At 33.3% G+C, this 60780-nt stretch overlaps 3 protein-coding genes, 1 long non-coding RNA gene and 2 pseudogenes across 4 annotated transcripts; 4 read left to right on the top strand and 2 right to left on the bottom strand.

The window, feature by feature from the left end:
• Positions 1 to 10103: 10103 nt before the first annotated feature.
• LOC124834289 (uncharacterized) lies at positions 10104 to 13208 on the top strand. The gene is made up of 3 exons (XR_007028473.2): positions 10104 to 10410; positions 11581 to 11731; positions 12181 to 13208. It is a non-coding gene; the product is annotated as an uncharacterized LOC124834289 (long non-coding RNA).
• Positions 13209 to 19603: 6395 nt separating this feature from the next.
• On the top strand, positions 19604 to 21705 carry NIP7;1 (NOD26-like intrinsic protein 7;1). The gene is made up of 6 exons (XM_047308956.2): positions 19604 to 19928; positions 20060 to 20284; positions 20398 to 20592; positions 20665 to 20726; positions 21118 to 21335; positions 21456 to 21705. Exons 1-6 carry the CDS (start codon positions 19743 to 19745, stop codon positions 21560 to 21562), a joined length of 993 nt encoding a protein of 330 aa, XP_047164912.1. The 5' UTR covers positions 19604 to 19742; the 3' UTR covers positions 21563 to 21705.
• An 8157-nt stretch (positions 21706 to 29862) lies between these two features.
• Positions 29863 to 33338, top strand: LOC124834281 (calmodulin calcium-dependent NAD kinase). The gene is made up of 6 exons (XM_088096948.1): positions 29863 to 30343; positions 30471 to 30694; positions 30991 to 31052; positions 31382 to 31600; positions 31744 to 31870; positions 32774 to 33338. The coding sequence occupies exons 1-6, from the start codon at positions 30127 to 30129 to the stop codon at positions 33095 to 33097; spliced, it is 1173 nt and encodes a 390-aa protein (XP_087953074.1). The 5' UTR covers positions 29863 to 30126; the 3' UTR covers positions 33098 to 33338.
• LOC148194382 (calmodulin calcium-dependent NAD kinase pseudogene) lies at positions 33210 to 34230 on the top strand (annotated as a pseudogene).
• A 12196-nt stretch (positions 34231 to 46426) lies between these two features.
• LOC148194381 (uncharacterized) lies at positions 46427 to 51276 on the bottom strand (annotated as a pseudogene).
• Positions 51277 to 52758: 1482 nt separating this feature from the next.
• LOC124834293 (uncharacterized) lies at positions 52759 to 54163 on the bottom strand. Its single transcript, XM_047308959.2, has 2 exons — positions 53871 to 54163; positions 52759 to 53779 (listed from the first exon to the last, which is right to left on the bottom strand). The coding sequence occupies exons 1-2, from the start codon at positions 54048 to 54050 to the stop codon at positions 53096 to 53098; spliced, it is 864 nt and encodes a 287-aa protein (XP_047164915.2). The 5' UTR covers positions 54051 to 54163; the 3' UTR covers positions 52759 to 53095.
• Between the last annotated feature and the right edge of the window lie 6617 nt (positions 54164 to 60780).

Raw genomic sequence — 60780 nt, 5'->3', positions numbered from 1 at the left:
ATACTTCACTTAAAAGAAAGACTTTACTAAAACAATCATAAATTATAGTGTAGAGAATGGTAGAAAATTGAATGTTTTTAGAAATGACAAACGAAGAGTTTGTGTGAAATATTGTGGGACAAAAGGAAAATGTCTATGGTACACTTATTATGCATACAAGGTTGCCCAAAGTACATGACAATTAAGAAATATTATAAACAAGCATACTTGTAGTAAATAATTTTTGTTTAGTGACTTCAAAATGGTTAAGTGACAAGTTAGAGAAGACCATAAAGAAAATCCAAATATAAATCACACTGACCTCTAAATCAAAGTTTGTAAGAAATGGAACATTGGTGTGTCTAGGTCTACAACGTTTAGGGATAAAACAATGACATACAAGAACATTGATGGTTGTTTCAAAGAACAATTTAAAAGAGTATATGACTATGCAAATGAGCTATTGAGGTCAAATCATGGATCAACTATCAAAGTCAATGTAGAACCTAATGAGGAGAACCCAATATTCAAGAGATTGTATGTGTGTTTGAAGGCATGTAAGGACAACTTTGTATCATGTAGGCTTATTATTGGTTTGGATGGTTGTTTTTTGAAAGGGAAATATGGAAGTGAGTTGTTAACTTTGTGAGAAGAGATAATAATGACCAAATGTTACCTTTGGCATACGTTGTTGTTGAAGTGGAGAATATGAAAACATGAACTTGGTTTCTGGAATGGTTGATTGATGACCTTAGTGGTGTTGAAATTTGTTCAAGATGTACATTTGTTTTACATCAATAAAAAGTAAGTAGTATCACACCTTACCTTTGCATCTTCATGTGTTTTAAATTAATTGTCATAATTTGAATGATTAATTTGGTAGGGACTTTTGCCAATTACAACAACTTTTACCTGGTGTGGACCGAAGGTTTTGTGTGCGCCACATATATGCAAATTTTAGGAAGAAATTTTCTAGGAAAAATCTGAAACGTTTGTTATAGAAGGCAACACCATCCACACACCCTCGAGCATGGGAGACAGTGATGAGAGAAATAAAAGACTTGAATGAAGACGTGTTTAAACACTTTATAGTTATTCCCCCAAGACATGTATTCAAAACATAAAACATAGCATCTATATTAACAACTTCTCCCATTTATGAAAAACCAAACTGATTTTTTCAGGCTATTAATCTTTCTTCTTTGCCTAGCAATAGTAGTATCCTTTTCATCCACATTATATTCATTGCGCCATTTAAAAAAATTTCATACTTAAAATTCTTCATCAATCACCAAATAAAATTATCACAAATGAAAAAGTAAAACCACTCAACAAACCTTATAATTAGGGCAATCCCAAAATTGTTTCCCCTCGTTCTTAACAGTTTTTGTCACTCTTAAGATAACAACCTCCCCACAATGGCATATTTGTCTTCCAGCCAATCCTTTAGATGACCTACCACGAGAGGTCCTCCATGAGCAAGACAAACGACATTGATTCAATGACATTGCCACTTCTTGAGCTAACGCGCAAGGACAAAACTAGACATCGTGAAGCAACCTCAAACTAAAGAAATGGGAAATCTTCTTCAATGAACTCCCAACAAAAGAAGAAGACTTTGTCAACAAACTCACAAGGAGGGAAGAAGTCTTCATCAACTAAGACACACCATGCTACTGGTAACACAAAATAGTAACATTTAAACCCTAAATCTCCTAACTTCACTTTGGTATAGACTTCACTAAGAGCAACTACCTATAAGCTCCTTGGGGTACACACTACACTTAGGGTAACCACCTATAAGCTCCTTGGGGTACACACTACACTTAGGGCAACCACCTATAAGCTCCTCCTTTGTAAGCATATGTCAACAACATTGTTGCATAATAGATTTAAACATTTGTACTCTTTCCAAATGTCTTTTGTCACTTACCATACTCTTTTGCCATATCACCACACAATTAACTCCGTTTATGCAAAATTAACAAAATTGACTTTTATTGATGCACATTAAATAAAGTGTGGACGAATTTGACATTTTTTTAAAAAATGGAGACCAAGCTAACACACTAAAATAAAAATAGGGACTAACAAAACAATTAAACTAACAATAAATGCAATTATAATCGTCGTTACTTGGTTAATACCTTGTGTTGTTCCTAAAGTCCAATAGTTAAAATATGTTGATTAAAAGATCTATAACAATCTAATTTCAAAATTATTACAAATCAACTAATAAAAAAGATGTCTAGAAAATGATGAACATCTTGAACTCAAAAGTTCCTATTACAACACAAAAAATAACATATATAACAAAGACAATAACAACGATGACTTACTTACCTGTGATATGAGATGCCTTATAGAATGTAATAAGTTAAAACGGTATGCAAAGGGAAAATGGTATATTAAAATTTATATATCTAAGCTAAAGGTACTTTTATCTTTTAACACACTTACAAAAGTGAAAAAGAAATCACGAGGGTACACGGAGTAATTTCTTTCAAATTTGTATATTGTCGGGCTTTTAGTTATTAAATTTTAAGTGTTTAGGCATTTACTATTTGCACCTAATTTATTAAATACACCCTTTTTCATTTAATGTACAAATTGTAATTGATGATATTTTTCAGGTCTATATTCTATGTTGAGATTTTGAAGTTGTCCCGTCTTCAATATACGTTGATACATTAAAAAAAGTTTTTAATATGTTTTAAAATATCAAAATCAATGTAAATAATTGTATTTTAAAGGCATAATAAAATAACAACAATAAAAGTTCAAAAAAAAAAATCAAATTCAATATTTTTCTCTTGTTTACAAATTTTAAAAATTAAGACAAATTTTAAAATTAATATATATATATATATATATATGGAGTTTGCTAACGCGCGTACGAAAAAGAAACCTCTAAACCCTTACTCACATCTCTCATTCCTCTCAACCCTTTCTCTTTCATCTCTCTCACTCCAGTGTAAAACAATTTGAAAATTTTAACTCGTCACGTCAATTAGCATATTAATTTGTTAATTTTTTTATTTTATTTTATAATATATATATATATATATAATTATCTAACTATTTTCTATGTTTTTAATTTGATAAATTAAATAAGTATTACCCTTCCATGTTAAGTTACTTAATTATAATTAATAATTAAAATTTTTATTTTTATTTTTGAATGTTAAAAATTTAAAAATATAATATTATTGTATATTTACATTATTTAATTAATATTTTAAACAAATTTATATTTCAATTTTTAATATACAAAAAATGTGGGTTAGCGTGTCAGTCTATCTATTTGTCTTTTAATCCATTGATTTGGCAGGGTAGACAAGATCAATTCTTTAAGTTAAAAACATCAACACAACCTAGAAGTCTAGGTCCACATTGTTAGTTATCTAAGTATTGATAAGAGATTCACGTACAGATCATTCTTTGCTTAAAAAAAGAAAAAAATCGTATAGACTGTAGGGATATTGTGATGCAAACTATGCTGGTGACAAAGTTGAAAGAAAAAGTACAAATATAGGATGTCACTTCATATGAGAAAACCTTGTCTCAGTGCATCTAGTGCTCACACATTGCATCGAGTGAAAAACATCAAAAGACACATCGTCTAGAGATATTATAATCAATTGTATGGTCTAAGACACACATTGTATGGTCTCTCAGAAACAATAAATTCCCAAACACTCTGAAAAACCTTGTAACTATCTTTTTCCATGTCTGCCAAACCAATCAACATCTTTATAGATGATGTTTTTATCGCAAGAAAGGCCACCTGTACTAACCTTATCAAACACAAGCCAATAGAACTCTCTCTTGACCACTTGATCCGCCTTAAAGTTTCTTTTGCCTAATGGAACTTGATGATCAAGAAAATGGTGTTTGAAGGAACTATTGAACGCTGGTCTTGCTCAACCTCATATGGAAAATTATATAAAGGGAGCAAGGGATTATGGTTCAAAGAAATTCCTTTAGTGCAAATAACATCACCTCTAGATGACACATTTCCCCACTTAACCAAACCCAACCCAAACCCCACCACCACCACAACCACATCAAACTTTTTCCACCACCTTTCTTTCTAAGCCTTCTCTTTCCCCAACGTACCCTTAACCCTTTCTTTCTCGGCCTTTCCTTTCCCCCACCCAACACTTTCAACCAACCTTTTTCTTCGGAGCCTTCCCTTTCTCTAATCTCTCTTTCCCTTAGTCATTGCCTCCACCATCTTATCTTTCTTCATTCGTGTCATGATGCCTTCTCTCCCCTCCCTTTTCGATGTTTATAAATCAGGGAGAGAAAATGCTAAACTACATAAATATTACATTCATGGGGGAGAAATGCAATAATATGTTACTACATTAAAAATATTGTAAAATGCTTATTTGTTAATACAAAAATATCCATGTTTAGTGTCAATCATCTATTCTGATATATGACTAAGATATGATATTTGTGCTCTGAATGAATATTTTTTTCTAATATTTAAGTATGAACATTTATGGTTATTTATGCTTTGATACATATAAGTGTTTATCTACGCTTTGATAAACATAAGTTAGTTTTTGTTCATAATCTGATACACATGTTTTGCATAAAAGAGTTACGTTTTTCTCTGATACATATGTTGTGCACAAATTATTTATGACTTATGGAAGTCATGTATGATTGTTCTTGGATAATATGATATTTTTCTAATGCTCGAACACTATAAATAACATTTGCTCTGATAATGTTAAACAATATATTTTAATACTTGAAAAGAAAATCTAATGTTAATTTTTTTTTGCTTTGATAAATAATTGATAATTACACGTTTGCTATGATATATCTCTGCTCTATTATAAATCGTGCTCTGATATAAATCTTGACATACAAACACTTTGAAAATAGTAAAAAAAAAAATTTCTATTTTTGAAAAATTCATTAGTGACTTTGATACATTTACAAAATATATTTATACTCTGATATTTATTTAGCATGTGTATTCATTAAACATAAAAAATGGAGAGACTGTTAAAACAAGATCGTCTAGAGAATAGAATGTCTAAGCAACTCAGGTTTTCAAGTTTAACAAAAACATCAGACAAAATATCATTGTGTATGAAAAGTTGTTTCAAAGAAATAATGTCTAAGAGAAAAATATTTTGTAACATCTGTTTTAGATGAAATCAAGCTTATGAACAACATTTTCTAGAAAAAAATTGTCTGATGAACTTATTTTATAAATAACGTCTAAGAAAAGAAAGTGTCTCTCTTTTATATCATTTAGTAGATGAATGAGTAACAAGTTAGCGTCTTATGAACAAGAAAGTTCATCTTTTTATGACATTGAAGCTAAAAGAAAGTTTAATTTAATAAAGTGTTAACTCAAGCAAAGCGTCTTATGATTTACACTGTCTAACATATGACTGCTAAACGCTACTTTCTCAAATAGTCTATGATAAAGCATATAATGTTTTACATAATTTGATAATCAAATATATTTATACTTTACCAAATGATGCATTTATTAAAGATATATGACAAATGATAAAATATTTTGTACGTGCACTACGGCCTAAAGCTTATCAATGTTAAAAATATTAAATGCATGTACAATAAAGTACCTCGATGCTTGTATACCTTATTCTTGATATTTGTGCAGATTACTAAAGTAGAAAGATATAATCATAATCACCACACCCAAGAAAAAGACGTTGTGAGAGATGAAGAACATTATGGGAGTGTTTCCCTTGAAGTCTTTTGCTCTCTCACATCATACAAGCTTGATTTGCTAAAGACTATGATAAAGCTCTGATCTCAACAAAGTAGACTAAAGTCTGACTTTCCACGTAAAAGCTACATGCTTTCCTGAAGTCAACTTCTTTATCTAATGATCATCTTTCAAAAAAAGGTATATATAGACGAAAGCTTCAAGGGAATATAAGAAGAATAATATAATGAACTCGTGTATGCTAAGCCTCCTGTGCTCATATATCGTCTGAAGTTAAATATTTCTCTAGAAGAGAAAAATCTTAGCAAATCACAAAATTCTTTGTATTGTTTATATCATTTTTTTTAGAGTTATCATCTATACATTTTCTCATAACACTGTTTGTGCTGTAAATTTTGAAAAGAATTAAAACACTTGGTGTTTAACTCAGCTAAATAAAAACCGTCTAGATGTGTTGTCTAAGGTTGAAAACAAAAGTGGTTAAAATACTTGTAAATCATGAGGGGTTAAACTTGGATTAGTCGTGTTGACTAAGTGAACTAAGAGTGGTGAGAATACTTGTTGTAAACCTGGAGAGGTAAAACTCGTGTAATCTTTCTAAAAGATTAATGAAACCCTTAAGAGTTCTTAAAGGAGAAATTGGACGTAGCTCAGGCTGAGTAAGATTGAGTGAACCAGTATAAAATCTATGATTTACTGCTTTGTTCTTTGAAATGTTTTCTATTTACGTTTTCTATAAAAATCATCTAAACCTCTCATACAAAGTATATCTTTTATAAACCATTAGATGATGTTTTGCGAAAAGATTTTAAAAACACTGTTCACCCCCTAGTGTTTTCATATGATTTCAGTAAATTATCCTTTGGAAATTATTTTAAAGGTGATGTGTTGTTTCAATTTTCTTCTTTCAATCCATTTTTTATTTCCTTTTGCAACTCGTTTTTGTTTTCCTTTTTGTTTTGTAATTGTCGAATTGATTTCCATGGAACTTACATGTTTTTGCCATTATTGTGAATTCTTTCACGGGTTTTGAGTTTTCAAACACCTCATTCTATCATCTCTTGAGGTTTAAATCAATAACTCTTTTAATACTGTATCAAAAAGTGAAAGTGGTGGTTCAATATAGAAATATGACAATATGCGCTCATGTGATACTAGGTTGAGAAATATGAATTTTCGACTTAAGATAAAAAAAAATGTAGCCTTTGGCATAGGATTTAAAACAAAAGAAATATAGACATGTGAAATTGTGAATCAAGAAATAACAAACTTTAGACTTTACAACGTTGGAAGAGTGTGATGCAACATTTCAAAAAGTGATTTTTGATTTAAAAATAGATGTAAGGAAGTTTGTTAATGATATGAATAACATGAGACAGTGGATTTTAACAAATGAGTTTAAAATGAAAAATGCAATACCAGTATACAAATAGTGTATGAATAATCAATAAATGTTAATTCTATTTATCTTAATTTACGTATAACTCTCTCCGTATCTTATAATATCAAAATATCTCTATCTTCTCATCCATCATATCCTATTCCTTTCCAGATGTGTTATTTCTTATTCATTAATGTTGGACTTATGGAATATTTCTTGTGAAAAACTCTCTAGCACTCAAGTTAGAAATAAGATAATCAATATATAAATGAACAATGTATATATTAATCTATTTATATTTTTAATTAGCCTATAAACCTAAGTGTTCATCAAATGTACAATTAATACTACCTTAACACGCGATCAAGAAAAATAATCATTTTAATGTTATCACTTATGTATGATTAAATTGTCTTCCTATCATATATACTTATATACCAAGATTATTAGGATTTCGAATGTGAATCCAAATTCTACGTTGAATAGAAATAAGAAAGTATAATACCATATAAAAGTAAAAGATTTGTATTGAGGTTTTTGGTAGAGAGTAGTAAAAGACTCGTTAACCCACTTATAACTCTTGGTTGTGTTTGGATGATGGCTTGTAAAAAAACATTAATTATAGACTATTGGATACAAGTTTTGTCAAGAAAGAAAAGCATATGAAGTGAACACAATTCTGATCTGAGTGTGGCATTGAAGAAACTGAATCTGCAAGTGTAATGATGGCGCTAAACATTGTTGACCATGGGGAAAATTCACGACAACATTAATAACCACATAATATAATCACCGAAGCTTAGAACAACTGTACAATGACGTGTTTACTTTTTACGGGAAAAGCTTTTAGAAAATCCAACCAAAAACTAAAAAAAAGAAAGGAAAAAGTAAAAGATTTAACATGTTGAAGTGATCGATGATACGCATTTCTATAGGTAGAAGGTCAATGTAATAACGTAAGCCGCCACACAGTAGGATAGTCTAAAACAAAGAGGAAAAATATATCCCTGTAGTTAAATTTCTCTTGGAGGAGTGTCTCAATTATTGTCCCCTCTGGCAGAATTTTAAAATCAGAGACCTTTTTTCTGGTTGAAGAAACTTGGAAATGTGGAATGAAGAGGCATTTTGACTCGTTGGTCATTTAGGAAATGTTTTCTTTATAAATTTGCATATGAGTAATGATTTCATCCACCTTTTTCTGTTGGGCTTGTTTGGTGTTACATTTATCTATTAGCTCTTGGAAGTTATATCAAGGAAACTTTATTCTGCCAGCATTTTCGGACATTTGCTGGCCCCCCAAAACCTCATTTTGACTTAAAACATGGACAAAATTCAAGTGTTAATATCTCCAGTAATTAACTACATCAACATCTTTAACAATATACACATCTAATGCACATTCTCTATACTTATATAGCCTTGTTTTTTTAGTATGTGATCACAAGTTCGATTTCTGAGATCCGCAGACACGAAAATATATTTATTGAGAGAATATCACAAAAACAAATAAGATATTGAATTGAAGTCTTGTCTTAATTTAAGAGCTTCTCCTGTTTAAACTTTATTCATGTATGTGTTTTCCTTCACAGTGTGGAGATTTCTGGGCCAGACATTGTTTTGGTCGTATTAGAGAAACGTCTTTAGCATATTCAGTGACCTTTGTTTTGATAATGAACTTGATGGGGGAAAAATCCATTGGGAAGACTCGTGTCCACAGGAATATATGGTGTACTAACTTCTCTTAGCTGGATCACACATCTTTCCAACTTAGCCAAATTCTCTCTTATCTGATACAATTTCTCATTTTTATGTGTGATGTGTCCACGGCGCGTCTACCTAAAAGTCTAGGTAAAAATACTTTTAATATGCAAGTTTCATTTGAAATGTTGAGAACTGGTGTTTAACATTTGAAGAAAATATAGCCTGAATGAAAATCTGTAAAAATATGTCAGATTTGGACCGATCTCAGGTGACTGTTGTTGGCAGTAAAAATTTGAGGCCAGTGTTTGAAAAACTAGTACAATATGTTTATGTCTACTTTATTGGAATGTAGGAACTCGATTTTTGTTTGTTTATGCATATTAACATTAACAATAGTAACATATAATATTATATAAACACACTATTTATGAATACCCATACCTATTGCCACATATTGGTACACTATTACATTATAAGAAGGCACAACAGAGGGTATGCAATGTCACAAAGTAGTTGAACAAAAGGCAACATTAATACAAATCTTTGCGACTTTTATGTTCCTCTTTTCTTCGGTACAAAATCTACTCTCTCTCTCTCTAATGTCTTTGTACATATATGCTTATACCTTTAAACGACTTTTTCCTGTTAAACTTGTTAATCAAGTTTGGCATATTGCTGCAGTGTGATGGATCCCCATCGAAGACCATCACTATCTTCTCTTTACCCTAGTGGCAAGCAAAAGGGAAATCCTTTACTTGAGAGCGGAGTATAAACTCAAGGTCAAAACCTTCAAAAGAATCAAAACTATAAGAATATCAAAACTTTGATTGTAACACCCATAAGGGTATAATGTGCCTCCAATTTCAGTACTACTTTTGTTAGACTCGGGTAGCTAGCTAAGTAGGTGAAAAGGCTGTGTTTGCTTTAACTACGGTTTGTGGTCAAGTTTTTTTAGCCTTCTAATAACATCAGACACAGTTTTAACTGGGTGTCTTTGATAATGAAAATTCCAAAGTAGATGGATTAATCAAACAAGTTGCAGACGAAAAATGTTAACTTGTCAAACAAAAAAACCATATTTTATATGAATGAAGGATTCTTGATGGAAACCATTCCTGTTATTAAACGAAAAAATCCTACGTGTGAAAAGCAAGTTAGGGGTAGTGTAGAAAGTGGACTTCAAATCATGTGAGCAAAGAAAGAATCTCCTCAACGGCCAAATGAGAGAAGAAGAAACAAGAATCTGTTCTGAAACTTACGTATATAATAAGGACCCCATGAAAAAATAATGCATGGCCATATCAAAAACTTTAGTCATCTGTCTCTCTCTCTCATATTCTCTTTTTTCTCTTCCCTACCTCCCACACTTCCCCTGTCTGCCATAAATACATAAAAAAGTTGAGGGGAATGTCGTCTGGTTCGAGATCATTCATGTAAGTAGTCTCAGACGTAACTCTTCTGGGTGATTTCGGACCAGGCTTCATTCCCCTCAGCAACCAACCAAAAGCAGACACTATTTTCTTCCACTCCTATACATAGACAACCTTCTTTTCCTTTCATCACTCTCCTTCTCATGTCGTGTTCTTGATGTTCTAAGGCAATTGTACATCATTGCATAAAACGGGTATGTAGCAGTAACTTGTTATTGTGTATGCTTTCTGGTGGTTATAACTCATAATTTCAAGTTCCTATCTTTCCTCTATAGCTTGTTTTGTATGAGTATCTGTTGGTTTGTTGATAAACACTAGTTTGTCTGTTTGTTTGTTGTCTTTGGGACCTAAGCAGCATAATTAGTTTTTTCTTGCTTGTGTTCTGTTGGGGAACAATCTCTTCATTCTTCTCCAGAATCATATTATTTGTTCAGCACAAACTATCTTTACCAGGTGGTTAAGTTACTCTCGTGATTCGAGAAAACTAAAACTACAGAATCAGAAAAGAATTATGAGATAGAAGAAAGGCATGTGGATTTGATTTATTTAAAGCTCCTTAACTGATGTAATGAGAAGACTATCACAAGATTCCTCATAACTTTTTGATGTTATTTCACAATAATCACATGGAAAAGCACACCCCATAAGACACAAACATCAAAGGGCAGGCTTTGTTGGCATCACAATCATGAGTTGTTTCCAGCATAAAGCTTAATCTCACCAAGTTTCAATATAGTTCATTCTTTAGGTAATACTGATATATTAAATATATTTTTAGCCGAATGATCGGATGGAACACTGTTACTCATCCAATCATTTGCGTCTGAATCTGATTTGAGAGTCTTCTCTTACAGTTGCACTATCTAGTATGAGTACAGAGAAATGGTAAAATAATAGTTGAAAAAAATAGTATTACAATAATGCGGTCCAAGCTAAGACATGACATACACAGTGAAACCGAAAATATATAGCTAGCTGCAACATACACTAAAGGAAGGTTTTTTAGGGTAAAGATTGTAAATATCTTCCACTAGAAACAATTTTGTTCGAGTTGAGTAGGATAAATGTGAAGGATAAAGTTTTATCTCTTGAGTATTTTTACGTAGTTGTGTATTTAGGAGGGCACGAGATTATTGGTTAAACTGAAAAAATCATAGCGATTAAACTGAAACAATACTGTAACTAATGATCAATGTGTTAAGTAGTCAGGTGTTTATAGTTTACAACCCATAAAAATGTAGCAAAATGACATGGCTGTGACAGAATAGGCAACAGTAGTATATAGGTAGTAGTGTTGGTGTAGTAAATCAGGGTGAATGATTCAATCTAGGGGCATTTTGGAGTCTTGACATCATCCTTTGCAGGGAAACTGCAGTTACAGGTGACAGGAACATGCAGATGGTAGAGTATGGATCGGGGAGTATCACTTGTCCGTTCAATTGCACAAAAGGCGAAAAGAACAGTAAAATAATTCTGGCATGTTTCACCTGGGATGGAAAGAAAACCCCCAGGCAGGTAAATGTACCCTTATGACTTTATAATTTTGTAAAGCTGGTTGAAAACTAGGTAAGAACAAACTCTGTGTAAACCATGAATATGACTCAAAAAAATGCAGCACCCTTCATACAAAGAGCAGATTAAATAAAGATGCTTGAAACATTGCACTATATCTCAAAATTTGCTATGCGTAATATGGTTCAAAACATGACTAAATATTATGTTTGCAAAAGTATATAAAATGAAGCATTAGTGATTATGACAGAATTAAAATTTTGTGGTGCATTGAAAATTGACATTGTGAGAACATTGTGAGCTGATACTTAGAGCCACATTGTGAGCAGAACAGTTCTTAAAATACTGTGCAATATATTAGCATGATGAGAACATATTTGTTGACCCCACACGCTTGGTGTAATGAAATGCTTGTTGGTTTCATCTGAGTCATCATTTTTATTTTGGTACAGATGAAATAAAAAGAACAGTTAGAGACAGCCTTAAAAAGGAGTTCGTAGGGTCATCCCAATTCCCAAAGCAGACTCCAGTGTTGGTTCATTCCATGATTGATTAATTACAGGCAGAGGCTCCATAGAATCAGATTCCAGATCACTTACCTAAGCCACCAAGCAACTTCCACCTAAAAGAGACTTCAGAAGGCACAGATAACAAACTACATGCTTCTTTGGCACCTGCAAAGCTGGCATGCACATGCCACAGAACCACCAATTACACCACCTACACCTAAACCTCCTTTTTTCTGCATATTTCCCAACAACCAAACATTAACCTCCATTCTATTATCATCACTCACTAGAGCAGCTAACACAAAAATGAAAACTTCCCTTTCATGCTACACCTGCAACACATTGTTACATAATCTAATTCACACTTTTAACAAATTCTCTAAACCACTCTCTTATAGATAAAGTTTATGGAGATTTTTTTTTTCCAAATTTAGTTTGCTATTTTTTTAGTTTTTGATAAATTTTTAAACAATAATGAAGCACTTGTTAAAAGACATACGTTTAAAGATAATGTTAGTACTCCTCTTCTTACAAAACCTGTAATATTGCACCAGATCCTTTGCAGAGGAGTTTTTCTGAAAAAGAAAATGTTAGATCTTCAGCAAATTTTTATTTAATGACAATTTTCAGCAAGACCTTAAAAACAAATTAACCGCCAAATAATTCAAGTTTTTTTTTATTATTATTGCAACGACCTTATTATTTTATTTTCACTTTTCATCTGTTAACTTATCTATATATATGTCAAAGTGTCTATTGTTCAATTAGTTTGAGAAATATTTTTTCAGTTGCCACTAATATTCAGAGGACATTTTGGTAAAAAATAAAAACAGGAGAGACAATGGGCATGTTGTTAAGGGAGACATGAGCACAACAATTAGTCAACTAGAAAAGGTTAGCAATTAGTCAACTAGGGACTGTGTGCACTTTGATGTAGGAAGGAACATTAATGGATAGTATGCTTTTTTTGTGTTTTTGCGTGTGATAATGCACAGTTTCGGTTCTACATACCAATTTATTTTGAAAAATGATTTTTTTTTTTTTGTATATTTACATTTTTTACCTTCATTTAACATCATTTTTTCTTATTTTTTATTTTCTTCTTTCTTTGAAAAAATAGAAAAAATATAAAAATATACTTTTATGACTATTTTATCTTTATATTCTATACCAAATAAATGTTAAAATATGTCATAATACCATTACTTATTAATTTTTTATAAATGAAACTTCAAATGCAAATAACAACTTTGAATCTAAAACTTGTTTTTAAGTTTTTAACAGCATATAACACATTCCCTCAGAAGACTGAATGTGAATTTAAGAGCCGAATATACTTCATAATGTGTCATTTGGTCAATATCCAGTCAAGAATGTGTTATTTGAATTCAAATTTTCAACTAGATTTTTTGTGTTGTTTTTTTAATGTGCTTTTACAATATACTGATTTTTATATATCTTAAATATGAACTGTGATATAAAGTTAATTCTACAAGTTTAGTTAACTCTATAGATACAAGTAAACACGTGAGAAAATCATAAATGATCTGTTACTTGTTCAACTATATATACATGATTTCAGTCAAACAATCTAAAAGTATAGAAGATTTTAGTTAATTTAACAAGAATTGAATATTATTTTATTTTTTTATAGAATAAATGAATTATTTTAATCTTATCACCATTCTCTATTACGAAAATGTTGACATAGTTGCCGTTATCACGTTGATATTATTAGGAATAAAAAACACGAATGAAATGTTTTTAGAAATTAAAGACAATAATTACAAACATTCAAATAAATAATTACGTATTTAAAGAAAATAGAAACACAAACTAAAAGTAAAAGGTGAAATATTTATATGGAAAAATATTTAAATTAAACTAATTAGAAATAAAGACTTAAATATTAATATATCCTTTATCCCCATTTTCGTTCCCCTCTTTTTTTTTCTCTTTCTTTCCCTCCATTTTCAAAGCTTCATCTCTTGTAATTGATTCAAGATTTAAATGCTTCGTGTCCATCATACGTTCTCTCAGTATATTCCCTAAACCCTAATTAGAAGAATGGGACTTTTACAAGAGGGAGAGAAAAAAAGTATAATAATATTTTTTTTCTAACAAGTATGTTACTTTCGTTTTTAATTCCTAAATATTTTGACAACATTTTAACATCATTTACGTGTCATTTTGTGATTGGTTCAAAATTACTCTACAATCAATAATAATAATCATAAACACCAACATGGACCAAAATCAAAGAATGACACATAAATGGTGTTAAAATGTTGTTAAAAAAATGTTATCAAAGTATCATTTTGGGTGATGATGTTTTAACAGTCATCACATAAAAAAAATATCCATTTTATAACTCAGAATAATAATTTAATCATATTTATTTTTATTGTTTAATTTCAAATTCTAATATATATTATTATATTAGTATAATGGATTATAAGGTAGTTGTATTTTTGTTAAGGGTGTCCAAGTACTTGTTTTATTTTTTTCCTTTGCTTTTATTTATTGCGAACATGTTTGTAAGAAATTAATAGGGTTAAATATGTTTTTAGTGCCTAAACTATTAAGCGAATTTGTTTTTAGTCCATATTTCAAACTAAGCTATATTTTGATCCTTCTTCTTAAAGAAACCATAACTTTTGTCCTCCAAACCCAACGATGTTAAAAAAAGGCCGAGGTGGCTAACGGTGGAGTTGCACGATTTTTTTTTCTAACATTGAGTCAGTCTTTCTCAGCTTTTCTCCCTCCCTCTCCCTCGTCTCCTTCCTTCGATCTTCCACTCCCTCCATCATCTTCACCAAATCCTCCATCATCTTCTCCAAATCCTCCAAACAAAGAAATCCATCACCACCACCGCAATCACCATCTCTACCTCTCTCAACCTAACCTCCCCACCCAACATTCCTATTCTGTTCCTGAACTCAAAACGAAAGGAGTGAAGTCGCTTTTGTTTCAAGACGGGGTGTGTGGGCACAGGCATCTTTGCTAATGGGGTTAGCAATGTGGTGAAATCCCTTTTTTTATTGAATTCGTTTATAGAATCATATTCGAGATCTTTTTTCTTTTGCTTTAGTGTTGATGTGCATGTGTTACTATATTTTCTTGTTAATGCACAAGGTGTGATTTACGTTATTGCATGAAGAGAAATAAAATCTAGCGTATGGATTCTTTATTATAAAGCCTTATATAATAACACATCAGGCCGTTGCGTAGTTGTTATTCGGTGGTTGATGTGAAGATCTGATTGTTTGGGTGGTTATTTATATTTACATTTTTTTGGCCTCTGTGTGTCTCTGGGATCTGTCTTTGATTTAGACCGGGCCTGTTGAGGAGCATAATTCATTGAAATTTTGAAGAGCTGTATACTCAACTAGTTTGTTTCAAAGTTATAATCCAATGAATAATCTTTTACATATATTTATATTATGTACCTATTAACAATAAATTCAAGTAATTATATATATATATATATATATATATATATATATTAATCAAATCACTACTACTATTATTCTTACAAAATTTACCATGTACTAAGCTAACTCGGCTCATCTAATAGACGTCTTAAAGTCGCTGGTATATACCAAGTTTTCTTAAAGCAGCTGATGTTAACAACATCCTTAGCATTTTGGTTTGTTAAACTTAGTCTGACAACAGAGGAACGTCTTAAAGTCGCTGGTATATACCAAGTTTTCTTAAAGCAGCTTATGTTAACTACATCCTTAGCATTTTGGTTTGTTAAACTTAGTCTGACAACAGAGGAACTATTGGTCATATAACTTCATGATATTTATTACATGTCTACATATTATATATGATTAAACCCTCAAATTATTTAAATCTGCTGCTGACTTCAGTTTCTGTACTATGTTAAAAGGGACGGTAATGCTAATGCATTGGTTGAAGTAAAAACTTATTATGGCTTCTTTTATTAAAATACAAAAGGAGGAGGGCATTGGGGAAGACTTGTATGATGATGGGAGTGGTTGTATTGGTACTTATCTGGTTTAACGTATGAAGCACCAATCACATTTCATGTATGAATAAAAAGGAGTTTAAAACAACATTATTCTTATTTTTTAAAACTATAATATTTCATTACAATGGTGAAAATACTTTAAAGAAAAAAGTGAGATGATAAATAAGATTTGACTAATACAAAAGGCAAATAGAAGGACATAATAATAGAGCTTAAGAAGATGCTTGTTTCAATAAGAGTCTGAATGAGAAACTAAAACGTTTAATTCGTTTTCTTTTGTTTAATAAGACCTATTTTATATTTTTTATATAAATATTGACTAAAAGTTGTCTCTCTCTCTTTTTATTTAAAAACATCATATTAGCTAAAACTTAAATAAAAATATACTAAAATAAAACAATTAAAGTCTTAAAGTACAAAAATATTTTTTCATAAATTTTTTAATGGTTTAATTATTATATGTTAAAAATATCAAAAAGTTATATTGGGGCGGGTTTATACACTGTCTTGTAAAAGAAATGTATAAGTTATATTTAAGAAAACATTATTTCAATATAAAAGTAAATGTGTAGTCATAAAATGTTTGATTAAATCTACTAATAGAATTTGTAGTTACTTTTCATGGGTTCTTTTCATGGGTTGTTTTATGACACATCTTTTTTCTAGTTAAAAAATAGACGTGTTTTTCTTATATTTCTAATACCAAGACATTTACTTTTTTCTATAATTGTAAAATAGACTTTCAACTCTATTGTGATTTTAATCAAACGATCTCACAAATTATAACTGTAAGGGAAACGGTGGACCTGTTGTTTGCTTTGGTGAAATGTTAATAGATTTTGTGCTAACAGTGGGTGGAGTGTCACTAGCTTAAGCACCTGCTTTCCAGAAAGCTACTGGTTGTGCTCTTGTCAATGTGGTTGTTGGCATCGCTAGGCTTGGAGGTTCATCTGCTTTTGTAGGCAAGGTGTATTTCTCTATCCATGTCATGTGTTATATTGTTTGAAGTTAATTACATTTATTTGAATATGACTGTTCCAGGACATCTCCTCGAACCCTCACCCTTGAAAAGAAAGTATCAGAGAGATAGATAGCATGTTGCATGCTGAATTCTGGATAATAATATCTTAAGAGTTGTGCAAGTGCTGAACATAAAATTATGAAGAGAGACTCTCCCCGAAGTGGTGGATCTCGACCACGTGGCGGAGGAGGCTGACAAGTTCATCAAGCACCCCTTCTTCCGAAAAATGGCCCACGTGTAAGACCGCAGCTACTCCGACCATCACCACATCGCTAACCCCGTTAGTAAAGATGTCTATGCCCACACACCCCGTCTTGAAACAAAAGCGTTTTCACTCCTTTCATTTTGAGTTGAGGAAGAGAATAGGGATGATGGGTGGGGAGGTTGGGTTGAGAGAGGCAGAGATGATGATTGCGGTGGTGATGATGGATTTCTTTGTTTGGAGGATTTGGAGAAGATGATGGAGGATTTGGTGAAGATGATGGAGGGAGTGGAAGATGGAAGGAAGGAGACGAGGGAGAGGGAGGGAGAAAAGCTGAGAAAGACTGACTCAATGTCAGAAAAGACAAATCGTGCAACTCCACCGTTAGCCACCTCGGCCTTTTTCTAACGTCGTTGGGTTTGGAGGACAAAAATTATGGTCTTTTTAAGGAGAATGATCAAAATGTAGCTTAGTTTGAAAGAGAGACTAAAAACAAATTCGCTTAATAGTTTAGGGACTAAAAACATATTTAACCCGAAATTAGTAATACAAATATCTAAGAGTCAATTTGTGTTTTAAAATTTTTGTAATTTTTTGGTTTATGTTTTTTCTTCTAATTCTTTAGTTACTTAAGCAGTTATAATATATAATATAAAAGTTTACTGGAAAGAAAAAATACTTAATATTTTTTATATTTGTTTATTTAATCACATATATTATTTTCACAATTAAGTTTTATTAAGAAAACTCATGTTGCAAAGTGTACAAAAATATTATTTTTTCAAGTTATTCTAAATTCAAATAAGTATTTTTTTTCTAATCAATTTTGACTAAACACGAATATTTTATTCTATTCTCAATCACTTTTATTTAATGATGTTCAAGTATTTTTTTTTTCTAAGTCATTTATGATTCAATTAAATATTCTTTTAACAAGTTATTCCTAACTTTTACAAACACACAATTTGAATAACCAACATATCATTATCTTAATTTTTGCTAAAGATTGTAAAAATTTTTTACATACAAGGATTTGATTCTTTGACTAATTTGCTTATATGAACACAAACAATATTTTTTTAAGGTTTTTAAGACATAAGAAAATTTTAGCAAAGTTTTGGAACTTGCAAATTATAGCTCTTCTCTCTCAATTTTTTTTTTCTAAAAAGAGTTTTTGCATAGGCTTCATAATAGATGATCACCTTAAACCTTTTGGTGTCTATTGAGTAACTTTTAACTCATTTGATTATTTTCTTCTCATTATAGTTGTTGAGCTTTAACATATAGAAGCATTAAATGCCTTTCATACAACATTCATTACATTTCACAAGTTTTCATGCTAATATAAAATTTTAAAATATATAATAATATTAATAGAAAATAATATCAATTTATATAATCGTTATAATGATACTAGTGCTTGGTAATTCATATTAACATCTAAACTTTTATTATTTTATTACTTATTATTTACAAAGTCCTTTTTTTCAATAAGGATTTACTAGTATCTTAAGGACTTTATCTCAACTAAAATGAATCAACCAAACATACGTAAAATTTAACTAGAAATTATTCCTTTCAACGATTGACCTTGAGTTTATTAATTTTTATTTATCATATAGAAAATTCTAATACATAAAACAGGGCATATACTCTGCCTAGTTTAGCAATTTCTTATGGCTACAACTTTGTTTTGACTTACTTCAAACAGGAACATGTAAATATTTTTAATATGGTATGGTCTTTTTACAAAGAAAAAGACATATTTAATAACTGAGTTCGACAGCCAAACATGACAGTTCTTTGTTGGATGAAAAAAATTCTTTTTCAAAGATGATCATATCATGTTTTACATGAAGAACTCGAATTCAAGAAAAAGGGATTGAAGAAACTCAGGTAGAATAATAAGAAACAAACTTGGTAATATTAGTGTGGAAGTGGTTGAGTGCTAGCTTTTAGTTTGGATTCTACATACTAAAGAATAGGCAAAAAGTAGCAGTTTTCATTCTACATGGGAGCAGTTAATAAGCACAAATTGCTCTTCCTACGTCAATGCAAGCAACACATGAATCGTGTGTAGATGTCCTTCTCAGAAAACCTTTTAGGAAGCTAAATATGTGTGAGCAACAAAAGGTTCCAACCATAGTTAAACTTACCCCATCTTACTGCATCATGACAGTTCCATGGAATGCTAGAACTCAACTTTTTCTTGCCAACATGTTCTTTGCACTTACTCTTCATATATATGAGGTCTCATCAAAGCTGTGTTCTAAAGAGGTTTGATCATGACAGACATATTTGAAAACCAACCATCACCTGATTCTTCAAATTATGCATCAAGCAGTGGCTTCTGTGTGGAAGACAAGGAGATTGGATATGGAGCTGCAACATCAAAACATATATATCTTTTGGCCAACAAATCTGTTCTCCACTTCTTTTCCATCAAAATTGACCTGAATTATGCTCGCATGGTAAGAGTATTAAGAACCCATATCATTAAATTCAAGCATTGTTTAAGTAAATTTCTTCCTTAATACTTACAAGTTTTGTAAAGAAAGTATGAAGTTTTGTAAAATGAGAAGTACAAGTTTTTGGTATGTAGGTAATGGCAGAGTTGGTGGGTACTTTTATTTTGATGTTCTGTGTATGTGGAATCAGTGGAAGCACAGAAATCCAAAAGGGTGCAGTGGGCCTTGCGGAGTATGCAGCTACAGCAGGGTTAACAGTGGTGGTGGTAATTTTCTCTATAGGGCCAATATCTTGTGCGCACGTTAACCCAGCTGTCACAATAGCCTTTGCTACAATGGGTCAATTTCCATGGTTGAAGGTGCTAATAATAATAGAACAAGAGCTAGCATAGCATGGCATAGACCTTGTTAAAAATTTTCTGGTGGTATAATTGATTAGTTTGTGACTACGTACCATTATTTTGCTGAACAGGTTCCAGTTTACATAATAGCACAGACAGTAGGTTCTATGTCGGCAACATACATAGGTAGCCTTGTATACGGCATAAAATCAGATGCTATCATGACCATGCCACTCCAAGGGTGCACCTCTGCCTTCTGGGTGGAGCTTATTGCAACTTTCATCATCATGTTCCTCGTTGCAGCTTTGACATCTGAATCTCAATCAGTAAGGTTACCTATTCACACCTAAGTTTCTTAAACATGCAACTACCTAATTAAAACTTTTAACACTCTGCAGGTGGGCCATTTATCTGGCTTTGTTGCTGGTGTAGGAATTGGCCTTGGTGTGCTAATCACAGGGTACCTACGGACCTACCTTTTCTTTTCTTTTAACTTATTTTTAGAAAAATTAAGATGGTAGTTACATCAGCACAGCAAGGACATCACATAAAATTAGGAAAATATTTTTTTGATAAGAGTTTCCCTGTAGTTTGTGATTGATAAGTTTCAAATATACAGAACAATAAAATAGTGAAACATAATTCATTATAAAATAAAAAAAGTTGTTAACTTATCATAGTGTATAAAATGATGTGATGCTTGTAGTTGATAAGGTTTTCGTTGTTGCTGGTTGTTAAACTTATTTTAGAGAGATAATTACCATTTTCTTTTCTGGTTTTTGGTTAGAAATGATAGAAAATTGTAACATAGTGTTATTTTGTAATGTGAAAGTGTTGGTGATTTGTTGCAGACCAGTCTCAGGTGGATCAATGAATCCTGCAAGATCGTTAGGTCCGGCAATTCTGTCATGGAAGTTTAAGAACATATGGATATACATGGTAGCCCCGAGTGGTGGAGCTGTGGCAGGAGCTGCAATGTTTCGCTTCCTACGCATTCGAGACCAACATTCTACTACGTTGTTCTCCCCAAACATCAGTGTCGCTGGTCGTCCCATACCCTTTTGCTCAAGTTAGTGTGCACCAACATGAATCACTGTTTTAGACCAAACTAAAGAAACTGCAGAATCAGTAGTAATCATTGCATATCAAATAGCTTTAGCAGTTCAATTCATATATTTTTTTTTTCTAGGGAGAAGTGGGGCCATGATTTTGCTGGTAGAGAAAATTTGGAGTTTGTTCTGTCAAAGAAAATGTCATGGGAAGAAAAATATCAGATGGTGCATATCGAAAGAATAGTGTGGTTACAAAATATTTCATCTATAATGAGAATTGTTTTTTATAAGCACATGGTTCAAATTCGGTTGAAATGTAATATAGTATATTTTGTGACTAGTTTTTTTTTTTTCATTGTTCATTTAGCTAAAATTTAATATCAACCAAGATACTGTGGTGGCGAGAAGTTTTCTCCCAGAAATAACTCGTTTACATTTTTTTCTTTAAGGGACCTTGACTAGACATAATATAAATATTTTTTTATATAATTTAATTCATAACTAGTACTACAAATATTTGAATCCTAAATCATGTACGGGTGGAGAGGCGATAAATGCTTTGATTTCCATAAATATTTTCTCACCATCTATTTGTAATTTATATTCGAAATGCTTAAAAAACTTCTATAAGTCATGTGATATAGTAGACTTCTCAAATAAATTATGCATCCAACAACTTGTGTAAGTGATATTAAATGTTGTACTTGAAATCAAACAAATTAAGTTTATATGATTTTGCAATATTGCAATTATTAGTACAAAAATAGTCTTTCACTTCACACAATTTACATCATATTCATAAGAACACAACAAAAAAATGCAGTCTCATATTTGTAAATAAATAAAACTTGTTTATGTCGAACTATTTAAGGTTTGGTGTAAAACTATTTAAATTAGAGCTCTTAGCTTTCTTCTTCCTCACGATTGATTTTCTTCCTCTCATCTCATTTTCTTTCTTTGGTAACAACTGTGTGGATGTTGGTAAACATTTTGGAGACCATTTTTATGATGTGAATTGGTGGTTTATAGGTGTTCGCAGTGATGGATAGTTTTCTTCAATTTGATTGGAGTTTTTTAAGTCCAAATGCATTAAGATAGGTGTTATATATATATATATATTGTACTTTTGAAATTAAAGTAGTGATTTTTTTTAAGATCTTATTCAAAATGCATGAATGTCTCCATTAAATTTGTTTATTGGTGTAACTTTTTGTTTTCACCAATTTACTTTCACATTATAAAAGTTATATGTTTTGTTGTATTATTTTATTCATCTCATTTTGTAAAAATCATTAATAATAGATAAAAGAAAATTTGACCAATTTTTTTTGGGATAACTTATTTTTGTGTGTATTTAGTAGAGTCCTTACATTTGATAGAATATTAATAGATTTTGACATATAAAAATTTGGTGAAGAAAAATTCAAACAAAACTTCTGATAGAGACCTCAGATTGAGACACATTATAAAAGAAATTTGTTTGAAATAAAGAGAGAATCCACTGGTCAATACACAAAAGGAATTAGAGGACCAAAATATGTGAAATGGTCATTTAATAATTTTTTTTATCTTTTAGTATTTTTGTAACATTTTTCTATTTTAGGCTTTTAGCTCACATACCAATACTTGTTAAGAAAATTTTAAATTTCTTCGTAGTGTTTTAATAATGCCGCAATCTAAGATGTCACGACTAAAATATAAAACATTCTTATATGCAAAAATTTTAAATCAGACAACATCTCCAAAACTGAAGTAATAAAAATCTAAATGTATTTAACGTCAATTAAATAAAAGCATAAATAAAAGTATAAAACTTCCAAGTAATAAATTAAAACTGTCACATAAAGTTTAAATAAAAATTGTTTAAAATAACTAAAAAACTCTCCAATCACTCTCCAAATCTCATCACTTTACATGTGTTGCTGTACAATAACATAAGTTATACGATCATCGGACACTTACAAACAAGCAAGGGTAAGTTAAATGAGTAAACATCAATACAATATATTAAACTCAATCATCAAGTCAAAACTATAATTCTATCACACTCACCCAAAACCCATTCAAAACAAATTACGCTAGTGAGTCAATCTCAAAACTAATCCCTTCATTTAAAAAACAAACCACACTAACCTCAACTAATCTCTAAGACCCTATATCATCACAAAGATATGTCACATCAAACACAAACCACAACCTAGAAATGCCAAAACAAGCATCGTCCTTATGTACTCTATCGTACAAAACATGTTCACCAAAATAGGACACTTGTTTGAGTGATCCTCCACCGCAACTTTGAACCTATATCCCTTGCTCCTCAGGAACTTATGAGTAAAAGCTTTATTGTTGCTCATAATGGGCATTATACTCAGTACAAGCCGAAAACCTACATGCGAGACATTCATCTTTTTACTCCCTCGAGAGGAGAAAGGGCAGTACTAGAACCTCATCTCTTATACTTTCTCTTATAAACGAAGATGTTCACCTTTCTAAACCCTTGAAAGAGGAAAGGTGATTACCTTTCTACCACCTCGCAAGACGAAAGATGCAACCCCGGATTTACGAAGTACAACAAGGAGACACAATAATCACACATCATCACAACACCTAACAGCTCGACACACATACCCAATAAGGTAGTCAACTCGACAATCATTCAAAGTACCTCGGCCAACATTCACAAGACTAAAAAAAAAACCCCAGCAACTCTGTATTACACCCATTAGTTGGCTACCAAGAGAAACAACTCGGCAACCAACAACTCAGCCAAGGTCTAAAACCCACAGGCTAACCTATAAACCTTTCAAAAACGAACTTTAAAGCCCTAAAGTCGAGATAACTCGACCAACACACAAACCAACTCGACCAATAGCTCAAATAGGTCAAACAACCTATAGAACATCCAAAAATGAGTTCTAGAGAAACCAAGGTCCCCAAAAACTCAGACAGAACAACCTAGACTGACCACTCTGTAGTTCGACCAACTCGGCCAAACAACCCAACACAACATCATGGAGCACGATCAACCCAACCTAGCACCCTAGGGCCCGGCCAAACCAACCCAACAATCCAGCTTGGCCAAACATAACACAACCAACCTGGTTACAAGAATACAACCTAGACAGATCAGCAACCCAAACAACTAGGTAATTACAGTGACAACATGTCAAAAACCTCATTCATCACGATGGTAATAGATAATAGCACGACACATACTATATACCTCATGATAGCAAATTAAAACATCACGACACAACCTATATACATGACGATAGCATTAGATAACAACATGGTTACATACAAAATAGCTTGACACATGCTTCACACGTCATAATAGCATTTAATCCCAACCTGGTACAACATGACCACGACCCATACATCCATATGATTCATGTGTATACAACTCGATACTTGGTTCAAATATTATGGTAGCAATTAAAAATAACCTCATACAACCCTACGATAACATGACAACAAATAACTACAACATATGAACATGGTAATATACCAAAAACAACATGGCAATGATAGTTTGATGAAAAACTAAACTACACCGAATATAACATAATAGAATGAATGACATACTATTTTAAATGGAAAACCACTACACTGCAAATAAAAGAATAAGATGGATCTCCTATTAATTGGAAAACAAGTTCTAGAATATATATATATATATATATATATATATATATATATATATATATATATATATATATATATATATATATATTACCCTAACATGCATCATATCATCCTATATCAATTATGAACAATGCTGTTTATCCCATCCTAACGGCTACACACAATGCAACACGCATACTACTAATTTTCAAACATGAATAATCACCAGTGTAGTCAAGGGAAACGACAACGATTGTTTTCGCTTATAGATAGCAGTTCCGCAACCAAGGCATATATAGGCGAGACAAAAAGAGTAGGTTTTTTGCCTCGGTTTTGAACTGAGTCAAAAGGATTCATATTATGCCTCGGTTCCCAGACAACCGAGGCAGTAAAGTGTTTTTAATTTTTTTAATCTCAACCGAGATCGTTTCCTCGTTATGTTCTATTTTTCTATGCTCTATGTTCCTTCTCTTTTTAATCTCAACCGAGTCTAGAATTCTTGATCAAACATAGCAAGAAAGAAGCTCCTTATCATTGGCAACTGAAATATAAAGATAACATGCTGAAAAGGAAAACCATCAACATATGAAACTTGTTGCTGAGTTCTTACTATTCAATGAAAAGTATGAAGCCACAAACTTAACAAATAAAGTACATATAAACAAAACCTATGATTGTGCTGAAAAAAGGAAGGAAAGAAGATATGAATGACAGAAGGAAGAAAACAGACAAAAACACAATTTTGAGACAAAAAAAAAACAATATGTGCAGCCTTAGCCACAAAACCTTCTTGACACAAACCAAAGAGCCTTTCATTCTCTCTTTCAGACTCTTCTTTTAACAGAACTGATAGCTTCTCAAGAACAGTTGCCTCTTCTTCATCATAGTATAGTTGTGCTCAGCGTCAGGGTAGTAATGCTCGAAAGACTCACTCCAAAATAACGGGTTTAGACTAACACTACCCATTAGCACGTTCTCACTACCAAATCCTCTAATTATCACGAACCAGTGGCACCCAAACTCCAACCTACACTAACAACCCAAATTTTCAACCCCAATAGAAGCTCCTGACGGAGGTGCAATCGGAGCTCTCCAATGGCTTCAAATATGGACGCTGGCCAAGACGCGGGTGGAGACGCAACTCGAGAGGGCGGTAGGGGAGAGAACGGAGATGGTGAGGAAGATCAAGGAGCTTAGGCACCAAAAGACGTGCTTAACCGAAGGATTGAGTTCTGCAAGCAGAAGGACGCAATTGGAATGGCGGTTAGGCTCGCCGACACGCGCTGCACCTTCCACGAGTATACGGCAAAGGAGATCTTGTTGGCCACCGACAACTTCTCCGAGCGGCTGAGGTTGAAGTCCGGCAGAGATTGGAGCAATGTTTACCGGGGACGCTTCAACCACTCCATCAAGATGCTCCCTTTCTTTCTCTCTCTTCTTTCCCAACGAGCAATCAGAAGTCGCAGAGCAAACTAAGAAGTAGAACCCCCAAATCCATTTCGCCATCCACCTACAGAGAAACAGAACCAAAAATCCAAGGAAGAGAAACGCAGATCCAGCGCTTAACCGCCACCACGCCGCCGCGTCCTCGCCGCTCCATGAGAAAAGAGTTTCCGCTATCGTAGAGAAAGAGGAGAAGAGGAGAGGTGCTAGGTTTTGGGGGAAAAGTTTCCTCCCAGAGGCTAGGTTTTCTTGGCTTTAAGGTCCTACGGTCCAAGCCCATATGACTCGGTCCATCTGTCAACCGAGGTAGTATCTTTGTCACGTGAGGTTTATACCTCGGTTCACCCTGCCAACCAAGGTAGTATTTTCTTTAGACACCGGTTGCTTAACAACCGAGGTATATACTGTTTTAAAAATTACGAGACTGCCATCATGTTTTGATACGCTTCGGTTGAAGCGTAATGTGCGAGTTAAAAATGCGATTTTTTACTAGTGAATGAAGATATATTAGAATAATCACATGGAATAGAACCACCAACGTGAACCAAATAACGGCACCACATAAATCGTAGCAAGGTAATAGTTCATAAAACATAAAAACACAAACATGAACCAGTGATATTATGAATCAGCAAACCAAATCAACATGTCTTTAATGATAACCACCGCAAACCCTAGTCACGTACATAAAACTAGGCATGCAGAATCACACTAAACATAAAAAAGATTAGTTCCCCTTACCTCTCATCCAATAAACAATTCTAAATCTTCTAAACCCTTCTAACAACTTCGCTCCTATACTTCTCCCTTAGGTAGAAAATAATGCTTTCCTCTCAAATCTCTCTCACGACTATTGTAGGTTTTCAGTGTTTATGCCTTCCTCTAACTCTAGTATTTATGTCCCACTCTTAGCTCTAGTTTTGTCCCACTCTTGGCTCATGAGCCTAAAAAACATAACCGATTTTAAGATTTCCTAATATTGTCCCACTCTTTTCTCTTTTATTTTTTTTTTCAACACTAGACCTCAATCGGGTGCAAGTCCACGACCCAAAGAGCACGGCTACTCACCCTTAACGTCTCCTTTATTTCTTTCCCCACATTGGAGCCTTGACTGGGTACATGTTCTCAACCCAAAGAGCTCGACCATTCTCTCTTAGTCCACTTATTGAAAGATTTTACTCATTTTATATGCAAATGTACATTGATATTTTTCTATATTTTAGTTTTTTGTTTTAAGTCAACACCAATATAATTTTAAAAATAGATAAAAGAATTATGTCATGCATTATTTGACAGAAATTCACGTTGGATATTTTGTCCAGTATAAATTTATGTTTCCAACTTCTACCTTGGACTCATGACAGACGTGAATACCCTTAAATATTTTATATAAATGAATTTTTTTTGTACTAATGAACCTAGGTTTCGTTTCAAAGGATACATGTATGTTATTCAATCTTTATTTAATATTCCTCTCATACAAATTAAAATGAAAGATTTAAGAATTAGGAAACGAAAAACAAAAATTAAAAATGTAAACAAAATTGAAAAAAAATCAAGATGAAAACTCAATTCAAAGATTCGAGAAACAAACAATCTTCCTATCATAAGTACTTTTTTAAAGATTTAGATCTAAGTTTTAATAACTAATTGATTCGTTTGATCAACTAAACTGATTATTAGAATCAAATCAAAATATCATTGATGTTTATCTACATTTAATTATCAAATCAAGATTAAATGTTTGTTAATTTTATTGCTAAAATCATAAATATAATTTGCAATAGCAAAGAGCTAAATTATTATGATATAATAACAAATTCCAATAAACACCAATAAGATATGAGTCCAACCATATAAGAGATTGACACTACTCTGTACTTAAAACCTTAAGGCGATGAATTAATGGGTCTTTCACCTTTATATAGCATTTTACTTTCTCATTTTTATTCAATGTGGGACTTAGACTCATATATGTGGTTCCATTCAGCCTATCATCAAAGGAGAGCCTTGTCTAGCTTGTCTAAAAAGGAGTTTCATGTTTTTGTTGGTGAAAATTCAATGTGATGGATGTCGTAAGAGTAGAGGCATCACGTTGTGAACTTAATTTTTGTGGCTATTTTCATCTTCTTGCCCTTTTTGAGTTAGTGGAGGAGTCATGAATTACGGGTAAACTAGTATTCTCCTTGTTTTCTTTAGTTGTTCCAAGTTGGGATGATACAATGTGCTTCAATTTTTTCACAATTTCTTTTATAGCATAATTTTCTCTTGGTCAAGGTTATTCTTCTTAGTCAACAAGCTTGTTTCACTTATGTAGTTTTTCTTAGTTATAGTTCTTTTATCATATTTTGTTTTAAGAAATGTGGTCTTGGAGAAATTTACTTAACGCGTGATAAATGTCAAATATAGACAAGATGACCCGTATAAAACTCTAAATGTACTTGTGTCAAAATGTCTTCTAATTATCTGTGTTTTTTTCTTTTACATTAAAATTATCATTTGAAAACTTGACTCACAAGATAAAATTCTAGTCAAGATACTTTGACAATCAAATTAGATTAAGTATTTATAAAATAATAAATAATAAAATAATAAATTTATTTCAGTAAATAATACATATCATGAGATGTTTACGTAACTTTTACCTACATGCACATTGATTATATATTCAAGATAACCTTAACCCTTAATTAATGCGTAAGCATTTAATTATTTGTCTATATTAAAGTAACAGTTTGCTCTCCAACAAAATATTAAAGTAAAAATTAGTTTTGTAGAATAAACGTGAAGTAATAGAAAATCAACAATTAATATTCTAATGTATTTTATAAAGGTTTAATTGCTTCCTTTGTCCCCAGTTTGGTTGAATTGTGTCAAATTCATCCTCATTTTTAAAAAAGTTTCATTGTCGTCCTCACGTGGTATAAAAGTGTCAATTGAATCCAAACATAGAAAAAATTTGTGTCAAAGTAGTCATTTTTCCTATATCTCTGTGTCTTCCTTTCATATGTCACTTCTCTGGAGCTATGAAAAGCCTTAAATTGTATAAGGTAAAATGAATATCTGTACTTGATTGTATGAAAGGAAGACACAGATATATAGGAAAAATGACTACTTTGACACAAATTTTTTCTATGTTTGGATTCAATTGACACTTTTACACCACGTGAGGACGACAATGAAACTTTTACACCACGTGAGGATGACAATGAAACTTTTTTAAAAATGAGGATGAATTTGACACAATTCAACCAAACTGGGGACAAAGGAAGCAATTAAACCTTTTATAAACTATACACGTACGGATAATGTTGGTTGTTGATTTTTCTTTCCTAAGTTGAGAAATTATTTACTTTGCAATTGAGTTGCTCGTTCTAGGGACTTGAATATTAATTTTCCCATACCTATAACTAAATTACTTATCTTTTCTTAATTTAGGAGACTCAAATTCATCTCCCCCATTACATAAGCCAAATTCAACTATCTTTTTAGTTATAGAAATATTAGCAAAAGATAATTGCAATAACCACGTACGTGTGAAGACAAGAACTCCTTCAACGCAATAACAACAAAATCAAATTCTTCGGAAATCAAAACAGCAGCGATCCAGACACAGCAATTCACAATCTCTTACAGCTACGGTGGTGCATGTATGGTCTGTGTTTTGCACTTCTCACCGACATGCACAGAGGTACGTAAAAAACTCCTGCAACACAATTCAACTATACCATGCAGGAATGAATGAGATTATCGTATTTGGTTCTTTTGTTGATGTTTACAGAGTATAATGGAAAGCCAACCTTCACACAGATCGTGGTGGCTTCCTCCATTGGGTTGATATTTGCTGCAGCAATGCATTATCGACTTAAGAAAATGAGAGATCGAAAGACCATTCCACGTCTGAGAATATCAAAAGCAAACCGTACCCCAAAGCTTGAAAAGTTTCCTCATTACGTAGGTAATAATAATGTATGTCCCATATATTCTCAGTTATACATACAGATAAAATTATGGATCCGTAAACACTGATATATAATGATGTTAAGCATACTTGTGCGTGAGATTTTCCAATTGAATTGGTGCAGCTAGGCAAATGGGGTTCAAAGATAAAAGATGTTGTCCTCATCTTTGTAAATTGGCTTCTGAATACATAAGGAAATCCGAGGGATGTGAAAATGATCTCTATGCCTTCTTTGAGAATGAACCAGATGCCGATTCGCTTTTTGTGAAGCTTGTGGAAGAGTTTGAGAGATGCATTCTCAGTTACTTTGCATTCCATTGGAGACATGGTGATATTTTGATAAGTCAGGTATCTACTACATCTGTTGTCAATGTATAAACAAGCGTCAGAATCATTCCTACACTTTATAAAGCTGCTGTTTTAATGTTTATGTTGTGAAAATTGGTGGAAAGTCCTTCACCCCAACCCACATGTGTCAGCCAGTGCAATGTGGCAATTGGTGTAAATCACTGTTTCTAAAACGGAATAACTAAGACTAATTTTAAGAAGAAAAAAGAAACTGAGGATCCAAAAGCATATTTACACATGAAATTGAAGAATTTTATCAGGTGAAAAACTCTTTTCTTTGTTGTCTGGAATTGCAGGTGTTTAGCTCTGAAATTGAACCAAGGGCAAAGCTCAGGCACATAGTTATGGCAGCAACTAGGTGGGTATTACAATTATTATCTGAGAATACTTACTTACTGAACCATTTTGAAATCGATGTGAGGATCAAGTTGTGAAATAGGAAGTGAATATCTATATTATTAAAGGAACCAAATATTTTACCATTTCAGTTGCCCCTAGAAATCAATATTAAAGCAAATTAAGGAAAGAAACTATGATGGAGCTTTCTTTCTTTTTCTTTTTTTCAAGGGCATTCCTGTTTGTGTGAGACAGAATGAACATGTCACATTTCTCAGAAACTTTTTATTAATGTCAGCAGTGTGAAAGGGGTGATTTTCCTTTTTAACCTAAATAGTATCCTGTGCACAGGGAACAAAGGATCGACAGAGTGACCAAGAATCTGAAGGTGGCTAGAGTTTTCAACACATTAGTGGAAGAAATGAAAGCAATGGGACTGACAAATGATGACTCCCAATGCACAGAGGTGATGGCTCCAGTGGCTCACAGTGATAGGAGCCCAGTGCTTCTTTTCATGGGTGGTGGCATGGGAGCTGGCAAAAGCACTGTACTCAAGGACATTCTTAAAGAGTAAGAGAAGTCATATTCTCATTCTCGGCACAAATGCGAATAACTAACCTTTTCAATAATATAATCTATCCTACGATGTAAAATACTCAAGCCATCAAAACAAAGTGCAAGAACCTAATTCTGTTTTTATGAAATTTAAACAGACCTTTCTGGGCAGGAGCAGCAGGCAATGCTGTCATCATTGAGGCAGATGCCTTCAAAGAATCAGATGTCATCTATAGGGCCCTCAGTGCAAGAGGGCATCAGGACATGATTAGAACAGCTGAACTGGTGACATGATTCAGACTCTTCTCTCCTTATTTCCCTGTATTCTGTTCTTTGTGTATATATATACACTCACATATCTATATATATATATATATATATATATATATATATATCACTGGAGGATTACAAGAATCGTGTGTATTTGAGTGTACAGAATAAAACAATTATAACTATATGCACATGAAGATTAAGGTAACAAAAAATAATCCCTACATATCTTATAAATATATCTTATATCCAATTTACATTCAGCCTAATCAAATGATATCTACGCATTCAGTCATATCATAAAAGGAGTGTCGCAAAGACAAGATGAGATCCAACAAAAATAGTAAATCCCAGGGGGTTGATCCATGTAAAACTCTTCCAGCATATCACCACGTAAGAATGCATTTTTAATATCTAATCAGTGAAGAGGTGAATGGGGAATAGCAACCATTGGCCAAAAATGGATGAACATAAGTAATCTTGGCCACAGGAGAAAAAAGTGCCCCATAATCAAGACCAGAGACTTAAGTATAGCCTTTAGCAATCAAACAAGCTTTGAACTGATGAATATTACCAACCTTCACTGTATATATCCAGATACAACCAAAAGTTCCCCATAATCGAATCCAAAAATCTAAGTATAGACTTTAGCAAGCTTTGAACCTATCAATGTTACCATCCACTCCAACCTTCTTTATATACACCCACCGAAAACCATAAGATTTTGTTTTGATAAACTTTACAATGAAGCTTATTTAAAAAATAAGCTAAAATGACCTTACAGAAAAAATTAATCACTTTCAAAGGTCCAACCAAACAATTTCTGAATAAGCTCTTGATGTCATTCCCTTAATATGAATCATTTAACTGTTGTTAGGTGCTTTCGTCATTGAATAATAAAGTCACTTTTGCAAGCAGGTACACCAATCATCAGCTGACGCAGCCTCATCCCTCCTGGTGACAGCACTAAATGAGGGGCGTGATGTAATAATGGACGGTACACTCTCCTGGTTACCATTTGTTGTGCAAACAATAACAATGGCTAGAAATGTCCACCGCCGCCGCTACCGCATGGGACCTGGCTACAAGATGAATGGCGATGGAACTGTCACTGAAAACTATTGGCAGCGAATTGATGAAGAGCAAGACCGGGTTGAAGGAAAAAGGAGAAAACCATACAGAATAGAGCTTGTTGGAGTAGTATGTGATGCTTACCTTGCTGTCATTAGAGGCATAAGGTAGATTCACCAGTAACCTTTGTATTAACTTGACAATTTTATTAGACGTAATTCTCCAAGTGAAAATGTATTCTGCTAACAGTGAACAAATTTGAATGCCAACCAGGAGAGCTATCATGTGTAGAAGAGCAGTAAGAGTGAAGTCACAACTGACATCGCACAAGAGATTTGCTGATGCATTTCTGACTTATTGTCAGCTAGTTGACAATGCTAGGCTATACAGTACAAATTCTTTGGAAGGTCCACCTAAGGTACACATATTTCAAATCTCTTATTCTTGCTCTGGCGATAAAAACCTGCAATTTAAGAAGGATCAATTTGAACGTGTTAGAATGTACAAAGGACAGAATAGTAATAATCAAGGTTAAATATACTTTTATTCTCTAAACTTTGACAAGAAATTCGAATTTTTTCTTATGTGAAACTCTAATACATTTTAGTTCCCAAATTTTAAAATTGAATGGATATAGTTCTTCTAGTCTAATTAAATTAATTTCTTTTACGTGTCAAAAGTGTTTTATACTAGTATTTGAATTATTTACATTGTTTGACACGTTATTGCTTCAATGTAAGTTGAAAAACGTGTTTGACACAAAAAAATTAATGCAATTGAATTAAAAAGATTATATCCATTCATTTTTAAACACCAAAATGTATCAAACTTTAAGATAGAAAGGAATCACAATTTTGTGTCAAAATTCAGGACTAAAAACACATTTAATTCTAATAATAGATTTGTATCCCACCATTTCCTCTTTTAAATACACTAATGAATGAAAAACATTGTTTCTACCCCTAGATATTTCCACTACTAACGTTTACTATTGCCATTGCTGTTGTGGGGCTTATTTTGTCCTTAAATTCAGTATCATAACTGACCAGATAAATGTTGTAAAGTTGATAGGATGGAAAGATAGAGACAAGACATTGCTCGTTGATCCAGATGAAATAGACTGTTTGAAGAGGGTGGCAACGTTGAACGAAAGTGCCAACAACATATATGAACTTTACAAGCGCCCCAACCCAGCTTGTGAAGTTGGATCCATATGGAAAGACATTGTGCTATCTCCTTCAAGGTTGAACGTCCAAAAAGAGCTGAAGTATTCAATCCAAAAGATTGAGAGTTTAAGACTATAGATCTTTATGAAGCATTAATGATACTTTTCCACCTTTACCTTTTAAGATAAGGTTCATAACATAGAAACCATCTAGATTACAAAAGTAAAGCATAAGATAAGCTCAATCAGCTTACATAGTGTATTGAAATTTATGACCGAGGAAAATTTTGACTGTTGTCCTGACATGAACCAAGTCCACAAAAAGAACAGCAAATAGTCAAATCTTGAAATTGAAAATTTTAGAAATATTGTAAGGTCACTCATCGAATCAAACGACTACCACCCACCAAATACAGATATTAGGTGCAATTGCTTGGTTTCAAAATTGATAAGACGAGTTATCAAATTTGACGACTACCATCTACCAAATTTTACGCAAAAACAAATGGTTTTTCTTTCTAAATTGGGAACTTAAATACGTTTTCCCATACCAACGGATCCTGAACTTTCCTTCATGTACCCAATAATTCACCGCTTTCCGAATGATGAAAGATAAATGAAGACATAATATAATAACTGCTGTGACCACTGACCAGATGAGAACCAAATGACAACAATATTAAAAACATTGAGTTAAATCCTCATGTTATTGACTTAGATTAATTGGACTTTACTAGTTAAAGTTTGTGAAGTTTATTAAAGGAGAGATTCACTTGAAGAGACACAACACTAATGAAATTTAAGTCCAATCATATAAGGGATTGACACCACTCTTTATCTAAAACCCTAAGACAATAGATTAATGGGTCTTCACCTTTACAATGTTTCTCATTTTTACCCAATGTGAGACTTAAACTCACATTTGGAATTCTAACAATGTTAGCTAGGTGCTGAACAAAATCAATCACTCGTGTATTGAGAGTAGGCATGCACATTGTCTAATAGAAAGTTAGACAATAGTTTCTTCTAGTTTAGAATTTTCTTTTGTAATGTTTTTCATTTTCTTTTGCTTCAAATCAGACTCTTTTGTGATGTATTATAACCTGCAAACACATAATTCACTTCCCACCTTTATATATTTATAGAAGGTTACAAAGACAGATTCTCAAACACGTGAAAATTGAGGAATCTGTAAAATTAAAGAGTACCCCGCAGTTTCGTTAAATAACTTGCCACCATAGAGGTGTGGTGGTTTTTGGCAGCCACTGTCATCCCAATTGACATTCAACCGTGGCATGGCACCAAACAAAAAAAAAATCATTTTTCTTTTGCCTATTTTCAAACAGCCCTGAAGGCAAAATATCATCATCTAACTCCACTCACCTGAAACTGCTCTCAACACTAAACTTGAGAGAACCCTAGTGCAGCCTTCTCCTTCTTCAAGTTTATTTTGTTAACTGTGTCGGTACCTGAACCATATCAACAACCTGCCGGCCTCCTTAAATCTAGTGACTTTTTTCCAACGACCCATTAACCCAGTTTCTTTTTTCAATTTTTTAATCTTCTCCATTCCATTTCTGTTTTTCACCTTTTTTTTCAAACGCTCTTCATGGTTGTGCTCTGTTTTTTTACAGTTCTCCATTTCAGTTTTTTATCCCCTCTTCTTTTATTTTGTAGATTTTCTTTTTCTATTTGTATCTGTTTTTTATTTTCTATGATTTTTCTCTCCTTTCCTATTCTTTTAGGTATGTTCCTTTTCTCTATCTGGTGTTTTGTATTGATCAGAGAAGACAAAATCACACACACACACAATAAATATACATGCATATATACACATACACACATATATATATATATATATATATATATATATATATATATATATACATATGTACACATACACACATATGTATATATATATATATACGTGTGTATGTATATATGTGTATCTGTATGTATATATATATATATACGTGTGTATGTATATATGTGTATCTGTATGTATATATATACGTGTGTATGTATATATGTGTATCTGTATGTATATATATACGTGTGTATGTATATATGTGTATCTGTATGTATATATATACGTGTGTATGTATATATGTGTATCTGTATGTATATATATACGTGTGTATGTATCTATGTATATCTGTATGTATATATATATATCTATATATATATCTGTATGTATATATATATATCTATATATATATCTGTATGTATATATATATATCTATATATATATCTGTATGTATATATATATATCTATATATATATCTGTATGTATATATATATATATATATCTGTATGTATATATATCTATATATATCTGTATGTATATATATATATCTATATATATATCTGTATGTATATATATATATCTATATATATATCTGTATGTATATATATATATCTATATATATATATATCTATATATATCTATATATATCTATATATATATATATATATACATGTGTATGTATATATGTATATCTGTATATATATACATATATATATACATGTATATATACATATATATACATGTATATATACATATATATACATGTATATATATATATAGATATATATATATATATATATACATATATACATATATGTGTGTGTTTGAATATTTATTTGGGGACAAGGTTGAAGAGGGGCGGTATAAGAGATAAGTCCAGTCCGTTACTGTCCGCCAAAATCAGGGTTGGATAACACCGCGTGGCGTGATTAGGCTTATTCTTCCTACACCTACACAAATATAAAAGTTCACACTTTGCCTGTTCAGATTGTCCAATTCAGAAAAGTTTCCTTGTGAAGTAATTTTTTTTCTAAAATAAATTGGATTGCACAGTTCAGAAATTTTTTTTCTTCTGAAGTAATTTTTTTTCCAAAAAGAAAATTGGATTCCACAACCCAAAAACCAAAAAAAAAAAATACTTCCAGATTGGGCAATGCCTTTTGAATTATACAAAACATCTAAAAGAACTCTACACTAATTTAAGACATAATTAAGTTTTAAGTCGATGATAAATTTGGGTTGTTCATTTGAGTATGGACTATTGAGTCCTCAAAAACTTTGTAGTTTTCAGTTAAGTCCGTACCATCTAATTTTTTTTTGGAGTAACGTGACTATTATTTTGCCCCGTCACCTTACTTAGTTCTCATCACAAGTTATTTTCTAATTTATAATTTTATAACCATCTTATTTCACAAATTTTGTCACCAATTTAAACTACTATCATTTCCTCCTCTCTTTTTTCTAGCCCATCATCAACAAATCCTCAACTTTGCTTGCAGTTTCTCACAGGAGAAGTCTCAAGTACCTCTCCACCTCCCTACATTTCGTAGACCTATCTGACAACAACTTCGTCAACAACATTCTAGCAAACTTCTCTCATCCAAATCTCAGCTCTAGCTCATCAACTTCTCCTACAACAGGTTCACTAGAAGAATACCAGACTCCATGGAAACGTTGTAGAATTGCAATATCATTGGTTGGACTTCAATATCATGGATCCCTACGGTTGGCTATTGTGAATTGTTCCTCTATGATGCACCTTATTGCAAAGGATAAGGCTGTCATTGAACTTCTTCATCCCACCTGGGAACCATGTTTTCACTTTCATGGAACCAACCTTTTGGTTTGGCCCTCACCTCTGTCTTCTACAACACACACCTACGAAACCTGAAGCTCGAGTTCAATTCCATGATGGGGTTTTTTGTGCTGAAAAATGAGAAATGAGATATCATTTAGGAAGTTTTAGGTGTTAAAAAGAATTGCATTGGATACTCAACATCTCCCCCTCAAGGGTGTGAGTCTCTTCCACATAGTACACTCCCCCTCCAGCGGAAGCATTCCCAACCAACCACAACCACGAGTAGCCCTTTCCAACCGCCGTATCTTAACGGAACTTGCTTACCTAGATACCCTTTTTGCTAGGAAGACTTTCGGTATAGGGATCATTATACTCATCTGAGCCGGTCACCAAGACAAACCATCGGCTCTGATACCACTATTGGGTCTATTGAGAAGGAGGTTCCATATGGGTTACACAAACACCAATAACATCCGAGCCAACTATATAAGAGATCGATACCACTCTTTACCCAAAACCTTAAGGCAATGGATTAATGGGTCTTTCATCTTTATATACTCCTCTACTTTCTTATTTCTATCCAATGTGGGACTTAGACTCACACTTGGATACCCAACCCAAAGTAGATCAACTCCAAAACCGTTTTGCTCAAGGATAAATTATGATTTCTTACGTTTGGGTCATAATTAGGTCAGTTTTAATCAAAAGTCCACCACAAAATATATAAATAAAAGTTTAAAGTAAAAAGGTAAGTTATGTATTACTTACAACATTTATTGTTATCTATCTAAGTTGATCTGACTTTGACATCAGAGTAGTTTCTGCAAGTACCATCCGAGCAGTTTGGATGCTCAGAAGACCCCTCATCAAACAAAACTGACTTTGGACAACACATCGAAGAACCAAACACTTTATCTTAACCCCACACCCAAAATTAGATGAGAGTGACTCAATTGAAAAGTATAAAACTTTTTAGTACTCAGTTGGCCACAAAAATTTATTAGGGACCTAATTGAACATATCCAATGAGGGACCTAATTGAACATACCCAAGTTTATCATGAACATAACACTTAATTCAACCCTAATTTTGAATGCAACTTGAAAGGCTGGTTCACTTTGGGTCCAAGGAGGAGACCCAGCTGGGTCAGACTCACTTCATCCCAACAGAAGACCAAAATTGAGGGGAAAGATGGAGAGGAGAGCGGTGGCCAAAAATGAGGGGAGCTGGAGAGGAGAGGTCATGTGGCTTCCAGATTGCACAATATGAAAGTCATTTTTCCTCTCGAATTACACAATCCAGAAAAGACAAAGTGGGAATTTTTATATTTATGGGGTGCAGGACGAAAATACAGAGATGTAGCAAGAATTAGCTTGTGATTAGATGAGCTGAAAATCTAATCCTGCCCGCCAAAAGACGAGCTGGAGACCAGCTCGCCAAGTTCATAGTAATCTATAGACATGCATTAAGCAAACAAAGTTCTTTACATATCCTCAAAATCAGAAGTGAAACGATCTAAGGCACAAGCTGCTGCCGAATTTGAATTGCAAATAAACTGTTATATTGTCAGAAGCTGAATAACTAAAAGAAACAATAAAGCTCCTGGGAGGAAGTCAAAGAAATGCTCAAAAGAGCACAAGCAGTCAATAATATCAGTACAAAATTAGTTAGCAATCAAATTTAAGATAACTTGAACATTTGAAATATCCAATCAACAAAATATCTAACACCCAGACACTAATTCTTGAAGACGACGCTAATCCTTGATAGTATTCGTATTTGTAAACAATAGAAAATGACATGTGATGACATGATTTGGAGGTTTTTTATTTCTAGTAATGTCTAAGAAATACGTTCTCAATTTAGAATTACATAATAGCAATTACAGAAATACGTTCTCGTGTGTATATATATATATATACACACCCACACAATTATATACACACACAAATATGACTTAGACGTACTGTATCTTTTAAACTCATCATATTATCATATCATATTCAATACACTTGTTGTATTTATGCATCACAGTTTTAAAAATAATTCCATGCTAGTTTAGTTTTAGCCTTGAGAGGCTGATTCTTGCCATCAATGTTTTAAAAATCAGTTCAGTACGAATCCCACCAAAAACTGGTTGATTGGTTCTATAATTCCATAAGACATAAAGGATGAAACCGGATTCAATCATATAAGTCATCCAAGTGAACCAGCCTACGAATTCAACAGGCTACCATACACGTCTCCAAACTATTTTGTTTGGATGGTGTGAAAGAAATCAAGAGTGAGAAAGGAAAGCAAGGAACACAATTAAAGTAGAATTGAGGTTGTTTCAGTTAGTTGAAAGATAGTGAAAATTAATGGAAAGAGAGAAAAGTTTATTTGTTATTAATAATTTTAGTATTATTTTTAAGATTTACTATTATTATTATTATTGTTATTATTAAAATAGAAAAAACAAAAACAGAAAACACCCACAATCGATTATAGGCAACTCAGAAATTGATCATGGTCCCATAATCAACGTGTAGACCAAAACACTTGTCAATTTGTTCACATGATCTGATTATAAGTTCACATAATCAATTATGTGCACTTTCTATGCAAATCTTCATTCGTTAGCGACTATCCTCTCTCATCTCCTTCTTTCCCCACCGTCTTCACAAATCAACAATCGGTTTACTTGGTACACGAAAAAAGGGTGGAATATGTAGATGCAAAAGAGGGACAACCAGGGACCCTAAAATCTGATCACTAACATGGGATAGTCTTTAAAAAGTCCATGTAAAGCCAATAATAACATAAAGAACTGTGACCCTAGGATAGACTCTAACCTAGCTCTGATACCATGTTAAGAAGTTGACTTTAAACCTAACTCAACCACACAAAACCGGCTTATAAGGTGAGGTTTGCATCCACTTATATACTCTAAATTGGTCTTATTTCTAGTCGATGTGGAACTTCCAACAAAGCCAAAGTTTAATATTTGATGCCAAAGTCGCATAATTTGTGTCATCTAATTTGTCAATGGTTAGATGCTCATTAACATAATTAGTGTAAATTGATGGATCAAATCAAGTGGAAGCAACAGGGGTTACAACAGAGGTTGAGTCGAGGCCATAGATGAAGAGGAGAGAGAAAAACCCTAAAATCTAAAGTTCTCGAATCAAGACAACAATCACATATCTAGAAAAAAAAGGAGTCGACACTCTTATCAAAGAGGAGGGGTGGTGTGCCAGGACGAGACTTTAAGTGGCATGTGAGAGTATATGGCTACTCCGATGACGACAATCTTGGTGGCACGGTGGTCGCCTGACAATTCGATTGTTGGGGTCGTCGAACTAAATGGTGGCTCCAACAACAACGGCAAAGATAGGAGGGTATTAGGAAGGAAGGGGCTATTTCTTATGGCAGCTTCACAAATACTAAACCCATAAAGGACTACCTGCATTGCATAGAGATCTGAATTAAGGAGTGTTGAATATAGTGAAAAACTATATTTGGATTAATCTCCCTTGTGTAAAATACACACATAGGGTTCTCTATTTATAATACAAAAAATATGGGCTAAGCCCAAAATACAAATGAGAAATAATAACAAACTAACTAAAAGATAAAAGATATAATATATCTAACACTCCCCCTCATGCTGGAGCATACAAATTGTATGAACTAAGCTTGGAATAGATAAACTCAGTGTTGAACTAGATGATTTGTCTTCAAGAGTGTGAGGCAAACATAGATGGACTAACAGCAGCTTGTGAAACTTCAACTTCAAAAGTGGATGAAGGAGAGCAGTGGTTGACAATGACAAACTGCAAGGACTGATTCCCAATCAATGATGGATGAGTGACGGGATCAACAGTGGTAGCTGAAAGCTAACAGCTACAAAACTGCAGGGACTACACTAAATCCTCATCAATGATGGTTGGGTGACGGGATCAACAGTAGTAGTTGAAATCTACAAAACTGCAGGGACTACACCCATATATATGTGACTTGCAGTGTCTTGGAAACGTACTCCCCCTTAGTGTGAAGGGCGGAAATGTGGAATATCACAGTTGTTGGACCACTAAAACAAAACAAAATATTAAGCTACAATGCTGAAACAAAGGCATCAAAGATCTAAAGATATGTTGGAGGTCCAAAATTCTTTGCAGGACAACTCCCAAGTGGTGATACTTAGCAGTGTATCACAAGAAGATCGGGCTAAACACTAGCCCAAGAAGAACTGACGCAGTTGCGTCTGTCTGAGGCGGTAGCGACTGCAGCGGCAGTTGACTGCTATAAAACTGTAGGGACTAAATTGCCATCATTGACTGATGGGGCCTGTAGTGGCTGGAAGCGACAAAACTACAGGGACTGCCATCACTAACTAACAAAGTGATGGGGCCTACAATGATTGGAAGCATACAGCGGCAAACGGCGCCTGAACAGCGGTAAACGGCTCCTGAACAGCGGCAAACGGCGCGGACAGTGGCAAACAGCGCGGACAGCGGAAACCCTAGGTATGAGCCCAAGCCAACAAAACGGAGAAACAGGAACCAAAACACACTCAAGAAGCTCCGGCGAGACGATCTGCAGTGACGCGGTGAAACTCCGACACCGGGAAGGCGGCGCGTGCAGAACACGCGGCCGAGACTGGCCGAGAAGAAGACGCTCTTCACTCTGGCGGGGTTGGCCGTCGCTCGAGAAGACGCTTCAGATCCGCTGGTCACCGGTCGAAACTGTGACGGCTGCCGGCGGTGGCTGGCGATGGCGAAGTGGCCTGAAAGAAGCGCTGCGTGGCGGCGCGTGACTGAGAAGCGGCTCTAGAAACCGGCGTGGTTGGCCGTCGCTCGAAGAGACGGTCCAGATCCGCAGGTCACCCGTCGAAACTGTGACGGTGGCCGGCGGTGGCGGCGGCGACAGTGGCCAGAGTTAGCAGCGACGGCAGCGGAAAGTGGCGGCGACAGCAGTGGCACACTGGGTCTGGATTGGTGCTGACTGTGACAGAGATTTAAGAAGAAAAAATGGACTGCCGACTGAGATTTTAGGGGCGGCCATGGCGACCGACCGCCGGCAGACAGCAGAGATCACGAGAAGAGATCAGAGAACCTGCTCTGATACCATGTTGAATATAGTGAAAAACTATATTTGGATTAATCTCCCTTGTGTAAAATACACACATAGAGTTCTCTATTTATAATAGAAAAAATATGGGCTAAGCCCAAAATACAAATGAGAAATAATAACAAACTAACTAAAAGATAAAAGATATAATATATCTAACAAGGAGTAATGTCTTCTAACCTCCACAGCAACACTTAGACTTTTCATAGAAGAGGTACTTGTGGTGAAACTAGAGTGGAATAAGTATTGCAAAAGCAACAAAACCACTTTTAAAGGAAGGTCAGGCATAGATCTCACAACAGGAAAAAAGAACCCATGTTCGGTAGCTTTTCCATACAAAGTCGCATCTTCTGAGTTTTCTCCGTGTGTTGCATTGGCAATTTTGCAATTCATGGATGAACATTGGCATGGGAGGTTGGGTTTTTTGAACCCAACTACACCTGTAAATAGGTTCTCCCATGCTCCTTCGAAAATCATATTTCACACAACTTCTCATAATTTAGGGTAAAACGTATATTTTATTATGCTGAGGTTACAAATCCATATATACAATGCTAGAAAGCTATTTTAGGGAGTATAATAATAGTTCCTAGAGAAAGAATCCCTATATTTCAGGGATATCCTAATCATACCTGATAATTACAATCTCCTAAATAAGGAAGAAATATAATAATAAAAGTAAATACTTTAAATGAAATAATACAAATAAAAAGATTCTAACAGTCTCCCTCAAATTGGTGAATAGGTATTTTCCATTCCCAGCCTGGAAACAATACTTTCGAAGTTGTTATTGTTCAGCCCTTGTTAGAATATCTGCAAAGTTGTCTTGTGAAGAGACATATGGAGTACAAATTAGACCACTATCTAATTTTTCTTTGATAAAATGTTGTCGATCTCGATATGTTTGGTTCTATCATTCTTCACTAGATTATAAGCTATGCTAATAGCAGATTTGTTATCACAATAAAGTCTCATTAATTCATCTGACTTTATTCCTAAGTCTTCCAAGATGATCTTTAACCATAGTAGTTTGCATATCCCTTGTGCCATTGCCCTAAATTCTTCTGCTTCAGCACTGGATCTGGCTACCACATTTTGTTTTTTACTCTTCCAAGTCACAAGATTTCCACCAATGAAAGTGCAATACCCCGTAGTTGACCTCCTGTCCCCAATTGAACCTGCATAGTTTGCAATTGTATATGCTTCCACACTTACATTCCCATTTCGTTCAAACAAAATTGCTCTGCCTGGGGTTCCCTTCAAATATTGCATAATTCTTAGTGTAGCTTGTAAGTGAACCTCCTTAGGTTGGTGCATGAACTGGCTAACAAGGCTTACAGCAAATGCAACATCAGGCCTAGTGTGAGATAAATAAATCAATCTACTAACTAACCTTTGATACATTTCCTTGTCAACTGCAGTACCTTCTTCTACATTCCCCAATTTCATGTTTGGATCAATTGGTGTACTCGCAGGCTTGGATGTTGTCTTCCCAGTTTCTTTCAACAAATCTATGATGTACTTTTGCTGAGATATAAATATTCCCTTTTTAGAATGGGCCACTTCAATCCCTAAGAAATACTTCAATTTTTCCAAGGTCTTAATTTCAAATTCCTTGGCTAGATGTTGGTCTAACAGTTGTTGCTCCTCCTCATCATTATCTGTTACTATAATATCATCTACATAAACCAATAGCACTGTAACTCTCCCTGATTTAAAGTGTTTAATGAACAAGGTGTGATCTCCTTGACTTTGTTTAAAGCCCAGACTTATCATAACTTTAGTAAACCTTCCAAACCACGCTCGTGGTGATTGTTCAACCCATACAATGTCTTTTTTAGCTTGCAAACAGTGTTGGCAGCTGTTTTTCCTTCATATCCAGGGACCAATTCCATGTAAATCTCCTCTTCAATTTCTTATGAAGGAAGGCATTTTTAACGTCAAATTGTTGCAAGTTCCAACCATAATTAGCTGCTAGAGGTAATATCACCCTAACTGTATTCATTTTTGCCACTGGAGCAAAAGTTTCCATGTAATCCACTCCATAGGTTTGAGTAAATCCCTTAGCCACTAACCTTGCTTTGTACCTCCCAATAGACCCATCAGCCTTGTATTTTATAGTATATATCCACCTGCACCCTACTGGTCTTTTTCCATTCGGGAGAGCCACCAAATCCCAAATACTATTCTTTTCTAGTGCTTCCATTTCCATGTCCATAGCTTGTTTCCATTTTTTATCACTCAGTGCCTCAGATAAAGAGGTAGGTGTGGTTGTGGTGTTTAGGTTTGTGAGGAAGGCTTTATAAGTAGGTGAAAAGTTTTTAAAGGATAGGTAATTAGCTAGAGGGTACAATGGCTTGGTAGTGCATTTCCTAGTCTCTTTCCTAAGGGCAAATGGAATATCTAGGTCCTCATAAAGGGATGCTAGACTGGATTCAAATTCTTGTATATTTGGAAAAACAGAGTTTGATGCATTGGAGATTAAAGGATTAGGGATAGTTACCTCATGTAATGTTGGGTTGGATGGTTGAACATGGACAGACTCTGTACTGGTCTTTCTCTTCCTTGTATAAACCAGATTTTTACCAAATCTTACATCAGCCCCATCTTGAGTCTCAGTTGTTACACTTTTAGTCCCTATTTCTGGTCCTAAGCTTAAGTCAGGAAGCATAAGGATATCATCTTCATTTGGTACAGTCTCCCCCTGAAGATGATCTTTATAGAAGTAACTTTTTGTGCTCAAAAAAGGTGACATCACGAGACACAAATAATTTTTTGGATGGTGGGTGATAGCCTTTATATCCCTTTTGTGTGGATAGTAACCTATGAAAACACATTTTAAGGCTCTAGGATCAAGTTTACCTCTATCACTTCTGTGGACATGGACAAAAGAGACACAACCAAAGATGTGTGGAACAAGGTGGTTGGATGAGGACACATTAGGATAAAAGGATGACAGAACCTCCATAGGGCTTTTGGAAGCTAGAATACTAGAAGGTAGTCTATTAATTAGATAAAAACAGCCTCCCCCCAAAAACTTTTAGGAACCTTATGTTGAAAAAGGAGAGCTCTAGTTTTGGTCAAGAAGGTGTCCATTTTTCCTCTCTGCAATCCCATTTTGTTGAGGAGTTTTTGACACAGGAGGACTTATGAATAATACCTTCCTTTTGAAAAAAATAAATAAGCCCATGATTGAAGTAATCTTTGGCATTATCATATCTAATCCTCTTAATGCTAACACCAAATTGATTTTTTACCATTGAGAAAAAACTTTGAACCACAGAGCTTACTTCAGATTTTTGTTTTCGTAAGAAAACCCATGTGACACGACTGCAATCATCTATAAAGGTAATAAACCAACGAGCACCAGAAACATTTGTGACATTTGAGGGACCCCATACATCATTATGAATTAAATAGAAAGGAAAAGTGCTCTTATTATTACTAAGAGCAAAAGGAACACACTTGTGTTTAGCAAGTTCACACACTTCAAAATTGAGACTTGCCACATCCAATTTGCTAAAAAGGGAAGGGAATAATAATTTTATGACCCTAAAGGAAGGATGTCCAAGACGACAATGATGGAGGAAGACCTTATCCCTGCTGGTCTTTATTGAATCAGAGAAAAAAAAAGTTGTTATTTCCCAAGACTGATGGCATATTTGGATTGTCCAAGTAATACAAGCCATTCCAATCTCTAGCATGTCCAATCGTCCTCCCCGATTGTTGGTTCTGTATGATACAGTCATTGTTAGAAAAAATAACATTGCATGAGAGATCGTATATGAGTATTTTAATGGAGACTAAACTAACAGATAATTTAGGAATATGAAGGACATTTTTAAGGGTGATAGATAGGCTTATTTGAAGATCTCCTTGACCTGATGCAGTCATCAAAGAGCCATCAACTATGGATATTTTCTTGTTGCTAGGGCAAGGGGTGTAAGAGGAGAAAATGTTAGATGGGGGTGTCATATGGTCGGTAGGCCCAGAATCTTGTATCCAATATGTGTTAGGTTGTTTATCTAAGGCATTAAGTCCAAAAGAAGGAAACTCGTCAAACGTACCTGAATGTGCTAGAGAACAACTACCTGGTGATTTATCCAACTTGTTAAGGAAGGAGCGCATCTTATGAACCTCATCCTGGTTAAGTGGAATTGGTCCGCTGTTGTTTTCTTCATGTTTTGCAGCACCTAGGTGTGCTTGTCCGCCCTTTCTACTGTTGTCGCCTCTTTTTCCCCACTCCTTTTCACGATTTTGGGATCCCCAAGAGGCTTTCCATGTAGCTTCCAACATTTATCACAAGTGTGGCGAGGTTTGTTACAAAAGGTACACCACACTCCTTCATTTTTCTTTTCCATATTGGTGAGTCCCCCCTTTGGGGATCAACCATCTTGGCCGATCCAGTTGCCACCATGGCTGAGTTTTCCATGGTTAGGGATTCTAGCATTATTCCCCTTCTGCTTTCTTCACTTCTTACCATAGCTACCACTTCATTAATTCCTGGAACTTTATCTTTTCCAACTGGACTCTCACTTGATCAAAATCAAAGTTAAGCCCTACCAAAAAATCATAGACTCTATCTTGCTCAATATACTCTTTGAGCATTGCAGAATCATCTGAGCACTTGGCTTTGATGACTCTATAATGGTCTAATTCCATCCACAGTGATTTTAGTTGATTGGCATACTCTATAACAGTCTTGGTTCCTTGTTTGGCAGCGACAGTCTTCACCTTCACATCATATATTTGGGTAGCATCTTTAGCTTTTGAGTATGTCTGCTCCTCTGCATTCCAAATCTCCTTTGCAGAATTAAGAAACATGCAAGTATCAGTAATTTCTAGGATCACAGAGTTCCATAGCCATGCCATGATCATAGAGTCTTCTTCATCCCATTTTGTAAATTTGGGATCATCTTCTGGAGGAGCATCATCAATCAAGTGGTTAGCTTTCCCTTTACCTTTTAAAGTTCTGCGAACAAGTTGGGTCCATTTCAAATAATTTGTCCCATTTAAGCGGTAGGCAGTGTTGAGGTTCCGGAGTTGTTCCTGATTGGTTTGTGATGCAGTAGGCACCACTTCAACAGTGTGGTCTGCCATGTCCAAGCAACAGAACGATGGTAATGCAGTAAGAAGAGATTTGAAAGGAAAAGCACTACAAAAGAAAGAACACTACAGCAATGAAGGCTACGGTGTAGAGTTATGTTGGCAACAACAATGAAGGTTGTTTTGAAAGAGAGAGTGGCAGCAATAAAGGCTGCTGGCTAGGGTTTTAGTGCACAGTCAAAGGCGGCTCCCAGATGTTGAGAGCTCTGATGCCATCTCATAATTTAGGGTAAAACGTATATTTTATTATGCTGAGATTACAAATCCATATATACAATGCTAGAAAGCTATTTTAGGGAGTATAATAATAGCTCCTAAAGAAAGAATTCTATATTTCAGGGATATCCTAATGATACCTGATAATTATAATCTCCTAAATAAGGAAGAAATATAATTAATAAAAGCAAAGACTTTAACAGAAATAATCCAGATAAAAAGATTCTAACACAATTCACATCTCTTCTCTCTTTCTCATATTTTATTTTATTTTTCCTCTCTTTTCTTAGATCTTGGGCTATAAAATATTTTAGTGTATTGCTAGTTCTGAGATTCTTTGGTGGAAACCAATTCAAGGAGCTACAACATGAGCAAGGGCTAAGAGAATGGAAGAAAAAGAAAGGCTTCAAAAACGAACTCTTCTTTGTGGAAGATGGTGTAGGTGTTTCAACATATTTTTCCCTTCTCTTAAACCTTGTAAATATGTAAATAAATCTTTTATTTAGACCTTGTATTTGGGCCAAGGTTACTTTTCATTTTGGCTTGTATTTTGGCCAATTCTGTAAATGTAAATATGTATATAAGTCTTTTCTATAGACCTTGTATTTGGATCATAGTTACTTTTCATTTCAGCTTGTATTTTGGCCAATTCTATTGTTCAGGTACTGATTTCGTTAAATCAATACATAATCGATTAATAAAGTCAATTTTTCTTAAAAACAACAGTTTTGCTGATTTAATCGGTTATGGACTTTACATAATCAATTAGAACAAACAGACTAGTTAGAAACTGCAATTTTGGCTTTTCAACTTGCTTCTTGAGTGGAATGCAATCAAGTGGTTTTTGGGCTTGCTTGGGCCTTAAGGAACCCTCAAGAACCTTGCTTAGAGGTGAAGGGACCTTGTACAATGCACTAGTCTTGAGGAAGGTTCAAGAAGCTCCTAGGTTCATTGAACCTTTCTTATTCATTAAATTCTCTTTCTTAGTTATGCCTTCAGTTCAGTCCCTCTTTTATAAAAGGAGTGCTCAAGCATTTGTAAACCTCAACTTGGAAAACAAAACAGAGAATTTCTACCCATTTACAGTCTTCCTTTCTAAGTTCATTAGGAAAGAGTTATCTTCTTGACTCTACTATCCTTTTCCTTGATGATTGGACCAACCTTCTTCAAGAAACACTACAAATCCATTCTCCAAACACCATATCACTTATCTTTCCATCCTTCTACTTCCATCTCATTCTTTCCATGGAGTCTTCCTCAACTTGCGTGAGGAAGGTTTCCATCATTCTAGGAGATATTCGAGAAGTCCTTTTTGTATCTGGGATGACTTGTGCAACACATCACGAATACTTCCTTAAGAACAATGAATATACACACCTTAGGAAGTTCACTTTATTTGTGTTTTTCGTCAGCTTTTATAACAATCTTAACAACTTAAAGACTGACAATATGGACACCAACAACAATCTTACACCACAGAACTCAAACAATGTTTTCAAAACACAGACCATCTTTGGGAAACCTTTCATGGGCATTTCAAAAGTAAAAGATACTAGTAAGGAGTGTGTTATTGTAAGAGCTAAGGCATTATATGCTAAAGCAAATAAACCAGTTACACAAAGGCACGAGAAAATGGTTTATCACAAGAAGAAAAGTTTTAAAAATTCCCATCCTAACGAATCTAACTCCACATTCTAGAAAAAACGAAATTGTTTTTTGTGTGGAAAACCAAGCCATCATGCACCTTAGTGCAAACGTAGACTTAGAAACAACCATCATCCTAAGGCAAATAAGCCGAAGGGGAAGATACAATTGTTGTGGTCGTACGCTAGTGTGAGGGATGGAAAAGAACATGTTTATCTTGATGATTCAGGACAACTCCTATCCTGAAAAAAGGAAAAGTTCTTCTAAAGCTCACATCTAGAAAGACTCTAGCCTTAATGTGTTACATATGTCATCAATCAGAGTTAATCAAGTCTATGTAACACTGATGAGAAAAATTGGGGTTAAAGTGTCATTTGAATTTAATAAGATTTTTATGACAAAAATAATGTGTTTGTTGGGAAGGGATATTGTGATCAAAGTTTTTTTGTACTTAACATTTCTTAAATTGTTAATGAATCTTGTTCTTCTGTGTATCTTTTTTATTCATATGATGTGTGGAAGGCTAGATTAGGACATGTAAATTCCTAGTAACAAAGCATGCTTGGTATTGTAACATCTCATTCATACAATTATTTGCAACAAAATATAATAAAATTAGTGTAACAAAATATAATAAAATTAGTGTAGCCAAAACCATGCTTGCTCGCCACTCCAACTTAGCAAGTGTTACTCCTTTTCTTGAATTGAAATTATGACAATTGAACTTCATTAAAAACCATGTCACCTTTTTTTTTCTACTCGGTTGGATTCACATCATTTTCTAGACATTGCTTATGTAGTAGATACACTCATTAGGAACATTGAGATACATTAGCAAGACTTTTGAGATACTTAAAAGGTTTAATAAATTATGTCACTGAATATAGTGAATTTCCCATTGTACTAGAAAAGTACAATGATGCTAACTGTAGTTATGTATTCACACTCATTCAAAGGAGAGTGACATAATGGAACCAACCATCATGGTGAGCCTGGCATGGAGTTAGCAGAAGACATTTCATTCCACCTTAAGGACAAAGTGGATTCTTTAGGGAGGAGGTCAATACGGAGCTAAGACCTCCTATTAGGAGAGACTATAGTAAGAGAAATAAGAAGGACTCGACATGGGGCTATTATATAATTGTAACAGGAATAGTTAAGAACTACCAACATTCAACTAGTTATTAGGTAGGTGTACCAACATTCACTTAGTTATTAGCTAGGCGGGTAGTCTAACAAAAGGACTGAGAATTAGGTGTATAGGAGGAAAATTAATCATTGTCATGGAGTGCAGGTCTGCCAAAAACCTGTGATTTAGTTACAAGCATTCAACGAAGAATTCTTCTTTCATTCCCTTCCGGTTACAAAACAATTCAGTAATAGCAGGCAGATATATATGGGATATTGGCACCGAAAAACTTCATCAGATTCAAAACAATCATTTCACTTGCCAAAATTTTATAATGTAAGAAAATGTGAAGCTTGAAGGAATTTAACGGTAATAGACTTACACAACAATTGATGAGAGGCGAGGCAAAAACAGAGACGAAGAATCGTTCTGCACAGTTGTTGGGAGATAGACATCGAGACCATGAACTTCAAGCTGGACCATTGTTTGTTTAGAAAAAGGAGTTCATTCAGATGTTCATGCTGCTGCAATGCAAGATGAAGCAAATCAGGTTGGAATTGTAGAACCAAAAATCACCAAACACTATAACAAACGGAGGGATCGTCAAGCAAGCACAACAACAAAAGCAAAATTTAGGCAGAACAGACAAATCGCAATTTAGAAAGATTTGCAAATCAAAGAGGAGAGTGAGTTAGGAATTGTCCAAATCAGATGTCCCCCCAAAAAATATATCCACACACTCACATCTTCATAATATTTAGTAAACCGCCACAATCAACAACAAAGCATGTACCTAAGCCATTGATAGTCTTGCATACCTATATCTACAATCAAAATCATTTAGACAACGATTAAGGTGTTACAGCTCTACAAGTGATATGCAACGGTTAGGAATAAGGTAATTGCATACAGGGAGAGAGAGAGAGAGAGAGAGAAAGAAGAACCAGTAAACAAAAGCCAGCATCCCCATGAAATCATGAGTAATCCAAAGTTAAGTTCATCCTGCTACAACCAAAAGAAAGGAACAAAAGCAAATGTTTATTCCCTGTATATATTACCTTGTCTTCAACATCAATTAAAGAAAGGAACAAAATTTTGTACAAACCTCCAAGTCACAACAACAGTTGCCAATTTTGCTGGCTTTGACACCATCAATGTTGGGAAGTTTCATCATCTCCAATTGTTACAAATTCTTCAAGAAAGTCCGCTATTTACTGAAACACAGAAATATGTACATGACCAACTGAAATTGCGCCGCATGATACCTAATACATGTACAAGCATATACAATTTACAAATTCTTTTCCATTTCATCTACATATGCTTGAGACTAATTTGCTCTTCCTTTTCGCATAAAAGACACAGTTCGAACAAATTACTTTGCATAACTTCCCACCTAAGGCAAGCAATAAAATAAGAAAACTAGATGTGACATTATTTCCTCACCAATCTTGTCATTCAACTAGGTAGCTACAATTTCATACAGACCATTCAAAGGTAAAAATACTAGTAGATCACACCCGCAAGAAAGTCACTGTCTCGCAATTTCATTGTAACATATAGTTTCATACCAAAACAATAGGATTATAACATTATACCCGTAAAAATAAGGATTTATCTTATATTCTGCGAAACAAATTTATAATTAACGAAACTCAAATCATTTCATTAGGCATCCAGAATGCACTAAAGTGTATGAAAATTAAAGAAACAAGTAATCGAGTAAATTCAAGCAAGAAATTGAGATGCAAACAAATGCATTCAATTAATCACAAATCTATTCACACAGTCATGTCTATCTAGCATATATATATGAACTCATGTGAGAGATTTCAATGACATTGAAGATGCAGTATTTCATACAAAGAAACATGTAACTACTAATCCATTGCAATGTGAAAGGGCGCTTATACTACATTGATCCATCAAAGATACTGTAATGGAGAGAAACTTCACTCTAAGATACATTTATGATTAACTCATTTAGCTAGAGCTAGAAGCTTTATATTAATCCTAGGTCGAACCTGGAAAGGATTCAAACTAAAAAATTATAAAAAAAAAAAAACAACAACAAAGGTTTCATAAAATCGATTTCATATGTTATAGGAACATCTGTAACCCCAACTACACCACCAAAAGGACAATAAACTTCACAACACTAACCCTAAACAACTCTATCCACCACCACCTCTTCACTTCCTACCCCCTCTTTTGGTAGCAGTCTTTTTCGCCGGAGACTTTACACTCTTGGGCTTCACACTCTTCACTGGAGCTTTCTTCGCAGCTGCCGCCACTTTCTTCGGCGCGGGCTTAGCGGCAGGGGCTTTCTTCCCTGGTGAAGTCCTAGTAGAAGTCCTGGCAGCCTTCACAGGCTTAGCCTTGGGCTTTGCAACAGGCTTAGCAGCTTTGGGCTTGGCTGCTGCTGGCTTGGGCTTAGCGGCTGGCTTAGTGGCCTTCGGCTTGGCAGCGGCAGCCTTAGGCTTGGGAGCAGCCTTGGGCTTTGCGGCAGGTTTGGACTTGGCTGGAGCCTTGGCCTTAGGCTTGGCAGCTGGTTTTGCCTTAGCAGGTGCCTTTGACTTAGCAGTCTTGGTATCTTTGGCCTTGGCAGCAGGCTTGGGCTTGGGCTTGGGCTTGGGCTTAGCAGCTGCTGGCTTCTTCTTGGCCGGGGAAGAAGGGGCAGGCCTGGTAGACGGAAGCTTGAAGGAGCCTTTGACTTTGACCAGCTTTCCAGCGGCGACAAGCTTCTTCAAGTGGTATAGAAGAAGCTTCCTGAAGTTTGCGGGAAGCTGTTTGTGCTTCTCCTCAACGAACTTCGCAATGGCATACTGGCTGGAACCAGTTTTCTCCTTCAAAGAGGTAATTGCATCTTTGATCATCTGTTAAATAAGCAAAAGCAAAATTGGGATCAGATCCAATTAAACAATAAATTGCAAGAGGAAACGGAGAGAACAGTAATTCAGATCAAACCTCTTCGTATGAAGGATGAGTTGGAGGATTACGGGGCCTAGAAACCTTCTTAGGTTTGGGTTCCTTGGTCTTCTTAGCCTTGGCTTCGGATTTGGGCTCCTCCTTCTCCTCCGGCGGAGACTCGGTGGCAGCAGGCTCGGGTGCGGGTTCCACAACGACAGTGGGTTCTTCCGTTGCCATGGAAAAGACTGAGTTTAAGGTTGGACTAGGAGGAAGATTTGGGAATTGGGATCTGTGTGACAACGTTGAAATTGGAAATGCAATGGTAATTGGAATTTCTGTGTGAAAGAAGAGAGAATTTTGATGGTTTAAATAGTCAAGTGTCTGAGAGACCATATCCAAATACTTATTTGTGATTGGTCCACAGGACCCTCACACGGATTGAGGCCTTGTCATAGTTTGAATGTCAACCCTTGGATGGGAGTGCAATCAACGGCTGTTCAATGGGGAGGCTAGTTAGAATGTTTTGGGTGCTATAGCTTCCTTTTGGTGTGTGTTTCTAAGCTTGATTCATTTGAGAATTACTCCGTCTGTAGTTAATGAAAAATAGTGAATTTTTTTCAGTCTTGTAGATTTTTTTATGAGCTTTCTGATGATGGGTGTAGCGTGTTGAATAGATCAGTGGTTTGGGAGAAATTTTGCTTTGAAGGTGCAATGGTCATGAGTGAGCTTTCTTGTGATGTTATCAAGGTTTTTCCCTAATTGAGAGGAATGCTTTCTCTGGGAACGAGATCAATTCACTCCATGTGAAAATAGGTTAACACATGATTCCATTGCATCAAGAATCGTGAAATTTCAATTAGATTTCATCATGGAATGATTGATTAGAAGGTGATTGAAGTTGAACAAATGTAACCTAAGAACATGTGTAGTAACCTAATGGCTAAACAACATTATTCTTTTTCACATATTATGTTGATTTGTCCTTCTTTTGCTCAAATCCAATATTGTCACAATGTAATGACATTTAATTTTGTTATAATCTCAATTCAAAAATAGTTTTTTCAACAAATTGTTGTTTTTTCAGTACAAATTTTCTAAAAGCAAGTAAATGCTATGTTGTATAACAATGTGCACATTAGATGTCAAGAAACATCCATACTTAATATTATTGCACTTGTTTTATTCAATTTATTTTTAAATTATGCTAATTTATAAATATATTGAATCTATGTTCTCACATTGATTGATATAAAAGATATATATGCATATCTTATTAGAGTGTGAGGTGAAGGTTATTAACTTAGTTCATAGATAAGTGACAAATTATTCAAAATGAAGTTTGTTATTGTATTTATTATCTTTTGAAATTATCATAGAAAAATGCTATATTATTTTACTATTGAAATAATTATAGTTGGATTGATAATATATATGTATATATAAAAGTTTTACATACAATATACTAGTACTTATTACAAGTATTTATGCTATTGTTTTCACACAACATAACTTCATGTGATTATTACTTTTTCAGATATAATATTTATATTTTCTACAAAAATTTGTTAAGAGATTAAATGTATTTTTTGTCTTCAAACTATTATAACAAAACTTATATTGGATTCCTAAAATAAATTATAAAGTATTTTGCTTATGTGCTTTATAAAAACCATGTACAACATCTTTTTCAACAAAAAATATCTAACTACACTATGAAACTTTGTTTGCTATATAAAAAACATTCATTATTTTATTGTAGAACTCTATGTTACATGGAAAACATCTTTCATATTGTTTGTTATAAATGATGTTTTACATCACTTTCATAAAATGCATAAAAGAAACACAATCACTTTCATGAAATGCATAAAAGAAACATAATCTTTGTAATAGTTTGAAGTAATCATTTGCTAAAGGGTGAAAAAACACATAAAAAATATTAATATGTTATGAAAATAAGTCGATCACTTTTTATAAGATAAAAGAATTGCTTTAATTACTTAAAACCTTCAACCATTTTGCATATGAATTATTTAAAAGCTCAAACATCTCCTAAAATAAATATCATCACAAATTAAGGACTTCATGATTAAATAGAAATATAACTTTTTCAAAAAAAGAAATATCAACAAGTATTCTATTATTAAAGAGAAGCATAATTTCTTCTTAATATTGTTTACATGGAAGGATGCTAAGTATTTGTTATTGTGTAAATTACAAACTTAAATCTAATTCTGATTTTCTTTGTTGTTTTTTCATTTTAAAATAAAGATATTTCGTCTCCAATACTTCTTAATATTAGTTTCTCACAATTTGAATGGTAGATTCAAATGAATTGTTTGTAGATTTAAATGAATTGCATGTAGAATAAATTGCTTATTAGAATTAACATATCAATGCATCAATAATGTCCTTTATATTTAACTTATTTATGTTTTTACAATTTAAACATGTTGATATGTTCATGAATTGAAATGGAACACCATTAACTATTTTCATATTCATCTATATTATGCTATTTGTTCATTATCAATATTCATTATTATTAAAGGAAGAATGGATAATGTTCCTTCATTTATTGCTTGTGGTCTTACATGATGATATACACTAACAAATTATGTTAGTTTGTGATGCACAAACATATTAAAAAAATCAATGCTCAAAATATTAATAAAATTACAAATATAGAGTGTTATATAGTATATCTATGTACAAAATTCTTTGTCTAAAAAATATTTTAGATTCATATGTACTTTATATAAACACTAACAAATTGAAAGAAATCTAAAATGATGAGTACTAGCACGAGGGCTTTAATATGTTGAATGGATTTCACCCAAGTGTAACGTTAAACATAAGTAAATGGATTTCACCCCAAAAAAAAATTTTAAAATGATTTCATCACTATGAATACTTTTAGGTATTTCTTGTATTGATAAATATTGGAGATCTTAAGTTTTGGCCATTGAGTATTTAGATAAACATGATGAGTTCTTATATTAATGAGTTGTTGGTTTCTTCAATATTTGTATCAATATGGTTGAGACCTGAGAGCAAAATCATATTATAGATTTATCCTTTCAAAATTTACATTAAGTAATGAAAATACAACTTTTATCGTGATGTTTATAAAATAGTGATTCTTTTTTAAGCTAAGATGAAACATGCATGAGATGAAACTGATATTAATTTTTTAGTAAAAAATGAAGATCCTTCTCTAATATTTTCAAATGAAGATTTTTTTTATAATAAAAGTTTAAAGATTAAAAGTTATAGAGGAAACTTATTTTAATTGAGATAAAAAAAAAAGTCTTTAGATATTTTATTTCGCATGCTTCTCTTTAGTGAAAAGAGAAAAACAATTGATACTTTATAAAGAGAGAATATAAGTTATTTTATGGAAAGAAAAATGGCACTTTGTTGCATAAGAGGAAACAGACGTTATTAGAAGTGATTTTATGTATAAAAAATGATAAAAACCGTAAGGGTGTTTTGAGAAAGAAGAAATTTAATGAAAGTTAATGCTTTTATTAATTTTTTTACTCAAATCTCAAATGTCGTATATTAAGAAAGTGGAGGAAATACTGTATTTATTTGTATTAATTTTCAACGGGAAGTTGAATTTAATATGCAAACTTTCTCCATAATAAAATTTTCAATTAATGATACATGAATTATTTGTTTGTCTTCTTTTGTTGAATGACTAATTTAACTGTCTATGCTGGTCTCAAAAACACATTAGTACTATGTCACATTAATAAGTTTTCTTTTTTCATTTTTTTAACTTCTAATTTTATTTTACATTGATTACATAAATTATTACAAAAAACAAATATGCGAGCTTCAAATAATATTTAATGTGATTGATATTAACGTAACTAATTACAACTTGATAAAAAAAAATTGTATGTAACCCTATACATTAACTATACAAACAGTAATATATATATATATATATATATATATATATATATATATATATATATATATGATTTTGCTAACATACATAAGTTTTTTATTCCGTTGGTACATTTTAACAAAATGTACCAGGTTTTAGTAGAGAAAAATATTTTCATATATTATGAATTCTAAGTTTTAAGGGTATTTGAATAATTTTCATTCTCAAAACAAAAAAAAAGATAAGAAACCCTAAAATCCTTACTCACTCGTCTCTCATTCCTCTTAATCATTTCTCTTTTATGTTTCTCACTAACATTTTCTCTGTCATTCCTACAATAGTCCAAACTGAAAAAATCAGAAACATTCACCTAACCTTAATCCACATTCCTCACTTATCCAATTTCTCTCTCTCATTTTCATTTGTTTTCCACTTTAATAACAAAATAATTGATGGTGTTGATGTTGATTTTTTATTGGAGGGTTGTGTTATATTTTTTTCCTTCTGATTGTTATTAAATTTTAATTTTACATTTTAGAATCAGTAGTTTATCTCCAGGGAGATTTAATATTTTGACTATTAAGTTATCCAAAAATATTTTCCAGAAGAGAAAAATCGTTATGTGAAAAGGGGATTCCGGGAGGGGTAAGTCATTGTCTAGGAAATAGATTTCTGAAGTCAGCTCTTAAAAATAATTCTAAAAATATATTTTCCGCTTGAAAACAATATTTTAGAATATACTTTTCACCTTCCTGCATATAACCAGCGTCAAAACACAGCAAAAAAATAAAGTTCCTGCATGTTATACTAAATCATTTAATAGGAACAAATTGTTGAAGAGAGTTATAAATAGAGAAAATTGTTGTTGTTGACTCTGTCCCCTTATACAGAAAAGAGACCACTGCTCATTCCCTCTCGAATGTTTCATATTGATAAACATATTTTCATTTCATTTTGCAAAAAGAATAAAAATATTCTAACAAATTACACATCTTCTAAATTTGAGCAGATTGCAGAATATTGAGTAGTTTCCAAGAAGAACTGCATTGATATACCAACTAATTAAAAATCAACCAGAAATTAGTAAACTAGTTATAATGAACCGGTTAGCTCTCAGTTATATCAAAAAATTACTTTCCAAAGTAAATCACATTATGTAAGTTTATTTTAAACCATTCATGTGTGTGTTTAACAATTTTCAATTTATATATAATTTTTTTTCCAGTTTTTAATAGCCTCAGAGATATTTTTTATATCTTCGTTTAGTTTATGTTATGATTTTTTATTATTTGTATTTTTCTTTTATATTCAAGCATATTTATTTTTGTAAAACAACTAAGTTTTAATACTTTCAATAAAAGATTTCTCTTCAAGTTTCTTTTAGTTCTGTTTTATGAAATACTCATGGTATCAAATTAAACATCTTCTACACCTTTCGCCTTTATCTTCTCTGTCTTTACCCATGATGAGTTCTACTCTTCTTTCTACTTACTCATCCTTCTTATCATCTTACAAATCAAGCTAATTTTATAGGATTAAGTTCTACTAATATGCTTAACACTAATTCTTTTGTTGCTATTGATCTTTCTGTCTACATAATGACAAAATTGATGCTCAATATGATTTCTCTAAAGAGAAATAAGAAACTATTTGCCTTATAAAAAAAGCATAAAGTTTCTAAAAAAAATTTGAGTTTCTCAAAATTTCTCTAGTTTCTCGCTTTCTCTAGTTTCTTAGAGATATTTTAATGCCCTTTATATTCAAGTATATTTCACTGTTGTAGAACAACTAAGTTCTTATACTTTCAATACAAAAGTTTCTCTTCAAACTTTTTTTCTTATTTGTGTTTTATCAAACACTCACATTTATACTAATATTCAATAATAGAACACTTGTAACTAATTAAAATTTTATTTATAGTAACTTTCATTTTTTTCTTGAAAATCTTCCTATTATTAATTCTTTGATTTTACACTAGAGTATTTCAAAGTTTTATCATTCCTATCAGTTGAGAAACGTTATTCACTCAATTATTTTATCTTCTTACGAGTATTTAGGTTGATTTGACAACATTTCCTTTATTTCTAAGAGTTTGGTGTGATTCCAATTCTCTTTTTCTTTTTATTAAGTTAAATAAAAAAAATGTAATTAAAGGAACATATTTTTAATTAGGAACCAACTATTGATATTAAAATTGTTGAATTTGTGTCTTGGTATATTGGACTAATTTTAATTAAGAAAATATTATTGACAGAAATTTTGTCTTGATAATTTTTGGAAGAGATATGAAGATATGGATGATTTTTATGTCAATTTTGAATTGAAATAGAAAATATATATTTGTGTTATTTTAACTTTTTTTTCATTGAATTTGAATATTTAAATTGTAATGATTTTGATTTAATTATCTATTAAGCAAGAGATAAAAAGATGTGTTTGTGTTATTTTAATTTTTCTAGCATTATTTAATTGTTGAAATTGCAGGTTAGATGACTAGTAAATAATATTATGAGAGTGTTGACCAGGATAACTTAATTATGGTGTGTTATGTAATTTGTGCATATTAAATTATATTTGTATCTTATCGGTTTTTCTTTGACCGGACGATCAATGCTCCTAGAAGAACATTGGACAAAGATTGTTTCTAATCCAAAGTTTATGAAAATCAGATGACTTCTTAACAAGTCGATCGATTGTGCAAATATTAAGCACCAACATTACAAATCGAACATATTAATAGATAAAACACATTTATCGACTTTTGAGCCTGTTGGATCGTGATTAGGTCAATCTTAATTAAAAAGTCATGTCGAAACTTATAAATACAAAAGTAAGTAAGGAAGTATGTGACTGTATTTATTGTGAATTTAAGGCTTTATTGTGATAACCAATCGGTCACATATAACTGACTTGAGCGTCAGAGTGTCTTTGACATATATCCATCCATCCGCTCGACTTGGAGTTTAAAAATGAAGAACTTATGATAACTTTGCAACAAAGACTTCCAACAATGTTAAAAAATTGAAAGAAAAGTGTAAAAGAATGTTTTGGTCGTGATTATCGACCGCA

The sequence above is a fragment of the Vigna umbellata genome, chromosome 8 (genome assembly GCF_029865625.1).
Source record: "Vigna umbellata cultivar VRB3 chromosome 8, Vumbellata_1.0, whole genome shotgun sequence".
Lineage (NCBI taxonomy): Eukaryota > Viridiplantae > Streptophyta > Magnoliopsida > Fabales > Fabaceae > Vigna > Vigna umbellata.
Note: the sequence above shows the minus strand (reverse complement) of the source record. Positions and strands in the feature narration are given on the sequence as shown.

What these genes read in the sequence shown, in the direction of transcription:
- LOC124834281 (XM_088096948.1), top strand. Translation starts at nt 30,127, where the DNA reads ATGAGATTATCGTATTTGGTTCTTTTGTTGATGTTTACAGAGTATAAT. An exon ending in AAAGTTTCCTCATTACGTAG is followed by an intron (nt 30,344 to 30,470) that starts GTAATAATAATG and finishes GAATTGGTGCAG; the next exon opens with CTAGGCAAATGGGGTTCAAA. An exon ending in GTGATATTTTGATAAGTCAG is followed by an intron (nt 30,695 to 30,990) that starts GTATCTACTACA and finishes CTGGAATTGCAG; the next exon opens with GTGTTTAGCTCTGAAATTGA.
- LOC124834293 (XM_047308959.2), bottom strand. Translation starts at nt 54,050, where the DNA reads ATGGCAACGGAAGAACCCACTGTCGTTGTGGAACCCGCACCCGAGCCT. An exon ending in CTCATCCTTCATACGAAGAG is followed by an intron (nt 53,780 to 53,870) that starts GTTTGATCTGAA and finishes CTTATTTAACAG; the next exon opens with ATGATCAAAGATGCAATTAC.